General features: G+C 44.1%; 1 long non-coding RNA gene across 4 annotated transcripts; it reads left to right on the forward strand.

The window, feature by feature from the left end:
• Nucleotides 1-29,352: 29,352 nt before the first annotated feature.
• On the forward strand, nt 29,353-48,518 carry LOC135401352 (uncharacterized). Of its 4 annotated transcripts, none has more exons than XR_010424791.1 (4): nt 29,353-29,456; nt 30,421-30,678; nt 46,017-46,176; nt 48,300-48,518. It is a non-coding gene; the product is annotated as an uncharacterized LOC135401352 (long non-coding RNA). The 4 variants fall into 4 exon arrangements; XR_010424790.1 differs by having other exon boundaries at nt 30,421-30,526; XR_010424793.1 differs by lacking the exons at nt 46,017-46,176; nt 48,300-48,518 and adding an exon at nt 30,902-31,374 and having other exon boundaries at nt 30,421-30,844.
• Nucleotides 48,519-57,160: the final 8,642 nt, after the last annotated feature.

The raw sequence follows: 57,160 nt of genomic DNA on the forward strand, positions 1-57,160 counted from the left end.
TATGGAATGAGACCTGACCATCAAATAGGTTTTACCCGACTACACTCTGTACAAGTTCATCCGAAGGATAGAATTGGCGGAGAAGGATCGGACATTGAAATTTAGAGGCATGATACATCAGTCTATGATTACAAAAAAGGATCACTAATCTCTTGTGAAAACTTATCATATTTCATGAATTAAATTCCACAGTGCATGTATATTTCTCAATCAGTTGCACTAGCCCAGACGTAGTAAAAAAAGAAGAAAAGGCGTCTTTGACAAGCAACTCGATTGGAGTGCGGAATAAATAAATAAATATTTTCGTCAACACAGTTGCCCGTTTGTATGACTGGATAGGAAAAATGAGCCGTCTAAGATATGGCAAAACGGAAAGTAAGGCAAGATAACTGATTGCGGCGGGATAAGTCAAAACGTTCGCGACACAGTGTCATCGACTTTTACAATCGCATTCAGGTTCAGTGCCTGCGATATAATACGAAGCCTTCGCGAAAAGCTAATCTATTATCAAATGCCGCGATGCAAATTGAGGATTTTATAAGCATGATGTGCAGGCGAAGTCTATATTTCTAATCACGTAATCTTCCTAACACACGGTACACAAACGTATTTCCAAGTGGCAATCAGATTTTGGGAGAAACGGATCACACAACCGCCATCAGAAATGATTAACCAGTATACAATGAGGATGAGCGTTATGCATAAACACAATGGAAGATATGTTATATTAATTATAATAAGCAGATCAGCGCAGGTCACACATAAACGTAGATCCAATTCACAAAATATACTCGAGATTTCCCGTAGCCATACAGAAAAACTATCACATTATTTTAGTGTCGTAGCATCCGGGCACTACAAATTGAAAGGCCATACTTTAATTTTATGACTTTAGCTCATAACGTTGTAAAACACAAATTCCACACTAAAGATCATTTTCTTCTTTAAATTTTCAAAGTCAAAACTGCACGTTATTTCTTGCATTTTTTTAAAGATATAGATAAAAAAAGTTGTGCATATACTCACACATACTATACAAGATATTTGATTGTGGCTTAAATGCTAAAATTTATCGATTCACATTCAGGAGAAGTGCTGACTACCACACATCAGTAAGACTTTAATTAAAATTTGAACAGGTGTTGCGATTTATGATCAGTGTTGTAGGAATGTGTAATTTCACAATACGCAAGCTTTAGCTCGCTCACTTTGACGAGCACGCTTTCACGATGACAGAGAATTTAATCGAATGGATTGATATTTTCTATATACACTATAACCTAATGCGAATTCTTTATGTCGTGGATATTAAAAGTTACGAATATTTTCCGAACTTCGCGTTTCCCCAATGCCGTACCCGAAGCCGAACGCGATTCTGTGCCCGACGCCTTAACGCGGTACCGCACGCGAGCGTGTTGCTTTTTCCGGAAACGGGTTCGTCGACGCGGGTGACCCTGGGCTAGTGCAACTGATTGAGAAATATACATGCACTGTGGAATTTAATTCATGAAATATGAAAAGTTTTCACAAGAGATTAGTGATCCTTTTTTGTAATCATAGACTGATGTATCATGCTTCTAAATTTCAATGACCGATCCTTCTCCGGCAATTCTATCCTTCGGATGTTGATCTTGTACAGAGTGTAGTCGGGTAAAACCTATTTGATGGTCAGGTCTCATTCCATATAAGAATTCTTACACACAGTGTGGAATATTCGTCTCCTTAGCAATCTTCAATCTAATCATCAGCTGTTTTCGTTGCGATGTGTAGAATACGTTACAATGATGACAAGAATACAATTATTATTTCAATTATATGCTTGTTTATTCCGATAAATTACAATTCTATTCCAAACTCTGAAGATTTCGTTCGTTGTCTTGATTCATGAATTCCGAAGACATCAAGTAGTTTATTCTGATTATTGGGCGCTTGAATCCAGCGTTGATTAACGCAGGTTATATGTTGTCGCCGTGTTTGTATTGCTTCAACAACTTGCACTTTGTCGCGATGAACTTGCACTGTCGCTTATTGATGTTTCCTTTCTTTGTATGAAGATTTTTGAATGGCGTACAAGAGAGTATAGATGAAAATCGTCCGGTGGTCCATCGCAATTGATATGTTTGTTGAGTTTCAATCAGTGATGATACATCAGACCTTGCACGACAATATTGAACTTTTGTTCATTCCACATCACTGACTGGTAGAATAAAATAATTGTGTTGCCGTGGTAGTGGAACATATCACGTGATAAGATTTTATGTACTTTCCATCTCAGATATGTGTAATTTCAACAAATCCGTAATGAACCGTGCGATATAGACCGCTTGTATATGATAATTTGATCCGACTGCTTTCTTGATGAACTCAGTGCCCATTGCAATGATTACAATTACATCTGGTCTAGTGTATTTCAATTCTTCGTTAGCAAATCTAAAAAAAACCGCCATCAATCCCAGTGGCTCTTCCGACGTTGATGTGCAGATATTTTTAGATTTATTGTAGATTCGGCATATAAATTCTTGCATCTTCAGTTCTGTAGTTTGTACTATATCTCCGAATACGACCATGTCTAGGACGTATTGAAATGCAGCGATAATGGAATCGTTTCGCGGCTCTTCCTTTTCGAAGCAGTGTTTTATCACACCTTCCCATGACTTATGGTAGCGAGTACAAAATCCGTCTATCTTTTCAATGTAGAACAATTGTATCTTCTGTTTTCAAGTGCGCGTCGGCACTTAATTAAAAGCATATCTATGCTCATTTTATTGATTATTATTTTTAGAATGTTATTAATATCCACATGCCATGAGAATTATGGAAATTGACTTACAAAAAGATGTGATGAGTAAGAAAAAATGTGTGCTTTCAATGATTCTATGTACACGGCCATACTAGAGCCCGTCCCTCCCTAACTTGATGTTGGTTTTGGGGGTCGTCGGGTTTCATCACACTTTATCGCTTGAATCCACTAGTTGAGCATGTTTATTCATTGAAAATGACATGTTTCTGTACAGATTCTACAGTGTATTCACGCTGCTTGCTTAGAAATGATTTGTCTGAATTTATTGTTTTGTTTCAGGTTCGACTGATATTCTATGAGTTGGACATTATGTATGCATGATGTATTAATTGTGTCGTATTTGTTTCAATTGTTCTCTCGATTGAGATAAGTAAAAATAATCTCTGAGTTGGGAATGCCTCATATTTCTGAGTTGTGTTTCACATTTGATTTTTCTGTGTGGTTCATCTATATAGAACTTTCTGTTACAAGATACTACAAAAAATGATGTAATTAAATTTGTTTCTCGTTTTTGATTGAGTATTGTTGCTACCATTTAATAATTTGGACTTTCTCTACATGTTCAATAACAATATCGCATCTGTACAAACTTAGTCGACTTGTCAACCACTTTGACGAAAGATTTCCGTTTCAAGGAAAGGATACGAAAAGATGGTGATCCCCGCGAATAATATCGTCATCTATTTGCGCTGCACAGTAAAATATATCGCCTTTGAACTATCTTATCTGACCTCTAGAACGTCCTGTTTGCTGAACGAAGGAATATAGCCCCCAACCCTTTGAGTGATAAAGCATGGGAGCTTGGTCATATAGATAGACACACAAAGTCTCCCGACTTTGAGGAAAAGAGTGAAAACCGAGATAAAAACAGTGCATATTTTCTATGTCTTGGATACCTCCATCAAGGTTCGTAGTGTTTGTTAGAATGAAAATTGTATGTTGGTCGATTTTATGATGGTTCAATGATAGATTATTTTCCTCTGTTGTTGTTTACATGTCGCCGCATAGTGTTCCCCTGTTCTTCAGCGTTAAGTCCGTGCTATATTGTAATGTTTCTCCTTTTGATAGATTGATTAGCTATTATTTCTCTGTGTTGGATGGTGCACAGGTTTGGCTCTCTATTATTGTAGCTGTTGATTGTGTTGTTTCTCGTTATTTCCTTACGTCTATGCTGTTCACTTAATAAGAAATTAAAAGTTGTGTAATGTTTGGAATTGCGCTCGAAATGTTATGACAGATATTCACGCTATTGCAATGATGGTTCTCACGTGTAGGAATATTAGACTTTTTATAATACAACTTGTAATTTGATTGTGATCATATTGATTAGGAATATCTTCTTTGTAGTGGTATAGATTTTATTTCCTCTTGTGTTCGTGTGGTTCTTGTCGTTCGTGTTCCGTGGTCTTCCATACATCTAACGGCACCCATCTTCCACAAATCAGGGCAGATATCATCACAGCTGGTTGTTGGCTAGGAGCGTGCTATGTGGTGAAGTTCATTTTGAAATATCCATTTTCTGTGTTGGATTCATAAAACAAAGTAAGGTTTGTAGTGTCTCCTAGAATGAAAATTGTATAGTGTTCGATTAGATTATGTCACGAGGATGATTTTATGATAGTTAAAATGATACATTATTATCCTCTGTTGTTTTGATTAAGAATAACTTCTTTGTAGTGGTATCGATTTTATTTCCTCTTGCGTTTGTGTCGTTCGTGTCCCATGGCCTCCCAGGGTCTCTGCTGTTCACATTTAATTACATACAACTATTATAACTTCCCGCTATTGCATTGATGGTTCTCACGTATAGGAATATTAGAATTTTTATAGTACAACATTGTAATTTTGTTTGTAATCATATTGATGAAGAATATCTCCTCTGATTAAATCTGGTGACTGTTTCTCGTTTTGATATGGTATTGTGTAGCTATTATTTCCCTACATATTAGAGGATCAGTTCAATATTAATGCTATGTGTTGATTCGAATTATTTCCATATGTCTGCGCAATTCACTTCAATAGAAATTGATTAATTAAATTTGTGTCATATTGGAACATTAAACTTAGCTTCCATATTGTGCTCGAAATTACCTAAATCTATCAGGTTCTCACATCTCACTTTTTATAATAAAACTTGTAAATTTGATTCTAATCGTATTGATTAAGAACATCTTTTATTAAATGTGCTACTGCATTTCAATTCTGATTCATTGAAAACTTGTGTGTATGATTACAGTTAATAAAAAATATTGTGTGTGACCTGTGATACTTATTCAATGCTATTGTATCGTACCTGTAACAAGTACAGGGTGTCCCAGCTAAGTGTATACAGATTTTTTAAAAATATATATAACACTTTTTCCAAGATGAAATCAATTGCAATATAGCATATGCTGAAGGGCACTCCCTAGGAGGTCATTAGCAAAGTCCAAAAGCAATGTCTTAATTAACTTCCATTAATTAACTTGTTAATTATAAAAGCTACAAAGTTGTCCCAATGAGAACATCTGTTCCTTTCGGTCACCTGATATCGTAACCGTTTTCAGAACAAAAATCCGTTCCATAGATCGCCCGCAAAAAATTAGTGAAGGAACGCCATTTTTTCTTTATTTTGTTCATTGCGCATCTTCGCAGACGCGCATTTCCTTCATCCCCAACGTGAGAGGGGGAATGAGCACAGTGCCGCCTCATGCGTCGAAGATGCGCTTTAACTTGCGGAAACAAAACAAAAACAAATGTATCGGGTGGCTCTATCCGAACTGGCCTTATCTTGGGTTGCATGTTCTGTTTCCTTCTAATCTTTTTCCAGGACGCGAGAGGCGATAGTGTGCTCCTTCTCCCTCTCACATTGGGGATGAAGGAAAGACGCGTCTTCTAAGAAGCGCAATGAACAAAATAAAGAAAAAAATGACGTTCTTTCACGATTTTTTTGCGGGCGATCTATCGAACGGATTTTTGTTCTGGAAACGGCTACGATATCAGGTGACCGAAAGGAACAGATGTTCTCATTGGGACAACTTTGTAGCTTTTATAATTAACAAGTTAATTAATGAAAGTTAATGAAGACATTGCCTTTGGACCTTGCTAATAACCTCCTAGGGAGTGCCCTTCAGCATCTGCTATATTGCAATTGATTTCATCTTGGAAAAAGTGTTATATATATTTTTAAAAAATCTGTATACACTTAGCTGGGACACCCTGTATATTCTTTGTTATGTGTATTGTGTTTCTTCTGCTTCAGGTTTTTTGGCTGGGTTTTTCTCCTCCACACAGAGTCACAGCATAATTTCTGACACTAATGACTTTAATAAATATATTTTCACTTGTACTTTTGTGTATAGCTATCCTTTGCATGTAAACAGCCTACTGCACACCTGTTGTAGCTGAAAAAAATTACGATTGAAGTCGGCACAGATTGAAAAATGACGAAAGAAGTCGACCCAGGCTGAAAATGTGAGCGAGTAAGCGCGCACGCAGCCCTCCAGCCACGCGCCACCCACCGGTAAGTGCCTCCACCCGAGCGCCGCCCACCCCACCGGGTGCGGAAAAAAATACGCGAACCATGTCGGCCAAGGCTAAAAAATGTCGAAAGAAGCTGGCCCAGGCTGAAAAATGTGAGATGGTAAGCGCGCACGCAGCCCTCCCCCCGCCGATAAGCACGCGTACAACCCTCCGCACACGCGCCGCGCGGGGAAAAATACGCGCAGTGCTCAGGGCAGGGGGCAGGCGTCCATGTTGCTGAGTGGACCCCCCTACCACACGACCAGACCAATTACTACTGCGACGATAATAAAAGTGGCCGAGGCATTGCTGAATAAGATCAAAGGGAGCGCGAAGCCAGCGAGGCCGCGACCCCCGGGTCGACTCGTGTGTATCCCCTACGTTCACGCCATAGCCCACAATATAAAAAACGTCGCCAGCAGGCATGGCGTTCCAATCGTCATGTCGGCACCCATCAAGTTTAGTTCCCTGTGCGCCAAGGTCAACCGACCGAAGAAAAAACAAGTGTGTGCCATCCAACATAGGAACCCACATGTAGAATGCCAACAACGAGTGGTCTACCGGATCCCACTGCAGTGCGGACGCGTTTATATAGGGCAAACCGGAAGATGTCTTAACGTTAGACTTCAAGAACATGGTGCATCCATTAAGAGAACACCATCCGGGCACCTCGCTTTGCAGCTTTGCACTGTCGTGGGTGCAAACCAGACCTCACGCGAACAGATGTCCTATCAGTACACAATGAGCAGCTAACGAGGGAAATAGTAGAGGCATTTTTCATTACAAAACATGACGATGATCAATGCGTAAGCGCTCCGTCACTGAGCCTCTCCCTCGTGGAGATAAGTTATCTCGGGATCACGTTACTAGGAACAGGCTTCCCCCCCGCCTTCTTTTGTGTATATAAACATGTTTTGTTTAGAAAAAACTGCCAGTTGAGAGTTAGCAGTCGTCCTGTCTTCCTTCTTTGTCCGTGTCTTTGTGCTGCTTAATCACGATGAAGGAACATGAAAGAACTGATGTTCTGAGCCTGGAACAACATAGAAGGGACAAATACATACAAAGCCTCAATTTGCCTAAGAAATTAACGATGAACGATGAAAGATAAAAGTCCCTGAAAACGTTAGCCAGCTGTATCCCACATCTTCTGGAAGATGTAGGTTCGGGTCCTACAGCTTGGCTAACCTTTTCAGTGACTTTCATCTTTCATCACTAAAAAGGGGATAATTCAGCTTGTGCTCTTATTGCGTACAGAGGTTCAATTATTCTGCCTCACACAGCCAACACTCTAGATATCAAAGCTTATCATAAATCTACGAATAGTCTTCATATCAAATGATAATACACACGACAAAATATATAATAGTAATACACACGACAGTATATAAACACGTTTTGTTTAGTAAAAACTACAAGTTGAGAGTTAGCAGTCGTCCTGTCTTGCTTCTTTGTCCGCGTCTTGGTGCTGCTTAATCACGATGAATGTACACCAACTACCCCGCCTCCACACACTCTTTCATGCTCCCTTTTTAGTGTTTTTGTTGCAATGACATCTACATACCAGTATCTACCTGCCCAATAAAATTTAGCACCGTATTGCAATTTATTGACTCGCTATAGCAGGGTAAGAAACGAGAAATGCATGTCGGTCAATGGGATGGACAGCCAGATCAGGCCCCTTTTCTACACATGCACACAAATTGCGTAGCTTAAATTTTGCTACGGTGCAGAAACCAACTTCGATTCCCACTCGAAAAACATGCTCTTCCTACCTCACGTGACCGTGTCAGCACTGCTACTGAGCGTTGCCATAGGAAAAAAAGGTGTGCATTATGCAAATAAGTCATATTTTGCTGGTCGAACATTATTTTCAAGACCGTGCTCGTTTCGCAGCACGATAATCACGATTTAGGCTGCTCCAGTGCACAAAGGTAACTTCCGACGTACAGGAAAGTCCGACTCGTGGAAACTGTTCTTGTTTTTTGTTTTTTCTGCAAGAAAACCCTGTGCGTGCGGTGTTTTATAGAAAAAGGGGATATGTCTGCTCCTGGGTTTTGTTCAGTTTCTGCTAAATCACACACAGAGAAACGATGCTAACGGGGCATGCATGTAGAGTAGACACATGTATATATGTTACACATTTTGCAGTTGCGTTATTCGTGGAAACTTATCTGCAATTACTTTGCCAAATATTCACCCGCAGCTTTCTCGGTTTGAAATTTTTCGACTTATCCCCTTACTGCATGCAGAGGCTCAATTATCCATCGCTCTCTCATTTCAATTCATATTAACATAGTATAAAATTTGTAGAGCGTGTAAGAAGTACTTATGATAGTAGATGCAGAATAATTATTACTCGCTATTTCTGTATGACATGGTTTAAAAAAAAATGCTTACACCTAACCAGAGTCTGTGTTGGTTCGAAAAAAAAATTCTCGCATTTTTGAGACGAGTCGGTTGAATTCAATTGGTTGTAACTGTTGTGCATGCTAAGTTGATTGGATTCAGTGAATAAAAAAGAAATTAGTGGGCGTCTGTGTATGCATTGCATGGCAAAATATGCGGGGTTAATGCGTTGGCGCGTGGGTTCGCGTGTGGTGATTGACGGCGTCGTCATCTGTCCGATGGCGGAATTGTCAGCGCGGCTGATCGGAGGTAACTAATCTAAATCACGCACCTGGGACCTTAATCGCTTCCACCACTCGCGAGCTAACGAGGTGTGGGGCTCTCGTTAACACGTGCGCGTGACGCGCTTTTTTTGTAATCGTAATTGTAGACGTAATCTCTCGCTCGCGTAACGACCGGCGCTGTCTTCTGCTCAACGGGTGTGTTCATATACTCTCATGCGTCATCGCCTATATGGATCTAATGAAGCGCGAGGTACTCGTGAACTCTGGCACGTGGTGTATGACGCGCTCTTTTTGCTAACACGACAGGGGCGTAATCTCTCAGTCCAGTAACGGTCGAACGAGATCGTTTGCCTTACGACTGGGTCCACCCATTGAACTACTTCGCTTAGAGATTTGCAGAAACGGAATTTGTGGCAGCAACGAACATGCTCCACGACTGTGTAGAAAATGACATCCTTTCTGTTTCATCGTATTTACACCAGTGGTTACATGAGGTGTGAGATGTTCTTGAGAAGCTGCAGATCGAGACGAGAAAGAAGATGAAGAAGTGACGACGACAAGCCATGCGAGCTATGCAAACAAAATTAAACAACCCCATTGGTCGAAAACATTGCGGCCCCGTTGGCAGCTGTACTTCATTCAGGGCGGTGGCACTACAGCACATAAAGGCTCGTAACGAGCACGATAGCCTCAACGACGAGGCTAAACGAGGAGCAGAGATTGTTACCACAGCAAAGCGTAGATAAGGTCCCTTGTTTCGTTTTTCCTAACGACTCGCTCACGGCGGAATAAAAGCGCTAAAAACACAAGGACGACGGACACACAGTTAGCGCACTAACAACATTTATTTTTCGACAACAACCGTTCCTTAAAGGAGCTCTGAAAGCCATCTCAAAAATTTTCCGTTCCGAACGCGTTGTGGAAGCAGGTAACTTAACTTGATGATTAACACGAAAATTTTCTCTGTGCGCGATGTTTTTCGTAGAAAAAAAGACACTTGAACATCGTCGCGCGTGTTCCCACTCGACTCGCTCCTCCGGGTCAAACGAGGAGGAGAAAGAAAAAAACGTCATTGGTGACGTAATAAAAGTTGAAAGCTGCGACCGCGCTTCTATCCGGGTCAGTGCTGACTGGTTTTCTTTTCTTTCTTTCCGTTTTCTTTCACCCTGCTTTCTCTCTGTCAAGGGATGAATAAGGGAGGACCTCGATATTCATGGTCCTGAAACCCCCGTTCTCGAAATTCATGTTCTGGAAACAAGGAAAAGGGGAAATGCTGCTTCGTAAGATGTTATGCCGCGATTAAGAACATAACATCACTATTTAACCACTCAAATTCAGGAATTTTCTATATGTGTTCAAGTCGCCTTAGCGAACGAAAGACACATTTAGAAGCCATTTGGCTTAGCAGGGCGGCATGTTGGTTGGTTAGTTGTGTGCTTGCAATATTATGGGTGGGTTAGTCACAGTTTGCCGTTGGCAGTTTTCCGCGCGCAACATGTGCACAGCTAAAATTTTAGTCAGTTTTAGTTAGTCAGCTAAAATTTACGCTAGTCACGTGTTGTTTCAGTGCACGCTGATATGTCGTCGGACGCAAACTTCACCGGCGTTGTCGGTCACTATATGGTGGATAAAACTGATGCACTATATGGTGACAAAACAAATGGCGCCAAGCACGGATGAACTCAAACTTGCGTGTCTGCGTCGTCCACATTTGTAGTCTGCATCGACCAATTCTCGTTTAGCTCGATGGTTGGTAAGTTGACCATAAATTGTGGTGGTCTTATGACACTGCTTGGCTATGTTGGTGTGTAACTCAGGCAATTAATGTTCAACTCCTGATGCCACGATGTGCCGGCGGCGGCATATTGCGATAGATTTCACTGGATTGCATCTGACAACGTATGGGCAAGAACGCTCCTCCAGCTGAATAAGGAATTAACTGAATGACTACAAAGTTGCTAGCCAAAGTGACGGGCACTAGTGATCATAGCGAATTAGTGATATAGCGTATATTGATATAATGACATAGCCGACGGAATTAGTGGTCATAGCCATGCAGCGATCATTTCGAGGCGTGAAGTGAAGCAGCGCTTAGTGCCGCACTGTGTTTATACGTATTGCCACCAACAACACAACAAGAAACAGTCACCACGATAACGAACAGCATACAAAACACAGACACGGACAGAACAGCGTTCAACTGGCACCTGAAGTTTATTTTCATAATCCACCTACTCCGGAAGGTCGCTTTAGGGAAAGCAAGGTCAAGCGGGGAGAGGTTGACCGATTTTTGGTTGACTTCGCTCGGGGAGTTCAATGAGGAGGCCTCTACAATCTCACGGTCTAACCTTGAACAGTGTCTGTAGACCAGACTTCGTTTACTGTATCTGATAAACCAAAGAAAAAGCAAAAGAAACCCCTTCCACCGTTGCAGCGGCGTTCCGAGTGAAAAATAGCAGACGACGTTCTTCGAAACCAATGAGCGGATCCACCTTTCTGACGTCAAAATGACGCAAGCGGCTCGACGGCTCGTTCCGGGTATTGCCACCGTTGCGCACGGTCGCGATTTTCAAAATCGAATTCTGCGATATTTATGCACCTGTTGATAGTATTACTTCGCATGGTGCATTTTGATATGCTTATTAACCCCTTGGTTCAAAAAAAATGCTAGTGATTAAAGTGCTTTCCTAGCTCCTTTCAAAGAGCTCACAAATTCCCTTTCCTTCGTCGTCAACCCAATGGAAGCGCTGCTGACGCACTTGTCACCCCCCTCCGCTATCAAAAAAAATATCGAAAAATAAATGTTGTGAGTGCGCTACCTGTGTGTCCGTCGTCCTTGTGTTTTTAGCGCTTTTATTCCGCCATGCCTTACCAACAGGCCCAGTCTGAAGTTTTAAGACTCGCTCACGTTGAAGCTGCCAAAGAAAGATGGCGGAAAGATTCTGCCATATATGTCCAATATAGCATACATTGGTTCAGCCCCATCGGGATTATCAAGAGCGCGTGCGCTCGTTCGATGTTCTTACCAGCGCGTCTTACTTACGCGCGTCTTCGCTTTTAGAGTAGAGATTCATTACGCTTGCTATTTTTTATATCTGAACCTCGACTTACCTTTTTTGCTCTCGTTTCTTGCTCTCGTTTTTTGCCTTGATTCTCTGTGGCACATTCAAAATGTTGTTCAAAATGTCGTCGGACACCTCAGATTTTCATCAGACGATTTCGTGCCGAGATTCCAAATTGCCTCTGGAGTCGCGCGTAACCTATGATAGCATTCGTGGACGAAATCCTTGCAGCGGAAATTAGCAGGCACCACTGTCAGCCAAGAGCTTCGCACTGCTTGGTCTTTGGCAGCTTATAATAGGTAACACTTGAATGCTCCGATGAATTGTTCTAAAGGCGGGGTCCCATAGCCTCGATTTGAGCAGCAGCAGCAGAGCAACAGCAGCGGAGCAGCAGAGCTGCAGCGACACGAGCGGTCCCATAGCACTGGGCGAGAGCAGCAGCGCTGCCGAGCTGCAGAAATTCCCTGTTGCTCTCGCATCCGAATCGTTGGTTGCTCTGCTGCCCTGTTGCCTGAGCCGCCGGTCTCGAAAGCCAATCAGGAGGCTGGTTGGTATTGTTTTCGTTCGACGGTGTTTATGGTTAGCAGGGCGGTGAGTGACGGCAGAAGGTTTGTTTCTGGTTGTTCTGTGATTTGATTCTGAAGACCTGGATACGCTTGTGATTGCCAGTAGTTTGGAGCGAGTGTTCAATCATCGAGACTGCGTGAAGTGCGCTTTCAGGACATAATTCAGTTCATAAAGTTCAATAAAGTGTTCGACCGAACCTACGTGATACATATGTTGTGTACCAGTTGTGGCTACATGTTCGCTTGTTTTCTGGAAAGTACTTCAAAACCCGTGACCTGATAACGTCCAAGCACTTTCACGTCCATGCCGTGTGAAAACCAAACCGAACAAATTTCTTGTGGTCGGTATTCAGAGACCTTGCTAGGTGGTTGTAAATGAAACTGACCCTTGAAAAGGGGTAGATGGAGATAGACAACGTTCAGACAACAACAAAAAAAAGGTTAAAAGGTTCGATAGATAGATAATGAACCCATTCCTTGTGAAAACAGGCAGAAAGCAGTGAGTACTAGCAGAAGGGGCCTTTGTTTTCGTTAGACAATTTTATTTCACTAAGAGCAACGTACGCATTTGACAGTCACCGTAAATCAAAATATTGAATACTATAGTAACGAGGCAATATTTATACGACAAAATCCCGTAGAAGAATCTCCACACAACACAGCAAGGACTGTTCTGCACACCAGTAGGACGAACCTACGTTGAATGTCATGAAACTGACTACACATCAACGAAGAGTCAATCAGGTAATATGAGGCTCAGACCACCACCACACTCATCTCAAAGTTCACTTATGAGCTCCGAATCCACAATATATCTCTCACACAAACACAGGGGTGGCATACAATACAATGGCCCATAGAGAATACCGTGCCGCTGGACGCCATCTTGTCGTGGTCTAGCTGCATCCCACGTGACCACCATGCAAATGGCGGCGCCCATGGCTTTCGCCTGAGCAAGATGTAAACAAAACAGTTGCCGTTGCTGCCTGTGGTTAGAAAATCTTGGAACTTCATTTCATAGTGGTTATTTACTTATTATCCAGTGAACTGTGACATGACAGATCTCGTGTACGACATTGGCAGATTCGGATGAATCATTAGACGAACGCCGATTAATTTGCTGTTATTAAATATAACATGTGCTCATGCTCATCTGCGTTGTGCAGTTGATTGATAGATTCAGCATTGGGTTTTGCTATTTGGCTCATGCTTACCATGACAGAGTCCTTTCAGAGTAAACATCTTCATATAGCGCAAAACAGATACAGACGAAGGGAGCAGTCGAACAACACAGGCCCACCTTTCAGAGTGCAGACTTGCTTCTAAATAGCCCACACCCGCATCAGAACATACAAATACCACACGCTGTCACCTTGAATTAGAAAACAGGAGTGACAAGAAAATAGAGAAGCAAGCATACACAGTAGATACTCAGTCGCAGCATACGACTGTGCAACTGGACATTTTATTCTTTGGTAGCGTTGGTGTGCCTTGCCTTACTCGTGGTGTATTTGCATTCTCTAACAAGATTTTGATGGTGTGGTTTTCGTAGTAATTACTTAATGCAGGTACAGACAGAGAAAGAGGGAACTGAAGTTGGGGAATAAAGCTTGAGTCGTCTTTGTTAACCATTATTGACATAATCCTGATTATTTACATAATTTACATGATCTGATTATAAAAGGACTGGTGGTTATACTTCGTTATGACAATGTAGCATGTACTGGAACTGGAACCTGTGAAAAGTAGGGGTCTTTGGGAACTGGACATAACTCTTCTATTCCCTGCACTTTGTCAGGAAACGTGAACCAAATAGTACTCATCATAGCATTTACAAATAGTTACAAAACAACCCCACGACCCTTGCTTTATGTACATATATCACGTTGTAAGCATCAGGTACACCTGGCGATACTCACTTTAGGTACATGTTCGAGGCATCACCCCTGTTTACTGTCCTTTAAACTGAGTCAGCTTTGTAAACATTTGCCGACATCGCATCTTGTGCATCTCCTCTGTGCGTGCTTTGCTAGCATGATGCATACGTATTTTCAAGTACTTCTGAGAGATGCACCGTATTAAGTGGAAATAGTGATTCTCTAGTGAAGTTTGCTCAAGCATGTGATCGTTCCGTATAGACCTGAAAACGCCTCTGTCCAGCATAGATTCCAGTACTTGCAGGAATATTCTTTGTAGAAGGGTCGTTGAAGACATGCCCTCTTGAAGAAGAGCCCTGCGCAGCATTTTCTCTGATGCCCTGCAGATGATGATGACATCATCTGATGGGTAGGGAAGTTTGTGAACCCACTCCTTTTGCTCTATTAAAGAGTGGTGAAGGGATGGCACATCAACTGTCAACTGAGAAATGCACACCTCACATTTCAGGTACACCTGAAGGCGGCACACAATATGTCCGGCAATCTACACGATTACTCTGTCCCCAAAAACAGATGGCTCTGTTGGGTCCGCGAAATAGTCGTGGTCACACAGGTCGTCCTCTTCAAATTCTTGTTCCCCTGCTGCACTCCTTCCTCTTGACGTCCAGTTGATGACGTCTTCTGACCGCGGTTGTGTAGCACTGCTCACGTGAAGTATAGATACATTTTCAAGAGGTAGACAATTCCCTTTTTGACTACTATCCACTTCTGTGTTGATGATGAGCTTTTTGTAGGCTGCAGCAAACTGCCTTGCAGTGGGGTTGTTCTTGAATCCACCATGTGCACGTACTAGGCCGAAGAATAATTCTAGGTGGTCGTGACTAACCCGATGTGTTGGTAGATATTTTACTGCAGATTTGGAGTCCAGGAAATCATGGAGTTGAATGATGCTCTTGCAGCGTATGACAAAACCAAGGAACCCGGTCTTTCTGTTCGTCTGCAGTAGGAGTGATCCAGAGTGGCCTTTACGTAGATTATGTATGTAGGTTGATGCGATTTGCAACATTGCGCGAACTCTGTCAATGTTTTCGGGGCACAGTGGTTTTTTCCAGGACTTCTGGTGCATATTTACCGAGTTTAACACATCAAATAAATTGTTCATAATTCTAAGGAACCTCTCTGTTCCTTGAGAGTCCTGAAATCCTGGTACAGCAAGGTCGCGACACTCATGTATGGCATCTGCAACAGACATGCTCAAAAGTTCTGCAGCAAGACTCACTTTCATGGGCTGTCGCTTCCACTGAACATGTGCTGCTCGCAGTCTGTTAGCTGCATGAAGCCCTTCTTTGTGCTGCAGTGAGTGGAGTGCTTCGATGTGGCTCCAAGATATCTCACAGCCGTCTTCATCGACAAAAGATTTGAAGTGTGAAAATGCATTCCTCACTAATTTGAGCATATGGCAGGCATCAAGAAATACATTTACAGGCTCTGCAGTGTCTGGATGTGAGAAACTGATCCTTAAATTGTCAGGCTCGAGTGAACATCCAAGGCTTTGTAGCATTGATATGTTTGCCGCTGCGCCGTCACAGGTAAGGGATGCGACTGTGACCCCTGCGTTGTGCGCAAGAGATAACCCTTGAAGAACAAGATTGCTTCGCTGTTCTCCAGATATCCCATCCACAAGGAAGTACCCAATGTGCAGCTTCCATTGTTCATGTAGTGATACAAGCAGAATAACAAAAGCCTCCTTGGCTACGACACAGGAATCCTCCAAGCTTGGTCCTACAGTTGCGTAGCCATATGTGCGGCGCCCGTCCCATTCTATGTGCCTTCTGATGGCCATTTCATCAACCATAAGGCTACATATTGTCGGTGCTCCTGTTTTTTTGTTAATTGTTGCTTTCATCTGTAGTGCTGAAAGGGCTTCATTCGAAAATCCCGGCTCACCATCAACTGACGTGTACCACCTCTTAATGGTACGTGGATGGGGCAGACACGTATCAAAGGCCTGGCGTACATAGTCATACGCGCGTGGCGAGTAAAAATGCAGGGTTAGTGCAAACGCCCGCAGTTCAGGGCTATAAGTGTGAGGCAGGCTAGTCCCCTTTTGTTTAGCCGTCTGTCTCATCAGCAGGTCCTTGTTAGCCCCAGCCAGGTTCTCAAGACAGCCCACCTGTTCTTGGAGCAAAATATTCTTGGATGTAAGATCTGATATGACGTGCTGTAGTTTTGCAACCTTCCGCTTCATCCGCCGTTGTGTTTGTTGCAAGATTTTGATCTTCTTTTTACTAACGGTATGGAGGTTGGCAATGCGTACAACTTCTTTTTTGAGAAAGGCCTTTACTGGTGTGTCCTCAGCCGGTTTCTCCTATGATGGCATGTAGTCAGAAGCTTTATTAGTTGTTATGAAGTGCATAACTAGGAAAGTGACAGTCACAAGAAGTGTCATGCCATCCATCCCATGCGGAGATCAGGTATATATTTCGAGGCTACTTGCAACAAAACTGCACTATCTGTTAAAACCGATAAAAGCAGTGTGAAAGACTAAAAGACAGTACGACACAAGGATAAAAACGGACACACACAAGCACTTCTGTTGAAATAGCATGCTTGTCGGCCACAACTGTGGACCTAATTAACATTAAGATTGGTCAACAAAATGATGTCAGTCATGAAAGGGTTTCACTGCATTGATTATTAGTAGTTATGCACCTCACACTACTGATGGTGACTTGTCAGCTGTCAACAGGATTACAGTCATTAAGCTAATTTTTTCATAGCCTTGCAAACAGCTACACCTGCTTTATGTGTCTGCTCAGAAAGATGCGCTTTGTAACTTGTATGCCATTGTGTGTTGTAGCCCGCTATTTTGTGCCATATCGAGACCCTGAAGTTTTTGGGTTCTATTTTTTTCCCAAGTTCGGGGAGGTAAAAATTGGGCAGAAATAACTACGTCAGAAGTTTGTGCACATTCGGGAGGAAAAATTAGCATCAGACCGAATTCAAGGAGGAACCGGGCTTTTCATGGAACTACCTTTCGTTATATTGTTTATCTGCAGCTTTAGAAGTGTGCATTTTGTAGAGGATTAGTGCTACCCTGAAGTGACCAACTTAGGAACAGTGTCATGGGTAATAATCGGGTTTACCCCTAATCAGACTAGCCTAGATTTGTGGTGCAAATTTGTGGGGAAAAGGGCTAAACCCTATGCTTCAGGGTCTAACCATATCACATGCACCACCTAACACTGACAGAACTTTGCTGTGACACACTTACTGTGTAGGAAGAGCTAATTTTGCATTGCAGCTTTGCTGATGAGTGATGACTAAGAAATCAGACATGCAAATCACAGGATCTTCACAATGTGATCAAACTTGGTCATGTCCATCTTTATTGCCTTGAACTGATTACAATTCATCTGTGACAGGTACTTAGGTTAGTTATAATCAACAGCATGCATAACTCTACAATAAACTGGAGAATCCCTTAGACACAGCACAAAGTGTAGCACTAACGCAAAGCACTGCAGAAGTAACACCAGGAAGTGATCTTACCACAGAACCCCACCCCCAGTATGGGCCGTAATTAATTTATTTGAAGTGCGTTTTAAATAGTGTGACAGCAGGGCCAGGCGTCTACGGGGGTACAGGGGGGCTATTGCCCCCCAGAACTGGCCTGAAAGGGGGGCACAAATTGCCATTTGCGTGATCGAATTGTGGACAAGGGGCACAAATTTCGCTGCTTACCTCCCCCCCCCCCCCCCAGCACCGCAAGTAGACGCCGACCCTGCGGGAGAGATGAATGATTTGGGGACTCACACAACTGCACCCCACTGTTGTGCATAACAAAACCTGGAGGCTCGGCTGTACACAGGATAGACAACACACACCTCGTGTGCTGTTTTCTGCCTCTTATTCCCCCAGTCTCTGTGTGTCATTATGGTCCAGCTTACTGATTTCCTATCTGATACCTAAATGGCTCCCATCTGGCACTGTGTCCATTGCACAAAGCTTGTTAGTTGTAAACATGCAATCCTTAGCAGCTCAGAGTACTATCCTTACCACAGGGTCATGTCTGCTGGTACTTGGAGTCGAATGGGTGAAGCGGCACGTGGATGTCCCCTAAATATGCATCGAAACAAAAAAGGCGCAAAATGAGTAGCTACGAAAGAATGTGCAAGATGATATCTAGATCCATCTGAGACCCTGGGGCTGGGGACAAGGGAGTGAAGTACAATACAACTTCATTGAGGGTTTTCGACGAGTTTCCATCATCGTCACTTGATAACTATGCGCAAACATGCATTCTGACTGTCCTTTGCTGGCCCCCAGTCTCAAAGCCCTCATATGAATGGTACTGATATAAGATTTTGGAAGCATGCAATTAGCAAAAGCTTTTGAAATGCATACCATAGGGGACTCTGTAGACAACATTTCCCTTCTCTCTCGGGACTAGCTTCACCTTCATTGAAGAAGCTCTGAAAAGGCAGGACACAATAGTACATGCTCAAACCAATTCAGGTGGCTACATTATGGGCCAACCAGCAGTAATGTGAATACGAACTACATGAAGACAGTAAACCAGCAAACATCTTACTGGTGCTGTTGTGTCAGGCCATTCACTGGACACTGAAGTGCTACCGACGCCAAGTCCGGTGCTCACGTAGAAAAGAGGTGCGTGATACTCTGGGTCTTGTACATTGTGGTAAGCACAGTTAAAAATCCCAAAGTCATATATGCCTTGCATTTAAATGCATTATGTCCTGATAGTTGTCCAATGCTTGATAACTATGAGCAAATTGTATTTGCAAAGTTGTACAGCATTGTTCAACAAACTTAAGCATACTTACTCCACTGAGCTGTGGATCAAGGGGACAACATGATGGGCCCTGCTGCAAAATGGGCATGTGTGAATGAATTGTCTCATTTTATTAATATGAATTTCGAAGAAAATAAAAATTGGAGTACACTAATATCAAAATAACTAGAAAGTGATACTAACTGCAGTGGGGTCCACAAGTGCCCCCATAGTTCCACACGCCTGTAATATGACACGGTCATGTTCATATGATACCACAATGAATGTTTTTTAGCATATGCTCACATCAGCTGAGAGATCTTGTCCTCCCGTCCCTATGATGCTTGATAGGCCCACCATCTGCAGATTTCACAGCGTCGTGAGTCAAGCTAAAATTGAACACACCCTGCAGCTGTTTACCTGCTGAATGTCAACAGGGGAATCCGTGACACCTACAGCAGGAGAAATATGTTCACTTGAAGCTCTGCTGGACGGGACTACCTCCTGATGATTTGACAAACGTACATGGTTAGCTGCACAAAAACTGAACACACACTAGAGCTCCCAGGTGATAATGCAAAAGCTGGATATTTACCTGCTGGATGTGAAGCAACAGATGTGCGACTACAACAGGAGCAATAGGCGCACCCAGAGTTCCACATACCTGTATAATGACAGGGTCAAGCTCATCACACCACAAATGCTATCAACACCATGCTTACATCAGTTGGGAGTTGCTGCTCTACCAGCCCTGGAATGCCCGGCAGCCCCACCACCTGCCAAATTGAACAACACTGTAACAACCGACATCAAATAGAATACGTGCACTATGGCTGTTTACCTGTGAAAATGAGAGCTGTTGCCCTCCCAGTCCAGGGACGCTTGGCAGCACCACCACCTGCCAATTTCACAACGATGTCACAACCGACGTCAAGCAGAACACGCATCATAGCTGCCTACCTGCGGATTTACCTGCTGAGCTCGGACCGAGGGGTGTGTGACCGGAACAGCACCTTCTCTCAAGCGGACTCTTGACAGCGATGTCCTGTCGAAGTCCACGTTTCGAAAATGTGCCGAACAGACAGCGCTGTTCTTTGTTGGCGTCCAGTCCTGCCTCCCGATCGCGTTGACCCATTGCAATCGCAGACAGGGTTCTCGAGGAAAGCTAAATGGTACCGTCGAACGAACACGATACAGAAACGGAAACTGCATGTAAGCGGTGATGGAACACGCACGTAGTGAGAGTACTTACTGGTGGTAAGTTACGCCAGACTCCTTGCTGGCGCGTGTTGAACGATTATTACAGCCAATATAGCAGCACACAACCATCGTCACAGCTAAAAGATTGCCACTCACACATGAAAACAGAAACTGCGGAAACGCATCCGTCCGTAGGGGAAGCGAAGCAGATGACAAAGCGCGATAAAAAAATCAAGGCATGCGATTGGACGATCGAGACCAGGACAAGATGGCGGTTTTGCCAGAAGTGACCGCTTGGGGGAGGCTTCAAAAATGGCGGGTTTTTGTCACCCCTGTGCACACAAACGCCTTTCACCTAGGATTGCGTTCCTAGGTGTGTGCACTAAAAGGCTTAGCCGCTGCGTACGCCTTCGGAATGTGCGAAATGTAAACAATGACACAGTTGCCAACACGTTTTGTGTTTCCTAAGCCGGTGCTGCCGTTAATTCAAAACGAAGCGCTATGGGACGCCTCCGGCAGCAGAGCAGTGGCAGCAAAGCTGCTCTGCTGCCATGTTGCAGTGTTGCTGCTGCTGCACCGCTGCTGCTTTGCTGCTGCTGCTCGCATAAAGCTATGGGACCGGGCCCTAACAGCGTAGCACCGTCGCATGTTCGACAACTTCGCCGTCGCATATCACGTATCATATCGCTCCAGCCCTATAAAAGGCAAGGTCAGAACAAGGAAGTGCACTTTCCAAACGACGCCGTTCCAAAAAAAAAATATTTACATGCTTTGTTTCCGGCTTAGCAATAACATAACAGCTGTTCGCTTCTGTACGACGCACAGAGGACGTAACGAAAGAAGCCAAGTGGCCAAGGCAAGAGTTCATGCCAAGCCAAAGACAGATAAACCGAGAGCAGTGACGTCGGTGCGCCAGTGCGCAGGGTTTGCCGACGGTCTGACGGGCGGGCTTGAGAACTACAAAAAATGTTTTCTAACAAACTACGAACAGTTGGGCCAAGATATTTCGCACACATATTCAGTCTTCGCTAAGGAACACAGCGCGAGTATCGCCCAGTTCTGCAGCACTTCAAAATCGGCACATCTGACCTTTAAGTGGTTAGGTGTAAAAATGATGAGAGCTACAGTGTGTAGCGAATAATGTTCACGTTTACCCGTTCCACTCTATAGTATTATTGCAGAATATATGGGTGCACGGAAATAGAAGCAAAAAGAAGTGAATTTCCTTCTGTATCATAATTGCTGCGCAAAAGCACTGCACCATTTTCTCTTGGGTGTATAGCGAACACGCCTTCGTACACGTATATGTCTGTACCGCGTTTTGACGATGGTTGGGTAATTATTAACCTGAGGAATAATATGAATTTATGTGGCTGTGAATTGACTTTGGGTTTACACTCGATGTGGCTATGTGGCTACGAGAAATGTGACAGTGCGCGTGCTCGTTTGTGAAGCTGGGGCCCCACTTGACAAGTAAGTTCTTTGTGTGTGCCTTTTGGGTGACACGAGCGAATATTTTACGTACTATTGCGTGAAATATTGGGTAAAGAAAATCAGGGTAATCACGTTTGCATTGCTATCTGTAGGATAGGCCGAGCGTTTTTAATGGAATTGCCTTGCGAACCTGGTGAAGTCTTTGTTTTGTGCAGGCTATTTTATGACTGTCCTGTTGCGGTGCATTTCATATGCTTTCCTGAAGCAGTGTGCTTTGTTCTTATCATGTGGTTCAAGCCTTTGGCTCCTATTCTATCAGTAGAAGTGAATAGGAGTGTTTTGTTTGTACGTTAGTATGTGTCTGTCACACTCGTATCTGTGTTCAAGCTTCGTTTTCTTTGCAAAAGTTCAGACTTCATGGTATTAAGTTGTCCGAGTAGAAGTGACTTTACCTGCTCACTTAAGATAAATTGTGTGTTCTTTTTCTGTGCTTTCTTCAGGCATAGACAATGCAATAGAGTATTTAGCATTATGCAATAATTATCTGATAGCAGAAATGGGTGTCTTTGTCACAGTTTATTAGCGTGTGTCTCGTTATTTTATTTTTTTTCTCTTATAGCTATGCAAGCAAAAAGTGTAAGCTGTTTGAGAAGAAGTGACTTTCCCTTCTTGCTTACGGGATGTGTACCTTGGTTCTGTGGTTGCTTTACGCAGGGATAACGCAACTGTGCATGTAGCATTATGCAAGAATTATCAGATAGCAGAAATGGGTGTCGATCTTTGTCTCAGTTTATTAGCGTGTGCCTCGTTATTTTTTTTTTCTGTTATAGCTATGCGAGCAAAAGTGCGCGTAATTTTTCTCTGCTCTTATGCAGAGGAAAGCCGTTTAAATAGTGTTCTATCAGTGGAAGTGGGTTGTTTGTTAGATTTCCTTGGGTGCTCGATATGTTGATGGAGTAAGCTGTTTGCAGTTATGGGTATTTGAGCAAAAAACGCTGGTACCTGAACACGGATTAGAAATTCCTATATTTCTCTGCTCCCTCAGAAAATTTGTGCGTCGTTTTCCAAGCAGACCGCGTTTAGTTTACGCGAGATAGAAAAATATACTTGTGTATGCTCTATGATTTACTGCCGCAGGCTTAGGTTTTTTCCCCGATGGACATTGTTTCGCATTCGATGTCGCATGTCTAGACTTGTTCAGTAGTGTCTTTCTTGCTGCATTTTTTACCCTTTGCTAATATCTTGTTGTTGTCGTCTTGTGTTAGCCATTGAGCTTCGTAGCGATGCGTGGTAAAGCTGTGATTATTCCTGAGCGCTCCGTGTAAAGTAGCACAGAAGTCATTTTTAACACCCAGTTTTGTTCCTATAAAACTGTTCAGTATGCCAGTAAGATGCACCATGCGAAGTAATTTCCACCACAGAGTCATAATTATCGCAGAAATTGAATTTAAAATACTCCGCAAAAAGCGACCGTGCGCCACGGTGGTGAAGAGCAGTACCAGCCTGTGATCTGCCTGGAACCTCGCGCTGACGCTATACGGAGAACGCTCGCTGATTGGCCTAGAGAAATGTTGTCTGCTACTCCGCTGTCGTCTGTTACTCGGCTGTCCGGGGTTCTGATAAAGCCTTTCTCCTTGCTCGGTAATGCTTCGGCCGCTCCTTCTACCCCCAATTCTCCGGGAGAACTGGCAAAACAGGTTTACGGCGGCAAAGGGACAAGGCGCTGACCCCCACTGACCGGCGAAACAGAACGAGTTCTCCTTATACCGTCATCGGTGACGTGGCATCATACCTCCTCATCCTCGTTATAGCTGGAGTGGCGAGTTAAAGGGACCGAAAAGTGAAAAATAACCCCCATATTTTTGCCCACTGTCGTGCACAACATCATTGTTTGATAAGACACAGAAAGCATTACTTCTCAATTCGGCATATTTTTTACGTATAAAGATTTTGAACATTGCCGGAACATGGATGGTGCTGCCAACAAACGGCGAAAAAGAGAAACTTGGGTTTCGGCGGTTTCCGGTCCAGGGCTCCCAGGGATTGGTCAATCCTTACCACGTGAGAGCTAATTTTATAGAGAACAAAGTTGACGCACAGGATCTTACAGCTAAACGACATTTTAAAAATGATGCTCACTTCCATAGTTTCTACGTTAATAAAGCATTCAGCTACTTCGCCGCTACGATCAACCGCGCCATCTGCAAGGCCGTCTGTGTTATCGCGTTTATTGTTTACGTCGTGGGTGGGCATGTTGGTCTCGCGAAATAGTAAGTGGAAGTGGATGACATGTTCGTGGCTGCTGTGTCACGTATTCAGGATACCTACATCTGCGTGGTGTAGTCTTGGTGTTCGGGGATGCTAAAATCATGTTCGTTCGTTCATCTTCGTTTTCTGCCACAAGAGGAGTGAGCGCGAGAACGAATGTGGTTCGAAACACTCGGCTATTAGACACAGCAGTCGTGTCGTGTGTGCTGAGCTTATTTTGCTGCCGATGACTACGAAGAAGATGCCGTAGACGGCGAATTGCGAAGGCGTCCGAAGCAAACTGCCGTTCAGTAACCAGTGATTTTGCTTCACCGAAGTGACGAGTTCAACACAACTGGTAGGTATCTACAGACGTCACACATGTATAAATTATAATATAACGATGACGCATTCCATTTAACTTATGTCATCCTACTTGTCCCGTACTCAATATTGTCAACATCAACAAATTTAATTTGAGGGGCCTTCCAGTGTTGAAGTGGCGCCAGACTACTACGTATTGCGTGATCCAGGCACTAAAGTTGACATGACAGAAATAGCTGAAAGCAGGTATGCAAAGTCCAGATATGGAAGCAGTAGATTTGTTAGGTGTTGCAGACTTTGTGACATTTATGGAGTCTTTGGACAGGTGCAGAACATTAGTACGATGTCAACAGTAGGAGAAGAAACCGATGAGAACTGCTAGCTTGTTTGAATGGTAGAATAATACTTCCTGTGTGAAGAAGTGTAGTTATATGACTAAGGAACGCGAATTAATTTTCTAGAGATGCATCCTCTACACTTGAATGACCATTGAAACAGTGAAAGTTCATTGTCTTTTAAGCCCCACTACTGGAACTGTTCAGTGTGTGTCACTGCTGTAGTGAGCCATGCAAGGTTACCACATCATATTGGTCCTAAATTTGTAGGATCTGCTGTGTAGTCACTGTTGGATCTGCAGCATTATTGTCCCTGTAATCTTTTCACCAACAGAGAATACAAAAGTGCGCAAATGGTAAAATATAACTAGCTTGCTAAATTCAAAAGGGAAAGACGAAACTGTTTATACTTCTCTTGTTTATTTTGTTGCAGGTTTTACAACTCTATCAAGTACATCAAAACATCAGAGGGCAGGAAGTCCTACTCTGTTTCCTAAATTCCTGGACAATAAAAAGAGAGATATAGTTTGAGTTGTGACAAAATGTTGCTCCTTCTCTTATATTATATTTCAATTAAATGTTACGATGCATTTGTAGTGTACACTGAAGCCAGTTTCAATTTGCAGGGCTGTCAAAAGTACTTTACAAAGGGTACATCGCAATTACAGTAACAGGGAGCCTATGCTATAAATTATCTAGCCATTTTGGAGTACTATGCACACCAATAGTGCATGGTTAACTTTGAACCAAGATCAAGGGTTAATAATACTTGAAGTCAGCCCTCAAGTCCTCCTTTACAAATCTTAGTTGGTGACGTGATAATGAATCAGTTACTCCGTTTACCAAAACATAGTTAATTAAGTGTTAAATCCCAATCTTGGTTCAAATATTAATTGACATTTGGAAATGTAGTCACTAAGAAGTATACTATAAGGTTATGAACACAGTTCAGCTGAATGACACTGATGAAAATTATCTTACTTATTCCTCACATATACAATTGAGACATGAGTATAACCTAGAAATACCTCTATGCCCACAGGTTACTTAACCCTCCAGGAACAAACTAGTAATTATAATATGCTGTGACAGCAAAGAAAAAGCAATGAGAAAAGTCAGCGCACTGATGGGAAAGCATCCCTAATAGCATCCATGACGCAGATCGAGATCCAGTGGAGTACTTTCTATTGTATTTTCTCGGAGCACCACATATCCATCTTGTGAATGGCCGACAGGTGGTATAACGGAATTTCCTGCAGAAATAAGGGTTTTCCGTCCAGTTTGCCGTTCAAGTAGCGCGTAAAGACCACACGGCGCTGCCGTGTATGTTGCCATGCTCTTCGGTTTCTCTGATGTATGTAAATGACACTTGCTTGACACACTTCGGTGCCAAGGCACAGTATTTCGAAATATACGGTAGTTCTGATGCAATTGTCTGTCTGCTTTTCACACGCATTCTCTACCTCTCGGCAGCAAAAACCGTAGTATCCAACCGTAGTATCCGTCGGTTTGCATTTCACACGTGAACGACGAAAAAACAGCGCTTGTTGCGGCTTACACAAGTGCTTCTCCCTGATACATGGAAATTTCACAAAGCAGTCCATGTTCACGGCACGGTGAGCTACTGCTGAGGACGAATGTGACTCCGATTAATCTCTGGACGTGGAATCTTCTGCTGCGAAGAACACACTTTCCAGCACGCTAACGCACGAACCACAGTTCTGTGTGAGCGACAGTTCTCGAATGCGGAATTCCAGCGCACTCATGTTCAAAAGGCCCGATGTTCTCGACGTAGAAATTGGTCATAAATGCCCACTGCCATTTTAGTTTTCGCCGGATTAGTGCCCGGAAGTGCGCGTATTACATGCGCCCTCGACAGATGGCGCGGGGTCATGCAATTGTTGACAGACTGCCCAGTTTCCTACTAGGTCCCTGGACATGCAATTATGGAAAATTCGATTACAGAAAAACTAAAGCGATTTCAGCGGAGTTCTTTGATATTTGAACTTTTGAAGGTTCAAGCTCTTCGCTGAACATAAAGTTTCGATAGGTTTATATTCACTTTTCGGTCCCTTTAAGGGTAGAACGCGCGGAGCTACTTTTATGTGAGCTTTTTCTGGGAAACAAATTGCACACTTCAAAACCTTTCGTGCTATTCGGTATAATGACACGCACACTTTCATCAGATGTCTTAATCTGAATTTTTTTTGGATGGCCCTCTGTACTCCTTTAAGCCTTTTCCGCGTCGTGTGTTGTATGCGCTGTCCTATGTGTGTGTGTGTGCGCGCGTGCGAGTGTATGTAATTGCTTAGCAGTTGCTTGCCATTTTCACCTCTAAACATTCAGCGTATATCGCATTATGCTGTCCGAGTAGAAGTTAATATCCCTGTTCGTTTTGTGTATACCTTTGTCCTGTGTTTTCTTTATGCAGGGACAATGCAGCTGTGTGTATCGCATTATGCAATAATTTTCTGATAGCAGAAGTGAGTGCTTTTATCTCAGTTTATTAGCGTGTGCCTCGTTATTTTATTTTTTTCTCTTGTAGCTACACGAGCAAAAGTGGTTGTAATTTTTCGCTGGTCTTTTCTTATTTTTACTACCTTTATGCAGAAGAAAGCCTCCTGGTAAAAGCTGAAGAGTGTTCTTTTCGTGGAAGTGGGGTTGTTTGTTTGATTTTGTTGGGTGCTCGATATGTTGATGAAGTCAGCTGTTTGCAGTTATAGGTATTTGTGCAGAAATGCTTGCATCTGAGCGCAGGCCACCCTCAGTGTAAATTAATCATTTTGGATGTGAGTCTGCTTCACTGCATCACAAGGCTGAAATGGGAAGAGAGAAAAAAATTGGAGCGCTTGATTAGTAGTGATCCAAGTAACAGGGCAATTATAGTTTCCACAGAAAGTAGAATTTTAAGGCTCCGAAATTATAGTTGAGCGTAGTTTTTGTGATCGTCTTTCTAAACTGCTTCTACACTTTCTAATTATTCAGTTATCTTCCTGGCTCTCGGACGAGACGGTAGCCATTGATGGAGTTACGTGTTAGGACATTTCATTCTTTTGCGAGTCTCATTTAGTGAGACTTTGGAATTGAAATGCTTAATTCCTACGATCAGCTTTCATGCATGGTGCTTTTCTGCAAATAGTTTTTCTGCTTCGTATGCAATCGTTATAGAAGAATAAAGGAAACAATCTTGGGATAGTGATTCAATAAGTAACAGGTCCCCTGTCTACAGCGTACGCTCCCTTGAACCGTGCAGGTGCGTACCTGGGTGATGACGTCATGCCGCGGCTCTATTGAAACAGGTGGACCTTGTCCAGTTGAGCATTTGTGAGAAAAAACAGTGTAACCCCGAGACAATAGGCTGGCGTCACGACCAATGAGCAAGGTCTGCATAGGGCGCAAGGATTCACTTCTCTCTTGGACACTGACGGGTGTGGACGCGTTAATTCTGTACCTAGCAATTGTGTTGACTGTTAGTGGAAAAGCATAGCCTCGGGTGGGATACAGTTTGACTCTGATGGGGTACGGTTGTGTGGTTCGTCACTGGTGTATGGTGTGCGACGATTCTGTTGGATTTCATGTCGAGGGGATTTACAATGAGGGAATGTGGTGCACGTGTCCGATGATGATGAGTGTCTTTTTCACTCTGTTCAAATGCTTTTCTGTGTTTGCTTTCCTCTGTTGCCCGGCAGTCGTGTGATTTTTCCTAGTTTAACAGTGCTCCTGACATGTCCTGACCTACATGCGTTCCTTTGTTGACGCTCTGTATTTTTTTCTTTTATGAACACGAAAGGTTCATGTTGATTTTTCTTGTCTTGACAATGACGCTAGTGCTGCACCCTTGATTTAAATGGGAATAATGCCAGAACGATTCGGAATAATTTTGCGATTAAATTAGTTCAGAAAGTAACCACAAGAGGGACAGATGCATGACTTTATAGAGGAGAAAAAAGCATTACGATTCAGTTCCGTGCCTGGCTGTCGGATGGAGTAGACGCATCATTCTGCGCTCTTTGTTACCCATACTCTGTGTTGATTTGTTGAGTACCTAGTCCTCTTATTAGCCATTGATGGAGTTACGTGTTGGGATATTTTGTTCTTTTGCAAGCCTCATTTAGTAAGACTTTGGAATTCCTACGATCAGCTTTCATGCACGGTGCTTTTTTGCAATAGTTTTTCTGCTTCCTATGCAATCGTTATAGAAGAATAAAGGAAATAATCTTGGGATAGTGATTCAACAAATAATAGGTCTCCAGTCTACAGCGAACGTGCCCTTGAATCATGCAGCTGCATGCTTAGGTGATGACGTCATGCCACGGCTTTATTGCAGATTGACCTCGTCCAGTTGTGTTAACCGTGTGAAAAAAAAAGCGCTGTAGCCTTGGGACAGGGATGACGTCACGACCAATGAGCAAGGCAAGAAGAGGGCACAGGAATACACTTCTCTTACTCTCTCGCAGGCACGGTCCTGTTACTTCTCACTGGTGGTCGCCGCAGGTGGCGCTATGAGCGCGCAGAGGGCGCTAGGAGCGTGCGCGCAAGCGTACAGCCGCGGAGATGCGCCTGCATCAGTCGGCCGCTGGCTCTCGTAGGAAGAGGTACGGTCGGTCGCTCCGTCGTCGCCGCTCTGCGTCAGTTGATCCCTGGCTGTCGTCGGGATCGGACGCACCGTCGCCGCGGCGGGAAAGGTGAGTGATTTGCCGTGCCCGATGCTTGCGCGTTGCTTTACCGCGCTCGTGTTAAGCCTTTTCTGGTATGTTCGCCGTATCGAATATTCCCTGTATGCGCATGCTTAGACTTGTTTAGCAGTAACCGTTGCGGCTTTTTGTTCGTGTTGTCGCATGTTTAGCGTTGTGTGACTAGTATTTTTGTGGTTGTTGTCTCATGTTACCCGTTGAATTCTGCATGTAATGACGCTGTGGTTAGGGCCTAGTCGATTGCCTTAAGCCTTTTCCCCCGATGTGTAGTCCTGTAGTGTTTTCTCCGTGCTGTTTAGCAGTAGCAGCTAGGCCTTTTCCCCGCGCTCTGGCATGCTTAGACTTGTTCAGCAGTGTTGCCATTTTTACCTGCCACTAGTAGTTTGTTATTCTCTCTCTCTCTCTCTCTCTCTTACACGCATATCGACATGACGGTGGCGCCATCTGGTCTGATGTCTTGCAATTTGCTTGCCACCTGCCTCTGCAACCTCCGTGTCTTTCATGTCGTTTCAACCGTCGTGATTTTCAAATAAATTATTTCTCTCTGTCTGCTCCCTTTCTGTTGCTATTTCTTCTCTACAACCCGAGTTTTACATAGAAAATCCACGACAAGTATTGCATTGAGACAGGTTATGCAAGTAATTTTAAGTAATATGTGTAATACTTGCCGTGGACTTTTCTGTGCAAAACTTGGGTTGTATAATTACTACTGCTTGAGAGCTTGCATTTTGCCTTGCAGTCAGGGCACTCAAAAAACGAGACCTTAACTGAAAGTTCTCCAACATAATGATAGCAAGAGGTGCAATAGTAATGACAACTGTCATCACCACCTGCTTTACTGCGGATAATTTTATCAATGTGGTACTGAGTTTCTGGAAGAACAGGGTTGTGAAATATACTGTTCCCTAATTTGATCAAATTTGCTAGCCTAGTAAATGTCAGGTTCTTCTTACAGGCAAACATTAGCACCATGAATAGTATGTCTCCACTGGATACAACAACACGTTCACTAATCACACCATCAAAAAGTCCTGGGAATGAATTTGTGACAGCAGCGCCCGGTGAGTGGGCGACCCTCTCTTGTGTGGGTGTGCTGTTTTCTTGGTGCTCCTGAAAAACTGCATAAAATTGAACCTACTACAGCCACAGGGAACCACAGGCTACAGAATTGGATATTATTATTTTTTGGCTCACCATATACAAGTCAAGGAAGGTATGGTTGCCACTTCTGGTTGCTCTTCAGATGCATGGCGATTGCCCTCAACACTTTCAGTGTTGTCTTCATCGACACTGTAATAGGTTTATGGTGCAACACAAGCCGTGCGCTTTGAATTTTACTCCTGCATCAAAAATAAGAGCTCGCCAGGAGACACAAGCAGGTGTGTTCAGTTGGCATTTAAAAGTTTAGTGCATTATCTGGTCGTTACCATGTACAGGTGCACTGGTGGATTACTTTCTTCAATAAATCTTGTTGGAGACAGGTCATCGACAGTAGTCTCGTCAATGTCGTTTTGATCCTGAGAAAACGAAGAACAGTAATGTATGAGATGATAAGTATGTAGAAGTATTTGTAATGAAGACACTCTGAGCAAATACATACCAGGATAGGCTCAGAATCCTTCAAAGGAGAGGTGCTGATGTCCTGTACTTCGTGTTTGACGTTTGACTCCTCTAAGAAAAATACAAAACTCGAATGAGACAATGGAAGGTTCACTATTTTTATTCTGTGAAAATTCCACTTCAAATTTGATCAATTGTTTTCCTGTGCGTGTAAGCTCCCAAATGTGCACGCAGCACCACTCACGCTACACCCCGCTCGCTTCTTCCTGTTGTTTTCTGTGCTTCGTAGACTTCGGAACAGAGACTTGGGTGTTCAGGAAGAGGTATTGCCTGTACTGTCCTCGTTTCCTCTTTCTTGAAGGTGACGATGAAACAGCAGCGTCGGCGATTTCTTCCATTTCTTTCGACTACATGCGATAGTGCGCATGGACGAATCACGCGGATATCCGCGCACTTTTACTTGAACCTTCGAACTTTAGCGTGCAGAATTACACAAGCTCGCGAAACGACAAAAGGAGTACGATCAAACTCACGAAAAGTTGAAAATGGATTCGCATGTGATGAGCGACAGCAGCGACGACGCGACAACGAATTCGCAGTAGTATAGCAAAACTTGTAATAATGGCAACCAAAATATTAATAATCTTCATATTTTATGTTCGAACTAACCTAGTAATATTAAAAAAAAGAGACAATTCGTAACACAAGCCTATCCACAGAAGCCACAGCCACATCGCACGATTACGATAGACGAAGTTCAGCAGCCCCATCGCCATCACTACCTAGCCACCATCATGTTAGGACGACAGCCCGTCCAGCCTGCGGCCCACGTGTTATTTTGTCGACTCGTGTTGTTTACATTCGTATAATTAACTTATCTGTTCTCTATGGCGTGTGCGGATACACAACCTACGCACGCATATGTTCGTTACAAAGAGGATCGTGTGTTTGCCGTTGTGCCAATAACTGATATTAAGGCATTTAACCCGAGACACCACAAAGACTTTTGCGAACGTGCGACACATATGGTAAAATGGAGAGGTGACGACAGCGACACAGAAACGTACTACAAAGTGAGGATTCTGCTGCTAGGACGTAAGTACACATAATTATATGAACTTATAGGTTGTGTATAACACGTGCGTGATGGTAATACAAGTGTTGCACATTGTGATACCAATTAAATGAGATTCATTTCAGTCTCCGAGGCTGATGTTCAAGCCAAGGCCAAGAATAGGAGGTTCTGGATACCAAAAATACTATACGGATTACGGATACGGATACGGAAATTGATAGGGATTCATCAGATAGTGGTGTTTGCGATAGAGAGGAACTGCCGAAAAAGGTATTGTATAGCTTTGCCTATATGAATGTAATTGTGTGCTTTGAGCTCTTGGTGGCTCTAATTTAGGCAAGAAAGAGAAAACAAGCAGCTTCCGCTACATCTGCAAACCTCCCAGGTAGAGTAGCCTAGAAGACCGAGTAGGGCGAACTGGCAGCTTTTCGTGAAGCCGCTGCATGTAGACGCCGGGCGGTGGCGCTGCCATAGCTTTCCCTTGAAGGTTCTGCGTTGCCGTCTGCTGCGCTGTCGCTCTGTTTCTGCAATATTTCGCGTGCTTGTGCTGTTGGGACTGTTGTATTGACATTTTTTTTGCTTTCGAATGGTGCTGTATTATCGCCCTGAATCAGTGAAAAGTACAAGGAACTAGCACAGTTACGGGACACAGGTCGGAAGCGTGGGTCTCCGTAACACCGCGGACGTAGAAAAACTACAACTTCGTATGAAAATTTATGGTCGCCAGACGGAAAAGATCCGTTGTTGAGAATCCAATATTGAATATATTTTATTATAATATTTTAATCATTACCAGACCTCCTGTGCTCTTCTAAGGTTTGGGCTTTTGATTAGACAGGCAACGTACGCCGGAGGCGCTATGTGCAGCGACTGAGCTTAACGTACCTCGCAGTAGCGCTCTTAGCTCCCCTAGATTTGTTCAGTGCCTTAGTGTAAAAATGCAGTCGCGTTACAATGTAGAACGCCACAATCTCTGCTGCATGTGGTTGCACAACAGATTTCTGCAGCCGTTCAGTCATAGTCAGTCTTCCGTCACAGTGAGAAAATTCGCAGCTCGTCATTGCACCCTTGCATAGGCATTCAGCGTCAGCTTCCTTCAGGACCCGCTCTGCCTGCGAGACTGTGAGCACAGTCCTTTCGTCAAGACACTTTATCAAATAGTAGCAGTGTGCATCGAATCCCTTGTCATCGTTTGCGCAGAAGGACACAACATTGGGATGCGCGATCTCGTGCAGGTGCTTGCTTGCTTCTGATGTCACATAAATAACCCCATCATGCAAGTCCGCAATGCTGAGCTTCGACCAGTGCTCTGGTACCCTCAGTTGCCCTGCTAGCTCCAAAGTCAATTTAGAGTCTTCATTTGTGCTGTCATCGTCCTGGCCCATGTGCGACGTCCCAGCCTCCGCCTCCTCAAGATCTCGCCTGGATCTTCTGGCGCACTCGATTGCAGTGTTTCTTTTTCTTTCGGGACCCGGACGTGGCGTTTTCTTCGAGTAGTGCTCGCGAAAATCTGGAAGAGGGGTGGGGACAGCACCAGGAGTCAATGCGGCCTTGCCGCGAGGAACTCTCACTCAGTGGCGTCGTTAGCGTACGCGTCACCCGGTGCGGGAGCTCTTTGCGTCACCCCACTCCCCACCCCACCCCATGCCCCCATTAACGGATACCTTTCCGTACCAGCCGATTCACGATAAATAAATATATTACACCACACTTTGAAGAAAAAAATTGTGCCTCGCAGAAGGCTCCTCATGTTGTTTTTGGCGTCATCTTGCCACAGAGAACGGGAGGAAGCGGTAGTATTGGTGCGGCCCGTCACCCCTTACGTCGCTTCACCCCGTGCGGACCGCACCCCCCGCACCCCCCTAGTGACGCCACTGCTCTCACTTCTTGCCCGTTCACGAAGTGGACGTAATCGCGCAGTATAGACCTCGGCTCGAACTGTCGCTCACATACCGCTGATGTATCTATCAGCGGCTTGTCCAGCCGCTTTAAGTTCCTCTCCCATTTTTTTTCTGAGGTTCTCCTCTTTTGGGACAGAGAACAGCGAGAACTTTTGTTCGTGATCCGTGCGGGCGTAGCCGGTGCTGCATCCGGGCGCAAAGCAAAACGTCCGTGTTTTATTTTTCCGCTCTGCCATTTATTCTGGCATGTGGCACAATGTACTCACTCTCGTTCATAAAAGGAACGAATTGGCGTTCAAAGTCAGAAATGTAACAGCCGTCACAGAGCAAGCGCGCAAAACACCGCGAGATCAGAGCAACGGAGTAGCAGACAACAGCCAAAATCTTCAAGGGAAAGCTACCGCAGCGTCGCCGCTCGGCGTCTACATGCAGTGGCTTCACGCGCTCTATTGGAAAAACCGGCCGTTCGCCCTACTCGGTCTTCTACCTTACTCTACTCTTAGGCAGCGTTCACACGGGGCAACTTTTTCCAGCAACTATGAGCAACTTTGGAGTTGCTGTCAGCCGGCAACCTCCAGAACTCGAGTTGCTCAGAGTTGCTGCGAATCGCTCCCAGACCGAAAAGTTGAGAAGTTGCTCGTGCACTGGCCAATCAGAAATGGGAGCATTCCCACGTGCGGTGTGCGGTGGCAGATTTTTCGCTAAAAGGTGTCCACTGAAGCTCCCGAAAGAGTACGCATTTTAATGTCGACGGTGCCCTGCTTTAGAAGTTACATTTTTTCACGAAACTCATTTGAATTTTTATTTAAATAATGAGCGCCTCCCACTCATTCATACGACGCGCACCTTGTAGGCGGTATCGGACAGATACTTGTAAAAAGAAAGTTCTTCGATTGGTGCACCCGTTCGCGAATTATTCAGCACGGGGATTTAACTGGAACGCCCTGTATATAGCGTGATGGCAGTGACTAATGTTTTTTAATTGCTTCTTTTTTCGTTTTCGTGTCCTTCGCAGGTCCACCATTCGATACACACGATATACTGGTGTTTTTGTAGAACATCACGCCGTCATGTTCCCTACACTTTCGCTTATTTTAGGGATGCTTATTTAGGGATGCTTTTAGGGATTTTAGGGATGCTTCCCTAACTATACATTAGCTGAACCGTTATGAACCCGTATGAACGGGTTCGAACCGTTGTTCTTTGCGCTCCGGAGTTGGACCGGAACGGAACCGACACTTCTGAACCTGAACCCGAACCGAACCCGTATTTTTTTCGGTTCGACGCCCTGTTCTCAATAGCTCTGTAAACTTGTTAACCTGATTAAGTGTGATGATAATGTTTACTATGTATACAGAATTCATATGCAAATAACTTTCTGCTAGTTGAGTGTGTGCACGTGTTTGTGTGTGTGTTCTGATCTAACTCATCTTGTCTTTGTGCTGCAGTTACAATATGAACTATTACCAGCTTCCCTACTGCTCATCTCACTGGTGAACTTAAGCTGCTCCTAGCTTGCTCCAAGATGTCATTATCTTTCCTTGTGCCTTTTCAGGAAAGCATTTTCCAAGAGACCCTACAAAGCCCCGCAAAGTGCCCCTCACACGAGAGAAGTTACAGGTGGTGAGATGTACCACACTGCTTATCTTCCTCTTAACATTTTTAGGGACACGAATTTTTCAAGGGGCACATTGAAAGACAAAATGCTTTCTCTTTCAGACTGCTACAAAGAAAGGCTCATAAAAAGTGGCATGCCACAGCACCTGCTTCCCTCAGCACGTATATGCAATTACACTTGTTTCTGAACAAAATACTTCAGTTTGGTTGGCTTTTGTATGTTCTGTTTCCACAGGAAAGGACCCGACGACCATTGAAGACAAGCTTATTCACTTGACTAATAAGTTGATCTTTACGTACATTACCAGTTTTGCACTACATTTTTCATGGACACTGGTTAGCGGTTTTTAACCTAATTGGCCATGGAGCCAGAACAAGGCCTGTTCCAGTTACGGACCCAATTAGAACCCCAATTGGAACTTTAGTTAGATATCCAATTAGAGTACCAATGGGAGACCATTTGGAGCTTCAATTTGGTAACCAATTGGAATTCTGATTAGGGTCCAATTGGAAATCTCATTAGGGCCCAATTAGAATTCCAATAGGATGCAATTGCATTTTGTCCGATTGGAAGTCCCAAATGCTGGTTGGTATGACAGAATTGAAGTAATTGGAAATTGTACAAGTGTACACAACTAGAATTCTGGACTGGGTTTCGATGGCTTTCTTGATTCGAGCATGCCTCTCTTACTCTGCAGGGGCTCATTTATATTTTTAGTTAACTCTGCTCTTTATAAATAAGGAACTGTCTTTCGCGTTTAGCCCTTCAACCTTTCGTCAGGCTCACCACCGAAGTCTTCCGCGACGATCCGGTGCTTATGAACGAGATGCTAAGGTAGAAGGAGGGAAGGCTATGCGCAAAGGTTACTTAAAGGGATGTTTTTGTAAAAAGGTTGTTTCGTAGGGGTTCTCAACTTACGTTATGCGTCATCGCGCCTGCATGATTTCGAGAAACCTACCACACAGCGGTAAGCGTGACGCTGGAGAAGTGGTGCATGCGAGATGAATGCTGTACACGTAGCGAATTACCAAATTTTATTTAGTTATTGTTATTTTATGTTGTTATTTATGTTGGCGTTATTGTTTGTTGGCTGATACAAACTCTGAGCTGTTGGATGTGTGCTTCATCATTAGCGTCAGCCGCGTTGTGGGGCGGTATGATGAGAGGCTGTTCCAAGTTCCACAGCTAAATCGGCAGTCTAGTGGCGGCACAGTCAATAACACACGCAGGGACCTGTAGTCAACAAACTTGGACTAACCTAGATCTGACTACAGCCATTGCGTAGGTCTCACCTAAACAAAAACTAACTAACGACGCTTTGTTGTTCGTTCCAGCGCGTCCGCCCTGCTCAGCATAATACCCCTGTCACACGGGCATTTTCGATCCTGCTCGACCGAACCTGTCTGAACCCAATGCAGATCGGATGGTGCTACACGGTCGCTTCCAAGCAGGATCGAACTTTGATCCTGCTTGACTCAAGACAGTTCCCATAACAGGATTGAGAATTTCAAGACCGCTCGACGGCCGCCATTTGCATCCTCGACCCCGGTGAACTGTCATAACTTCGACTGACATAACTGGCCGTGTAGCAGCGTCAAAACTCGAGCGTGCTCGGGAAGTTCGATGCAGATCGGATTCGAGAAGAATCGAAATGCCCGTGTGACAGGGGTATAACATTCACTAAAATTTCATTCGCTAAAACGACTTCTACAGACATTGAAAACCTGCGAAGCTGACACGTTGCTCAGTGATATCGCATTCTGGTCATTCTCGGTCCTCGCAGATGTATAAGCTTTATTCGTATTGCAATTTGGGATTTTTGTATTGTAGATTTTTATATGTGGGAATTGGTATGATTGCATATCGTGGTACGCCCATTCATTCCAGTCCTTATGCTAACGGTGAGATGTCAGGCATACTTTGATACCAAGGCTAGCCAAGGGGAAGCCACACCGCGGTTCGCGGCACCTCAGCAGAAGGTTGGCGTAACCCCTCGGTTACGCGGAACCCCGGTTGGGGGCCACTGTTGTAAAGCATGCCCTTTCCAGAACGAACGCCATGCCACCGTCATATATATATATATATATAAAGAGGGGAAAAAAGCCATTAAAGAAATAACTTATTTCTTTAAAAGTATACTTTTAAAGTATGCTGCACCGAACAGCCCAATTTTTAACCATTCGATTGAGGAGTGCTCAGTCACCCTCCCAGGTGTATATCGCTCGTTCAGTGACCTCTGGTTTGCCAATCCCGAACGATGCGCAGATACCCAGAGCTGACGAGCCGCAAACACGGCGAAACACGTGTCCTCTGGTGCTGTCGCATCGTTCCATGAGTATCTGTTTCTCTGCATGCAGCCATAGATGCCATCTTAATCTGTAATTTTGAACTTCAAACACGTCTAGTGTCATTTACTTGTCTCTTTAGTAACTTTTTTCCGCTGATTATAATTCACTGGCTTGGACTATGGCATTCAGGAGTGTTCAGTCACGCTCCCAGATGTATATCGCTCGCTGAGCGACCCCTGGTTTGCAAATTCGGAACGATGCGCAGATACCCAGAGCTGACGAGCCGCAAACACGGCGAAACACGTGTCCTCTGGTGCTGTCGCATCGGTCCATGAGTATCTGTTTCACTGCGTGCAGCCATAGTAGCCATCTTAATATGTAATTCTGAATAACAAACATGTCTAGTGTCATCTACTTGTGTATTTAATGGCTTTTTTCCCTGCATTATATGTATATATATATATATATATATATATAGATAGATAGATAGATAGATAGATAGATAGATACTCATGAACGATGCGACAGCACCAGAGGACACGTGTTTCGCCGTGTTTGCGGCTCGTCAGCTCTGGATAGGTGTATATCCCAGGTGTATATCGCTCGCTGAGCGACCCCTGGTTTGCCAATTCGGAACGATGCGCAGATACCCAGAGCTGACGAGCCGCAAACACGGCGAAACACGTGTCCTCTGGTGCTGCTGCATCGTTCCATGAGTATCTGTTTCTCTGCGTGCAGCCATAGATGCCATTTTAATCTGTAAGTTTGAATTTCAAACACGTCTAGCATCATTTACTTATTTTTTTAATGGCTTTCCCTCCCTCTTTATAATTCACTGGCTTGCACTGTGGCATTGAGGAGTGCTCAGTCACCCTCCCAGGTGTATATCGCTCGCTGAGTGACCCCTGGTTTGCCAATCCCGAACGATGCGCAGCTACCCAGGGCCGACGAGCCGCAAACACGGCGAAACACGTGTCCTCTGGTGCTGTCGCATCGTTCCATGAGTATCTGTTTCTCTGCATGCAGCCATAGATACCATCTTAATCTGTAATTTTGAACTTCAAACACGTCTAGTGTCATTTACTTGTCTCTTTAATGGCTTTTTTCCGCTGATTATAATTCACTAGCTTGCACTGTGGCATTGAGGAGTGTTCAGTCACCCTCCCAGGTGTATATCGCTCGCTGAGCGACCCCTGGTTTGCCAATTCGGAACGATGCGCAGATACCCAGAGCTGACGAGCCGCAAACACGGCTAAACACGTGTCGTCTGATGCTGTCGCATCGTTCCATGAGTATCTGTTTCTCTGCATGCAGCCATAGATGCCATCTTAATCTGTAATTTTGAACTTCAAACACGTCTAGGGTCATTTACTTGTCTCTTTAATGGCTTTTTTCCGCTGATTATAATTCACTGGCTTGCACTGTGGCATTGAGGAGTGTTCAGTCACTCTCCCAGGTGTATATCGCTCGCTGGGCGACCCCTGGTTTGCCAATTCGGAACGATGCGCAGATACCCAGAGCTGACGAGCCGCAAACACGGCGAAACACGTGTCCTCTGGTGCTGTCGCATCGTTCCATGAGTATCTGTTTCTCTGCATGCAGCCATAGATACCATTTTAATCTGTAATTTTGAACTTCAAACACGTGTAGTGTCATTTACTTGTCTCTTTAATGGCTTTTTTCCGCTGATTATAATTCACTGGCTTGCACTGTGACATTGAGGACTGTTCAGTCACCCTCCCAGGTGTATATCGCTCGCTGAGCGACCCCTGGTTTGCCAATTCCGAACGATGCGCAGATACCCAGAGCTGACGAGCCGCAAACACGGCGAAACACGTGTCCTCTGGTGCTGTCGCATCGTTCCATGAGTATCTGTTTCTCTGCATGCAGCCATAGACGCCATCTTAACCAACTTCAACTTCAAAGACGTCTAGTGCCATTTACTTGTCTCTTTAATGGCTTTTTTCCGCTGATTATATATATATATATATGTAGTTGTGGAAGGAAAAAGACGCGGACAACAGATTTTAGGGAAGTTAGAAACACTAGTTCATTTAATGGGCAGAAATTAAAAGTTGAATGAGAAACGGGGTCGACGTTTCGACAGTGGCACTGTCTTCGTCAGGACAAAAGATGCGCAGGGGGTTACAGATTGCTTAAATAGGTTTGGTGTGTGACGTCATCATCGGTACAAGGCACGCCACAGGCGGTTGTCGGTGAGTCAGGTTAGGGAATATTCCAGAAGGTCAAGTCCGGGTGGTGAGGTCATTCTCCTTTCGTCCCTCTCCGTATTTGGGGAAAAACATTCCTAGGCAGGGTGAGTGCTGCTTCGGACTTTGCTGGAAAACGACAAAGGAAAGAAATAACGGAAAGAAAGAAGCTGAACTAGGCGACCAGATTTCTTACCGTTGACAGTGCTCCGAGATCTTCGTTAATGGTTGATTGGAATTTGTGAATGAGATAGGATTCGCGTTGCTCTCTGCACCGATCTGAGCTAACATTTGACTGGAGAATGAAAAGTGACACATTATTTAGGGAATGACCTGGTTGATTGAAATGACGAGAGACCAGGAGGTTTGGCTTTTTTGTAACGTCAGACCGGTGGTTGTTGAACCTGATCCGAAATGATGTTTTGGTCTGACCTACGTATTGTGCTTGGCACATGTCGCACTGAATGACATAAATGACGTTAGATGAATTACAGTCAGTCACCATTAATTTTGACGGAAAAATTAGAATTAGTGCTTTTAAGTACTTGGGCGCTTTGCATTAATTTGCATATTTGACACCTGCGACCATCGCACGGGCGGCAACCGGTTCCTGGATGTGCTGGCTTGCTAACCTTAGAGCTAACTAGATTATCGGGCAGGTTGCGTGGGCGCCTGTACGTAACCCGCGGTGGCTAAGGGAACATTTGTCCCATGCGCTCTGATTGGAGAAGGATGCTGTGGTGACGGTTTAGTATACTGTTAACGCTTGGAATATTGCTGCTAAATGTTAAAATGAGGTTTACGGAACTATTATTAATCATGCGTTTGTGGTTTTGGAACAGGGCTTTGCGATCTGCTTTGCGGGCTCTGTTTAGTGCGTCGTGAACCAAATTAGGTGGAAATTGGCCATCGATGAATGTTTGTTTAAGTTCAGCTAGATTCCTGCTCAGGTCGTCGTCACTGGAACAGATACGCCTGTACCGAAGTGCCTGGCTGTAAGGGATGGCAAGTTTAGTATGACGCGGGTGACAACTGTTAAATGCTAGGTACTGTCGAGAGTCCGTAGGTTTACGGAACAGGTTTGTGGACAAGACTCCGTTGGTTAACTTTACCTGGACATCTAAGAAGTTGACAGTGAAAGCAGAATACGAATGGGTGAACTTGATGGCCGGATGTGCTTGGTTAAAGTCGCCGATAAATGTGATTAGGTCATCTTCTCAGTGTGGCCACACCATGAAGATGTCGTCGAGGAACCGCTTGTAAAGCGTGGGCTTCTTTACGCGCTTGGACAGAAATTCCTCCTGTAGAGCTCCCATAAAAATATTTGCGTAGTTTGGTGCCATTTTTGTACCCATAGCCGTGCCACTGACTTGCAAGTAGTGCTTACCGTCGAATTCAAAGTTGTTATTTTTTAGGATAAGATTGAGAAATGTGGATAGGACACACGGATCGTAGGGGGTATCAGAATATTTTGAAAACGTCCTTTCAGCTGCAACAATGCCATCTTCGTGGGAGATGTTGGTATACAGAGATGAAACGTCTAGCGTGACTAGCAGACTGGAAGGAGGAGGTTCACATTTACTTAATATTTGAAGAAAGTGATTGGTATCCTTAATGTAGGATGGTAGTTGGGAGGTATATCTTTCAGAAGGTGGCTACAAAGCTTGAGATGTTCTCAGTAGCTGTACCGTTGCATGAAACTATGGGGCGCCCTGGATTTCCAGGTTTATGGATTTTAGGGAGCATGTAAAACCTGCAAGCTATGGGGTTTTTGGGGAGTAGATAGTCGTACAGGGTGTATCTATCATTTTTCTTGCCTTTAGAGCTTTTAGACTGCGGATAACATCTGCTGTAATTTGCTCCGTAGGGTCAGCGTCGAGGAGTTTGTAAAATGATGTGCACGATAGTTGTCGAAGACCTTCGTTAACATAATTGTTTTTGTCCATTACCACGATTGCACCGCCTTTATCAGCTTTTTTGATGACTAAGTCGCTACGATTCTGAAGATCAGAAAGGCTGCGCTGTTCGGCGTTAGATTTGGTTTCGATTTCCGGTTGGATGATTCATTGTAGGCGTTAATGATATCCTTCTGAACCGCACGTATGTACATGTCCAGAGCCTTTTCATGGTTAGCCTCTGGCGTAAAGTTGGATGGCGGTTTGAAAGGGTGGGGATCCGACTTAGGCTTATCATGGAAGTATTCCTTTAGACGTAGACGACGGGCGAAATTATCTAGATCCAGATGAAGTTGGTATTCATTTATTTTACTGTTATTGGGGCAGAATGAGAGGCCACGGCTAAGTAGCGAGACCTCTGAATCGGTAAGTGTGTGGGACGATAGATTAACGACATTATGGGACTTTTTGGATAACACACGTGCAGGTGAGGTTGCAGTAGTGGAATCTGCTTTTTTGGCAAGAATTTGCTGATCTAGTGATGGCGTAGAAGTGGTACATGTACTCTTAATATGGTCACACTCCTCAACTGGTGCACTTCGTTCAAGGGTAACTAGTGCATTAACGTTGTCCCTGACTAATTTTCTTCGTTTAACATTGAGCATTGCCTCTTCCCTGTCTTTTGCGTACTGTACTAATTCTGCCTGATGGTTGTCGCTTAAGACGGATTTGCAATCGATCATTTTTGCCTGCTGGGATGATTGGTCTATAGCTTCTTCACAGTGGGATATTAGCACGTCGATTAATGCGGTAGAAGCATTTTTGAGGATCTCGTCCCACTTGTACTGATGTGCAGAGTTTAGGGGAAATGTGGGTTTAAGGTTAATGGTGAGACCCTTAGGAATTTTTTCCTGATCTTTATAGAGTTGTAAAGTGGTGCGATGGGAATCATAGCGTACTGATTTATCGGTTAGCTTACGAAGTTCAAAGAAAGCTCGCGTACTTGGGGGAGTTTCACATTTATTCAGCAAAGTCCGAAGCAGCACTCACCCTGCCTAGGAATGTTTTTCCCCAAATACGGAGAGGGACGAAAGGAGAATGACCTCACCACCCGGACTTGACCTTCTGGAATATTCCCGTACCTGACTCACCGACAACCGCCTGTGGCGTGCCTTATACCGATGATGACGTCACACACCAAACCTATTTAAGCAATCTGTAACCCCCTGCGCATCTTTTGTACAGACGAAGACAGTGCCACTGTCGAAACGTCGACCCCGTTTCCCATTCAACTTTTAATTTCTGCCCATTAAATGAACTTGTGTTTCTAACTTCCCTAAAATCTGTTGTCCGCGTCTTTTTCCTTCCACAACTGTAAAACTTCGTGGCCGTTTGACTTTTGTACTTCCCTCGACCTATATATATATATATATACAGGGTGTCCACGCTAAGTGTGAACAGATTTTTTAAAAAATATATCAATCACTTTTTCCGAGATGAAATCAATTGCAATATAGCATATGCTGAAGGGCACTCCCTAGGGGGGCATTAACAGACTCCTAAGGCAATGTCTTAATTAACTTTCAATACTTAACTTTTTAATTATAAAAGCTACGAAGTTGCTCCAATGAGAACATCTGATCTCTTCGGTCACCAGATACCAAAACCGTTTTCAGAACAAAAATCCGTTCGGTAGACCGTCCGCAAAAAATTCGTGAAGGAACGCCATTTCTTTCTTTATTTGGTTTATTGCGCATCTTCAAAGAAGCGGCTTTCCTTTACCCCCAGTGTGAGAGAGTGAAAGAGCACAGTGCCGCCTCATGCGTCGAAGATTAGCTTTAACTTGCGGAAACAAAACAAAAACACAAATCTATCGGGTGACTCTACCGCGACTGCCCTTATCTTGGGCTGCATTTTCTGTTTTCTTTTAATCTTTTTCCAGGACGCAAGAGGCAATAGTGTGCTCTTTCACCTCTCGTATTGGGGCGAAGGAAAGATGCGTCTCTAGAGATGCGCAATGAATAAAATAAAGAAAAAATGGCGTTCCTTCACGAATTTTTTGCGGACGATCTATCGAACGGATTTTTGTTCTGAAAACGGCTTTGGTATCTGGTGACCGAAGAGATCAGATGTTCTCATTGGAGCAACTTCGTAGCTTTTATAATTAAAAAGTTAATTATTGAAAGTTAATTAAGACATTGCCTTAGGAGTCTCTTAATGCCCCCATAGGGAGTGCCCTTCAGCATATGCTATATTGCAATTGATTTCATCTCGGAAAAAGTGATTGATATATTTTTTTTTAATCTGTTCACACTTAGTGTTCATATATAAGTGTTCATATATAAGTTTGTAACTCAAACGTTGCCATGCCAGTACTGGACAGCTGTTTCGGCCTTGGTGGGCCTCATCAACAGTACGCAGGCAGGCAACGTTTGAGTGGATGGCGTCAGAAGGTCACGTAACCTTCACCTTCTGACGCCATCCACTCAAACGTTGCCTGCCTGCGTACTGTTGATGAGGCCCACCAAGGCCGAAACAGCTGTCCAGTACTGGCATGGCGACGTTTGAGTCACAAACATATGCTATACGTGCAGCCAAAGAGCTCTGGCTATTTTTTTTTCCTTATATATATATAAGCAGGAAAAATCAGAAGACGACAAAGAGCTTACAGGAAAACACAAAGGGGAGTTTAAACTAGTTATAAACTCCCCTTTGTGTTTTCCTGTAAGCTCTTTGTCGTCTTCTGATATTTCCTGCTTATTTCATTCTCGTGGTCAACCGCCCTCCTAAGCTTCTAATATATATATATATATATATATATATATATACAGGGTGTTTCCTTTTATCTGCAACAAATTTTCATAAAAAGGGAAATTGCCTTAGGGCGGTTTTACTTTTGGCATTGGATTACTCGACGATGCTGCTACTAGTAAAACAAATTTTTTGTTCAGTTAGGGAACTAATTAACAGAGATATTTTAATCAACTTTTTAATTATTGACTTTAGGGAGCACATTGGAATTGCAATATTAAAGCCTGGTCACCACATGATCCGCTTGAACCACTGATGAAGCACTAAAGTAATCTCAGCGCGTGCTATAGACCCAAGTATTCACATCGGCCGTCCGCTGGAAACAGAAAGTGATCGCCAAAAGAGCGACGGTGACGTCGATATCTCTGCCCTCACGTACCGTCACAGAAAAACGTAATGCTTCATGATCTTTGTTTTATTTTGCTTTTCTTGTTTGTTTGCAAAGAACTTTGCGCATCACCACTACAAATCAGCGCTTATCATACCGGGGAAGGGCAAGAGCTGTGTCCGGCAGAATGAAATGTCTCATATGGCAGGCAACTGTGAAGACATAAAAGGACGAAAGGAAGGAAAAACAAAAACAAAGCAAAGATAATTAAACATACCGCAATAAGGGTTTGCCAACATCGCGTATGACGTTTTTTCTGAGGGCGGAGATACAGACGTCGCCGTCTCTTTGTGATTACTTTCTGTTTGTAGCGGACGGTCGAGGTGAAATACTTGGGGCTATAGCACGCCCTGAGATCATTTTAGAGCTTTATCAGTGGTTCGAGCGGATCATGTGGTGATCAGGCCTTAATATTGCAATTGCAATGTGCTCCCTAAAGCCAATAATTAAAAAGTTGATCAAAATATCTCTGTTAATTAGTCCCCCAACTGAGGAAAAAGTTGGATTTTTAGTAGCAGCCCTGTCGAGTAATCGAATGCCAAAAGCAAAATCGCGCTAAGGAAACTCCCCTTTTTATGAAAATTTGTTGCAGATAAAAGGAAACACCCTGCCTAGTATTATATATTCTATTATACTATAATATATAAGGTAATTTGCATTACGCGATAATAAGAAGCTCGTACAACAAACTTACTGAAACAAGCTGGAGTATGGAGGGTTTATAGCACTATTTCAAGGGCTTCATTATGACTGTGTCATTGAGACTGTGTGCCAATACTGTAAGATGTTTCTGTTTACTTCTCAGGGTTACACACTGGGAAACAAGAGGCTCGGCGCGATAACGAAGCAAGGTGCCGGGGCTGGACAGGAGAAATTCGCCGAGGCGTGGGTCTTCAGCATCGCTTTTCCCGTCTAGCTTGACGTGCACGCCAAAACCTGCCTCATCGCCTTGCACGATGCTAATTGTAGGAAGATTTTCTTTCTTTTCGTCATTCTCCCCCTATACACGCATTGGCTATGTACATCGCAAACTTCTACGTGAAGAATGCGTTCATCATGGTCGAGTCCATATGAAGCTTTTTGTTATTTCTTGCTAGTGCAGAGATCAACATTCAATTGGTGTCCTTACCACATTCAATTGGATCAACATTCAATTAGTAAGGACACCAAGGGAGAGTAGCTAATGCGAAAATACTTTACCATTACCAGTCGATGTAATATACTGGCGTAGCCAGAGGGCGGGTTTCAGGGGTTCACCCCGCCCCCCCCATAATTAGTACATTTGCGCATTTGGTAGTGCATTTGGGAGAGGGAAAACGAGTGTGAGATATTCTCCTCCGAGTGAAGTACCCTTAAAGCCTCTCTCGTAACATTTTTCTGACTGCGCGAATGCATATATGGTAAGGAGTATATCTCTTGCGCATACGGCGTCTTAGTGGCGGTCGCCTAAAGTCTGAATTGAACTGGATCAGATACACAAGGGGTCGGCAATAGGCCATTTGCAAAAGTTCCAGGGAGCAGCGCGCATGCCGGGAAATGTTGTGCAAAACGACAGCGACGGCGCATGCGCCAGTACGACGACGTCGACGATCGGAGACGATACCAAATCGCTGTCGTTTTGCACAGCATTTCCCGGCACGCCCTGCCAGAGCGCGCTCTGCTCCTTGGAACTTTTTCAAATGGTCTATTGACGGACCGGACGCTTGGACATCGTAGGGCTAGTGATGATCAGCAAACTAATTGCTTTATTTTGCTCACTTGACTTCAATGACGTGAACAAAAGGGTTCATGATAGTAAAACCCCGAGGCTAATGGTAAAAAAATAAATAAATAAATAAATAAACAGCCACACACAACGACTCAGTTTCTTCACTTTATCTGTGTGTATCTGGTTTTTCCTAGTTTCGGGGTTTTGCTGCCATGAAATCTACTCACCAGTGTCACCATGCTCCCTTCAGGACAGCCGTGCAATGCGCACGCGTTCTGCGCGTAACATTATACACAAAATGATCCATTGCTTCGGTGGACGATGCAGGCTTTGACCCCAATTACACCTCTATTAGTGGTACAGAGACTTTGTGGGATGCCTCAATAAATTTTCTGATTAGGTATTTCTGCGATCAACCTGAGGTGAAATGTGTGTACACCGATAAGAAAGGGTGTTCTGTAGTGACGCTAAAAAAATCAACAACGAATACAAGCAGCACATGCGCAGACATCAAGAAAGTAATGAAAAGGAAAATTAGCGATTTCCCTGCTGATACAACGCAGAGTAAAGCGATAACAATCGTTCAATTTTTCATAAAAGACTTGTCCTGAGGATACCCAAAGAAACCATGTAGTCAGCCTAAAATGTTTTCTGTTTACACGGGATTTTCTCGGGTTACCCTAGGAACCCTAGGGGTCTTACCCCTAAAGTCCTTGGCATTAACATATTCAATATATTCAATGCAACATTTTCTGGGGTAATGGGAAAGGTCGCGGGGTGGCCCGCAAATACTCTGAGGAGCTGCCCACAGGACCCCAGCATTACAGATGTACGACAGTGCTCTCTGAGGATCTACTCTGGTTACCCGTCCCTATTGAAAATTCGTTCCCAAGGCCTACGGTTAGCCCAGAGCCTGAGGTCTTAAGGCATTATAGGACGTTTGAGGTAACCCTAGTTCCTGGGGTAACCGCAGACCCTGGGGTAACCCTGACTCCTGGTGTAAACGTATTCCCTGGGGTAAAGCCAGAAGCCAGAGACAAATTTTAAATAGGGCTGGGTAACCCAAGTAGATCTTCAGACAGCCCTGTCGTACATCCGTAGAGAGGATAGACGATAGGTAGATGGTAGAGAGGATATCGCACTTTGCGGTTTGGCGTGAAGAAAACTTTTCCGATACCGAAAAAGTATCGATTACTGTAACGGCGTTACTTGTAAAGGCGATACGTACAACACTTCCCTCAGGTCAGCAAAAGTTATCGGCAGACACACCACTGCGGCGTCGCCCATAATCATCATTGTCTCGAGACGTACGGTCACTCATTATCAATTGATGAAAACGAGGACAATAAGGTTTATGTGGAATGTGTTAATTTTTTTCAGGATTACATGTTCTTCGAAGAAAATGAGCTTTGGACGTGCTTTTGTCCGGGAACTCCAAGGAAAAAAACCTGAAAGTCGTTCAACAATGCTCGAGCTCAGCTCTACACAATGATATATAATACAGTGGCGTTACGTGGACAGTAACCAGAAGAGCGCTTGCTTGGTGTTCTTGTGGTCAGCTTACCTATACGGATTAAACTGTACTGTGTTTGTCTGATCCATCCCTACTGGATGTAATGATCGCTAATGATCGCTTCCGGTCACGGGGAGACACCAGGTCATGTGCGTACTTCAAATACAGCGTGCAACGAAGTCGTGCAGACACTCTTATCTTGTACATGAGTTTCCTTTCCGCCACCCATTTCAATACCATTTGCTCGACTACTTTTGATACGCGCCAAAATGTCACCCACATTGTGCATTGTACACCGAATACCGTCGGGGTGCATCCCACAACTCTGCAACAGGAATTTGAGGTGCTAAAGGATACCTTTGGCAACTATGTAGAGTTGTACACTGATTGTCTAAAGACTTGTCTCCGGGGTATCGTGCGCTATGGTCACTGGCACAGGTACAAGGTCACATCGTTTGAAGGTCACCATGTCTGTCTTTAAAGCGGAAGTGTATGCCATAATTTTAGCCCTCAGTTATATCTTGCAAAATCGTATCAGATCATCAGTCATATATACAGATTCTTTGAGTTATTTACAGACTATCTGTAGCATTCATTGCAAAAAAGACCCCATTGTCCATCGTGCAAGGAGCCTAGCAAGCACTATAGCTAACAGGGCTTATCGGTTACTTTTCTGCTGGGTACCCAGCCATGTTGGGATACCCTGAAACGAAAAGGCCGATCGAGCAGCCGCTGCTGCCCTAACAAACGGCATAACGCTCTTCGACATTCCATCACGAGATCTCAGGCTATGTTTAAAAAGCAGCAACAGACTGTGGCAGAACTTTTGGGATCAACAGACAAGCAACAAGCTACACACTATAAAGCCTAAGGTAGGCACTCCTCCATCTACATCCAATTGACTGTATGAGGTATATATTTTTTCGTATTACTTCCTGGTAGGCATTTAGTGATGGAATATTCATTGTGTGTGTTTAAAGTACTGATCTGTGATGAGGTAGGCCCATAGTAAGCTACCACTCGATGCAGCCCTGGTTTTATTCTCTGGTTAGTGCAGTGACGGATCTGGGGGGAGGGGCGGTTGGGCTATAGCTCCCCAAAAAAGCGTTAGTTTATGCATTGGATTTCCATTTCTCCCCTCCTCACTACGTGCTTGGACAAAGAAACCGCCCTCCCCTAACCAATGATCTGGATCCGCCACTGGCTTAGCTATTGAATTTATCACTGTTATTGTACATGTAAGCTAGTTTGGGGAACTAATGAAGGACCAGCGTTTATTACGTTAAAAAACCTTAAAAACCTTACAATATGAAAACTATATTTAAACATGGACGGGTAGAAATCCAGCGAACCGATAGGGAAGTATGAAGGGAAAGGCCTAAGGACGAGAACCGGCGATATTTCGAACAGAGACTGTGCTTCTTCTGAAGAACAGTCTCCGTTCGAAATATCGGCGGCTCTCGTTCTGAGGCCATTCCCTTCATATATTTAAACGTGGCTTTCTTGTGATTTATTGCTACAGTAGTTCTAGTCTACCAAGTTGGCGGTGCTGTTGAACCACCTAACATCATTTGTTGGTAAACAGGGAGTGGTCTAGATGAACGCAGCCTTCTAACATGTCACAGGTTGTCTCAACGGAGAAAGAAATCAAGCCATGAATGAGCTGGAAGCGCAATGCAAACTCCTTCGTATATATGTTCGCGTATACCGCTGTCGGAAGCGCGGTACGCTGCCGCATCTATACCGGTAACTTGACGGTGATGTTATGAACGGTGTGATTAACCTCGCTAGTCTTTCAAACGGTGACACGAACAGTGCCTGTAATGTCGCTCTTTTTCATTCATCATAGACTAATTAAAAACCAATCGCGCATAGCAAAATATTACAATCATTGAACTGCAAACTGAAAGGAACAGCGCAACCGACTGAATCCATTCCAAGAAAGCTTGAGCCGCCGTTTACCGCCGTTTCCCTTTTCCTTTCTTTTCTTTTTTGCTCTACGTAGGTGTACTGGGGTAGCCAGGTCAATTTAGTCTTGACTCACCTCCTCATTCGTTTTCTTCTATCCATCAACATCAATACCTGAGCCTAGACCACGACAGAAGAACGGAACGACAGACCAATACATACGAGTCTTGTGATCACAATGCATATTCAAACAAATAACTACCCTGCCTAGCTCAGACTATAACGTGTGCGCGAATTTTCGCGTTTGAGACTTTCAACAGTTGGACATAAATGTAGTACAGGGTGGGTGCAGATAAAGTACCTCACATCTATACACGTATGGCGTTACCTGCTTACCTGCTAACTTCCGGTGGCGCGGGATGACGCATGTATCTGGTGCAAAAACACACACAAAAAATCGTAGTAACCATACTTCACGTAACAAAAAAGTTATCCAACCAAACGTTGCTCTCCGTGCATCCCGATTTTCCAATGCAGAAGTCAATATGGCGGTCACAGCACAGTTGCGTCTAGCTGCCGCTAGGCGTACCAGATCTCGTTCTGTTTCTGTCTAGGTGGCACCCAAAGCGGTACGGCGATGGAACTGTGCTCACTGCAATGTCCCATTGGAAATACACGGAGCGAAGTTCACGTTTCTAACGATTTTATTGCGCATAGTTTGGTTACCACGATTTTTTTTCTCGATTTGCACCGCATAAATGCACCGTCCAGCGCGCCGGAAGCTCGTACGGCATGCAGGGAACGCGCTATGTGCGAAAATTTGGGGCTACTTTATCTGCACCCACCCTGTAGTTGCTTTCGCTTATCAACATATCATGCCAGTCAACAACGCTCTTTCTTTTTCTGTATTGGCCCTACAAGACACAAAAATTGCTTACGTCGCCATATCTTTTATTGCGTTACCAGTATGGTGACGATGCCCATCCCTCGGCCTGTGCCGTCACCAGAGCCCTGCTTCGCTTCCTGGAAGATTCGGGCCCGGCGTCCGCCCTCTGACCGGGCTTTCTCGCGCCATTGTGCCCGTCCTGCACTGACTGTTTTTCTTTCTTTCTTGCGTTAATCTTTTCTACTTCTTTTTCTTTTTTAATGCATATTTTAAGTTTTTTGTGTGGAATAGCAAGCCGGCATCAGCCTGACTGACATTTCCTCTTTTCCTTCTATTAAACATATAGGCCCCCCATTCCCTCCACTATGGTACTTGAGTGAACGACGGAAGAGCACCGACCAAATGTTCTTTTAATGCAGTGCAAAGTACACAATTTGAACTGAAGCATTCAGAAATGTAAGTAGTGATTTAGTGCTTTGTACTCCACGTAAGCTGCCCTTCTCTGGTTCCGACGCAGCTCTCATTCTTGTCAGCTTTGATCATGAGATATCGCGATTTTGCACTGTTCTTGAAATGAACACAGCGTGCAAATTACCTAGGTGCTACTACTGAACTACAGATTTATGCTACTGATCTGTTTTATTTTCACCACATACCTCCGCTTGCCATTTGAATGATCGCAGTCGTACGTACAATGGTTGACGTTTATCTGAGCAAATACAACCTTTTTCGAGGAGAACAATTGCGCAAAACTAATTGCTGAGGATGACGAACGGAAGGAAGTCGATGTAGGCAACCAGTTGATCTATCTGTCAAATGCTCCGTGGAATTTGAGGCATGCAGGTGCTACTCGGAAATTAAACGACAGGACAGGAAGCAGGCCATTCAGACATGTTCGTTATAAAATAAGGAGAGCTTTCGAGACGGGCGGCACTTGAGGGGGTTACGTCGGAGCAGCACAACTGATGATGCAGCCACACTTGGTACTTTTCCTGGTATCCGTTGCTTACGGTAAGTAGAAATAAAATCAGTATCGAGTGTTAGTAGAGCGTTGATAATAGTGAGTTTTAGTGCGTCGCATGCTATCGCCTTTGGGTACGTAAGGGATAGCGTGATGGTTCTGCGTACTGCGCGAAGCTTGCTTTATGTATTGCGCGTGCGCAGAACCGCCAACGCTATTCCTTACGTACGCAAAGACGATAGCGTACGATGCACTAAAACTCTATTGTATCTTACGAAGTACCGTGTCTACCACCCCCAATAAAATAGCTACGACTCTAAGTCATGCGCGCTGTCGTTGGTTCTGATAAGTACGGTAGCTTCACAGTGAAAATAGCGCATTTTAGTGTATCGTACGCTATTGCCTTTGCGTACGTAAGGGATACCGTGATGTTTATGCGCACTACCAAGCTATGCTTTGCTGTTGGTATGCTTTGCGTTGCTGTTACTGCGCACATAGCGTGTCTTCGCAATACCAGCAACGATATCTCTTACGTACGCTAAGGCGATACCATACGATGTACTAAAACTCTCTATTGTTCTCGGAGCACTTCCTTTAACTGCTAGTGCTAGATTACAATGTTGTTATTTTATGGTGCTGATGCGAAATGAGTTATTGAACCGCGTGCCTTCACGAAAAGGGAGTGCAGGTAGGGTAAACAAATTACGATAAAGCTTCGGCATATTAAAGGGACATTGATTTTGAAAAACGTGTAGTGGATTGAAAGATGTCGCTACTTTCACACAAAGACAAAAGGAACTGAATTCTTCCGTTGCGTCGGTCGTATATTTATGCGCGAACGAAACCGACGGTTTGCACTTTCCCTCTTAGTTCCTTCCCAAAAGGTCCTGCAATGCGTAGAAGCCTCGGATTGGTTCAGAAATGTACAGGAACTTGAGTAGAGCATTTAAGTTACGTTTCTTAAATACTTTTGCGAGTGACTTGGTATCTCTCAAATACTTTCAAAGTCAGTATTTAGTAATCTAACTTCAGTACTTCTTTTAGTTACTTCTCATTTTCCAAGCTACTTTGATACTTCCCTGTGCGTGACACGGAGATATCGGCAGTGCAGTTTGTGTTGTCTCGACAATGCACTTCGTGTTGTAGATACACTTTAGCGTCTGATATATTCAGGACATCGACGTCCCTCTTCGCAATGGGTGGCATGCAGCGCCTCGGGTTTCGGAACATGCATGAGGCGATGTGTTGTTGTGAAGGGTGAGCGAGTAAACCACTGAGACTCCTGTTAGGCAGCATATAGGAGCCGTACTGAAAGCCGTAGTGAGAGAGGGCACGTCAAACATTAACTCTTACTAAGGCAACGATAAGGAGAACTACAGTAAATTCTGCCACTTCTGTAGATCATATTTCGCATCTGTGATCCGCTCGTTCAGTATTGGGAGTAATGTGTTAAAAAGATAACAGGTCAAGCTATCGAATAGTAATTTTGAAAAGCAGTTGTTCCTGCGAACTTATAAAGCATTTTGGTAATGTCATTTTCAATTTCACGCACTTTGGTCGCGAATTCCAAATGTGACGTCAAAGCATCTTGAAAGCAACGAGTTATATAGTATATAGCATATCATCACATAACAAGTGGGCGATTCCACGCGAAACGATCCAACGGACCTGCTCGGCCCTCAGAAAATCATCACGGATTTTTACGAATATTTTTTTGGCAGTTCCTAATAGTGCGATTCGACATACCACGAAACGTTTCTTGCCAGATCTCAATGTGGCGGGTGCTAGACACACGCGAAGGTCGCGGCGATGGCGAAAACCGTGCCTCGCGTGAACGGCAGTTGCGGCTCATAGAAAGCAGCTAGAAGTGTGCGGTTTTCTTTTGCGTATAGAAGAAGCCAAGAAGCCATGATCTACACAGTATCCAAATCCCGGTTGTCACGCTATAATAGGTGCTGGTGTACACAGGTCTGAAGTTTCGCAATTTTCCTCCTATTTCACGATTTTTTTGTGGAAAATCAAACAATTAAATTTTAATGAATATTTTTTTGTTCAAAGGTCTCATGGAATACTTCAACAGGAAAAATCGCAAGATACGTAACTTTTGTATTTAATGCAGGAAAAATAGAGGAAGTATGCGCTTTTTGCAAAATTCGCTACAATCAAACGTAAAATACGCAATGAAGAGGTCAGAATAGACGTCTGAAACCAATGCGGTTTTATAGAACGAGCTTTCCTGCACAACATATAAAAAAATCTCGAGGGTGTTTTTCCGTATACAAGAGAATTTTTTTTTTTTTTTTTTTTTGTAGCAGAATGTATTACAGGCATAGTAGCATACATTGCGTATATTCGGTGATGTATTCTATCCTTGTTTCTTGGGCTCCTGTTTTAATTCTATTTGTTTTTCTTTTTTTTTTTTTTTGTCTGGTCGGGTTTCGATGTGCAAGGAATATCCTGTGGCACAGATTTTGGGAAGGTTACCAGTCTTTCATTCTGTAAGATATCGCACGTAATGCAATTCTGAGTGGTTAAGTTTATGGCTTTGTTTATGGTGTGCACGGTGCCGGCGACGGAGATTGGGGATTAGCAGTGATGGCCAGGTATAAGCAATAATGTTTGTCGTGTGAGCCTCGTTGAAACCTAGTACAACATGGACTAAGGACCACCACCACGAGATTCCGTCGCTTCCAGTAGTTCTGCCAAGTAAGTGGCGCTTTTGTATGTTCGTCTTTTCCTGCAACGTTGTAATTTTTTAGACGTTTTGTTCTAATTTTTTTCTGAATTGTTCAGCACTAAAGGGAAGTTTGATTAATTGAACATGTAATTACGCGCCTAATATTCATACTGGTTACTTGGAACTCCACAGCGCTCAACTGGAGCCGTGTTCCTTTGGTCCGGATGGTTGTCACAAGCATACTCTGACGAAAAGGACAGCGCTCACCAACTTCTGTGATATGGGCTACAACGAGCAAAGGCTACTATGTCTGCGATCAAAACGAAGCCAAGAGAAAATTACGAACGTATGTGCACACCACTACTATCTCTACGTATTGAAATACTCGTCTGTTTTGGCGTCTAAAAACTGCTGCGACCCTTTTGGCACTCACAAAAAGAGCTCAAGAGGAACTAAAAGGGTGAGCTTACGCATCGTGGAAGCGAATCCTTCTCTGGTGCCAGGTGACCTGCTCTGCCCTGGATGCTACATCCGCTGCTCGCGGTCAACAGGTGAACAGAAAGATTTAACTCCGGAGGAAACAGGGTCACATAAGGAACAGAGCAAAGAATCAGATGTGTTGGAGGCGGTAAACGAATCACTTACATTGATTGGAGAGACGCCCGTGAAAAGAAAGTTTTCAAAGAAAGACCGCCAAGCCTACGTGAGGAGGAAACTTGCGAAGATCAGGACGTCGTATCAACGAAAGCTTCAAAAAACCTTGAACGTGGCGTGCGAAGACACACAGAATAGCGACGCCCTTTCGAAAGAATACATTGATCTGCTTGCTGAACTGAAAGAAAAATTCCACGATGAAAAGTCTCGTCGCAAGAAGACTTCGTTACTGACATTGTCTCCTCTGTCGTGGAGCCGCCGCACGGTAGCAAAATTTTTCGGCACATCCGAAACCATGGTGCGAAATGCAAGAAGGCTTCGACAAAAACACGGAGTCCTTGCTGAACCCGAGCGCCGAGCAGGCCGCGGCATTTCCTCCGACGTTGTATCTTCCATTCGAGATTTCTATCAGGATGACAGAATTTCGCATAATCTGCCAGGAAAAAAAGACGTGAAGGACGGACACCAGAAGAGGCTCATGCTTCTGAACCTGCAGGAAGCGCATACACTGTGGAAAGAGGAGCATTCGGACATGAAGGCAGGATTTTCTGTCTTTGCTTCATTGCGTCCGTCGTGGTGCATCATAGCGGGAGGTCCAGGTACCCATGCGGTGTGTGTGTGCACCTACCATCAAAATGTTAAGCTCATGCTCCATGATGTCGGATTAAAAGATGACTACAAAACACTCCTCGAAAGCACTGTTTGCGGAATCGACAATGCAAACTGCATGAATGGCAAGTGCAAGCAGTGTCCGGGAATGAAGGAACTGCGAAATTTTCTAATGAGCACAGAAGTGCTTCAGTTTCAGTCAGGTGACCTGATTTCGTTCAAACAGTGGGTTAGCGGGAAACGCGTCACCCTTGCTACAATATCGCTACCAGCGGAAGACTTCACCCATCGTTTCGTTAGTGAGATGGAGTGTTTGAGGCCGCACCACTTCGTTTTCAGGCAGCAAGGGCAATTCCTTCGTGACCTGAAGCTACGTTTACCATCCCACAGAAGCAATAGTAGTCATGGACTTCGCAGAAAATTATTCTTTCGTGGTTCAAAACTCTCCCCAATCATTTTATTGGGAGGAGAGTCAAGCAACCATCCATCCCATGGTGCTCTATTACAACTGCGCAGAAGAAGACGTCGAACTTTGTCACAAGGCATTCGTCGTGATTACTGACTGCCTTGTCCACGACAATGCCGCTGTACATATGTTTCAAAAACTGCTGGCTAACTACGTCAAGGAAAATCACCCCCGTGTTACCAAGATCCATTATTTCAGCGACGGTGCAGCGTCCCAATATAAAAACAAGAAGAACTTCGCGAATCTCTGTTGCCACTTCCAAGATTTCTGCCTTGAGGCCACGCGGAACTTTTTTGCCACTTCGCATGGAAAGGGGCCGTGCGATGGCGTCGGGGGTACAGTTGAGCGCCTTGCATCCAAAGCAAGTCTACAGCGACCATATGAAGGACAAATTCTGACGCCAAAGGACTTATTCACCTGGGTGCACGGCAACATGCAATCTGTTCACGCGTTCTGGGTACAAAAAGCAGACATCAGTGCCGAGCGAGAGGAGCTAGCGCAGCGTTACAGCCAAGCTATCGCTGTACCCGGAACAAGGACGTACCACAGCTTTATACCCGTGAGCGG

Source organism: Ornithodoros turicata, chromosome 1 (genome assembly GCF_037126465.1).
Source record: "Ornithodoros turicata isolate Travis chromosome 1, ASM3712646v1, whole genome shotgun sequence".
In the NCBI taxonomy this organism is placed as follows: Eukaryota; Metazoa; Arthropoda; class Arachnida; order Ixodida; family Argasidae; genus Ornithodoros; species Ornithodoros turicata.